General features: G+C 33.7%; 4 protein-coding genes, 1 long non-coding RNA gene, 1 other non-coding gene and 1 pseudogene across 6 annotated transcripts; 4 read left to right on the top strand and 3 right to left on the bottom strand.

Annotated features, from left to right (window-relative positions):
- Positions 1-9993: 9993 nt before the first annotated feature.
- Positions 9994-11663, bottom strand: LOC112773261 (beta-1,6-galactosyltransferase GALT29A-like). The gene has a single exon (XM_025818341.3). The coding sequence runs from the start codon at positions 11219-11221 to the stop codon at positions 10157-10159; it is 1065 nt and encodes a 354-aa protein (XP_025674126.1). The 5' UTR covers positions 11222-11663; the 3' UTR covers positions 9994-10156.
- Positions 11664-17278: 5615 nt separating this feature from the next.
- LOC112770940 (zinc finger A20 and AN1 domain-containing stress-associated protein 3) lies at positions 17279-18641 on the bottom strand. The gene is made up of 2 exons (XM_025815439.2): positions 18182-18641; positions 17279-18041 (listed from the first exon to the last, which is right to left on the bottom strand). The coding sequence occupies exon 2, from the start codon at positions 18011-18013 to the stop codon at positions 17522-17524; it is 492 nt and encodes a 163-aa protein (XP_025671224.1). The 5' UTR covers positions 18014-18041; positions 18182-18641; the 3' UTR covers positions 17279-17521.
- LOC140181735 (uncharacterized) lies at positions 18326-18908 on the top strand. The gene is made up of 2 exons (XR_011876861.1): positions 18326-18463; positions 18629-18908. It is a non-coding gene; the product is annotated as an uncharacterized lncRNA (long non-coding RNA).
- Positions 18909-34619: 15711 nt separating this feature from the next.
- LOC112772124 (protein SUPPRESSOR OF K(+) TRANSPORT GROWTH DEFECT 1) lies at positions 34620-39658 on the top strand. Its single transcript, XM_025817009.3, has 8 exons — positions 34620-35481; positions 36106-36211; positions 36912-37110; positions 38552-38620; positions 38702-38776; positions 38877-38975; positions 39063-39218; positions 39395-39658. Exons 1-8 carry the CDS (start codon positions 35001-35003, stop codon positions 39518-39520), a joined length of 1311 nt encoding a protein of 436 aa, XP_025672794.1. The 5' UTR covers positions 34620-35000; the 3' UTR covers positions 39521-39658.
- A 1031-nt stretch (positions 39659-40689) lies between these two features.
- On the top strand, positions 40690-43360 carry LOC112772125 (protein SUPPRESSOR OF K(+) TRANSPORT GROWTH DEFECT 1-like; annotated as a pseudogene).
- A 107-nt stretch (positions 43361-43467) lies between these two features.
- Positions 43468-46175, bottom strand: LOC112772123 (pentatricopeptide repeat-containing protein At2g27610-like). Its single transcript, XM_025817008.3, has one exon. The coding sequence runs from the start codon at positions 45798-45800 to the stop codon at positions 43503-43505; it is 2298 nt and encodes a 765-aa protein (XP_025672793.1). The 5' UTR covers positions 45801-46175; the 3' UTR covers positions 43468-43502.
- A 15560-nt stretch (positions 46176-61735) lies between these two features.
- Positions 61736-61843, top strand: LOC112773605 (small nucleolar RNA R71). The gene has a single exon (XR_003188148.1). It is a non-coding gene; the product is annotated as a small nucleolar RNA R71 (small nucleolar RNA).
- Positions 61844-72089: the final 10246 nt, after the last annotated feature.

Genomic DNA, 72089 nt, shown 5'->3' with positions numbered 1-72089 from the left:
TTTTTAATTTAGTGTGTATGATGAGTGTTTGAAATTAAATCTTTCTCATATTTAATTTGCTCTTATATGTGAAATTTTTTAGATGAATTCAAATTCATAATTATCCACTTATTATTAATATATAAAGAGTATATGCAAAATGTGAAACCAAAGGTGTCCTTGTCATATGAAACAAGTAAAAACATTACAATTTAATTAAGAATTTAAGATGTTATAGCAAGTTATGTATTCAGATGAGAAGAAAATAAATATAAAGTTACTGAAAAGATTATAATTAATTATTTTATATGAGAGTGGAAAACATATATAATTATTGGGGATGAACTTTTTCTACATCATCAAGATTAATAATTGAAATTAATGAAAAAATGTTGCTAAATAATTAATGTCTAAAGTAGTGGAGCCGAAATTTTTAGTCCTCTACCATACATGCATGATCCCATTTTTAGGTCACGGAGAGTCTATTTTGGGAATATCATATGATATCATCATATATAATTATATATTCCATTATAAAGAATAATTCAAATTGACACATATATATCGCAGTTACGTTCTCCCATACTTACAGTATGTTCATACTAACATCAAAAGCAAACAAAAAGAGATGGTGTTCACAGGGACCATCTTTTGTTTAAAGAAGGAAAATATATATTTTAGGAGTTAAACTACTAGTGAGCTAATTTTTTTTATTAATATCGGCAAGTTTTTAAAATTAATTTTTCATTTTAAATTTTAGTTTTAAGTTTTAAATTTTCTAAAAAATTAAATTAAAAAATTAATATTTACTAATTAAAATTTAATTCTTTGTATTTATTTACGTAAAAATTTATATATAATTGTCTTTGTGTGAAGTTATTAATTAAGAATTATTAGATAATTTGATATGTTTGACTAAATTGTTATCTAACAGCTCACAATTATTAATTTTATATAAAAGCATTTATCATTTATTTACATGTTATATATGAAATGATTATTTATTTTTAAGTTTTATTTTTTTTATTTACACAAAATGTTTCATAAGAATTCACTGTAAAGAATTAGTCAAATTGATACATGTTTTTAATACGAAGATTTTAAATATTACTTAAAAATTATTAATTTATATTTTTAAAATATTTAATTTGATTCAATGTATTTTAATTTTGTTTATTTAATTACTGAATTGAGTTTTATATTGGTAAATTTAGGATTTTCTTTATTTTAAACTAATAAGAAGTTATAAATATATCTTAAATTATTATCGTCGTCATATTAAATGATTAGAATTGTAAAAATATCCCTTTTTAGTTTCATGATGAAACTATGGTGCGAACATGTGAGATTGAGTGAGTCTCTATTGTTACATTCGGAAATTGGGTAAAATGTTGAGTGAGTCCCTTCAATTCAATTTTAAAGAAAAAGTATAGGTAGACAATGAAAATACTAAATAATGTGAACAATAGATATATCGGATGTTTAATTCATTAAGTGTGCGAATAGTTATCCTAATATTAAGATTTAGGTGGATAATTTAAAGGTGTAGTGTGTTTTTACTTTATTTGGCCAATTTTAGAGTCCATTGGTCACAAAAGTCATTGTCTACCTAACAAAATCCATTTTTAAATTATGATATAAACAAATTAGGTTAAAGAGTCGCTTTTTTATTGTATCAGCCATTGTTTGCCTAACAAAGTCCATTTTTAAATTATAATATAAACAAATTAGGTTAAAGAGTCGCTCTCTTATTGTATCACAAAATCAAATTAAAAAAATTCTCTTTCTATTCGATTTCAATATATTTTTTTGTTTTATTTTAATTTCAATATATATTTTATATTTAATTTCAATTCATTTTTTTGGTTTATCCTTTTTTCCTTATCACAAATTATTTTTTCTAAGATTATCGTTTCTTCTATTTTTCCACTTTTACCCTTCACTCGTCATGCTTTCTCCTTTCCCATGCATCGACATATGAATGGCGGGGTGAAGGCCTCAACGAGAATCTCTTCCATTCGGTCCTGGCTTGCAGTTTCGGCAGCAATGGCACCACCTCACCCTTTCACAAGGTTGAACTCCGGGTCCATCATCCACCTCGTAGCCACCGTCGATAGCAAGATCGAGGCGGGCCGGGGATTGTCGTCGACAACGGAGAGGAGCTGCCGAGGGAGTGTGCCTGCTCCTTTAGTTGTTGGTTTGGGGCAGTATAGTACCGTATGTGGAAGAAGCAGTGTTGGTGGTGGTGGTGGTGGTTGTGAGGGGTGGCAGTGGATGATGATGATGCAAGGCAGGCGGAGGGAAAGAGAAGAAGGAAGAAGGGCAAGGGGACAGAAGGGTAAAAAGGAAAGAAAAATAAATGACAAAATTACAAAAATATATTTTTTATTAATATAAATGAATCTTATAAAAATCATAAATTTAAACAATCGTGTTAGTTAAGTGTATAAAAAATATATTTTAAAAATATAAATACATGGCAATTAATTTTAGTATATCTATAATATTTTGAAAAATTAAAATATTTAATATAAAATAAAATTTAAAGTTTAGAATTTTAAATTTTAAACATATAAAGCATAATTTTTCTTAAAATGAAACGTGATCCTTATATGATAAAGGAAAAAGAGTAAAAAGGTTTTTGTAATTTGGATTCTTTTGAGCTGGCTTGATTGACTTAATAATTCCAAAAAAGAAAAGAAAAGAAAAAAACGAAAAAGAAAGGTGGGAGGTTGGATTTGGCTCTTGAAAGATAAGGGACCTCCACCATTCTTTGTCGGGTAAAAAACGTTAGAAAGATCAAGCCACCATCTTTATTAACTGCACTAATTTAGCTACACTCTAGAGTAACAACAATATTTTAATTTAACAAAGTGGAGATAGATTGGATAGTATCATTAACAGGGTTTAGCATAGAAATATTATGCGATGTGATCCATTTTTTAATAATAAAGTTTGTGTCATGCATTAATTATCAATATTAAGAGATATATTTGGATGAACTAGCTGGAAACTTGGCTATAGCACAAGGAGAGAACGACAAACAGATCATAGTAAATAAAAGATGCATAGAATTTCGTGACGCAACAGGAGAAGAACCAGCTAATGGATTATAAGCTAATTAGAGAGAACTTTTTTGGATTATACAAATTATAGAAGAAGAGGTAAGCGATTAGCTTGCTCAGTTTATTATTATTATTTTTTCTCACATTAACTAATTCGTCGCAAATCAATCTGTTGTCAGCCAATGAGGACCAGCGAGCTATCCTTTTGACGAGTCCAAATTGATTAGCTTTTTCCATTTTTTTCACGAGCTTTCCCCTGTTTAATTATGATGTAATCAGTTTTTTTTTCCTTCTATTTGGGCTTCGGCCCACATATATTACCAGAAAAAAAAAGACTCAACAGTCAACACATTCTACAACTGTTTGCCTGTGCTTTTAATTTTAAATTTTCTCTCCTACTATACCAATTCTTGGAGTATTATTTATTTTTAGCAGGCTTGATTTAATTTGATAATTCTCATATTATATTAGTGATTTATTTATGTAGTTCAAAATTCACTAATATTATTAGGATTTACACGTATTAAATATTAAATATATCATAAAAATATATATTTTATAATTAAAAAAAAACCACAAACAATCTAAAAACTCCCGTTCTATGATTGGTCTGTCACAACTAAAGGTTAAACTCACTATCTTTGATTATACATAATTAGCGTTTTGTCAAGCATGCCTTATCTTTCAAGTCACATTTTTATATATAAATGTATATAGTACAAAATCATAAAATTAACCATACTATAGTTATTAATAGTTGTGTGTAGAAACATTCATACTCTAAAAATATCAAGTTCAATTCTCATTCTAATTATTTTAAAATTATTTCTAATGATTTTATAAAAGGAGTTCAACCAACCGATCGATATTTTTTTTTTCCAAAGATAATAGGTTATATTTCATTAATTATTAAAAAATAAAATATAAAGATGTCCAAAAGTAGGACAGTATAATAAAAGGTGGGGATTTCCCAAAAACACTACACTGAAGATATTCATCCGACGGTGCGTGGTCGAAAAACGAAGAAAAATCTTAAAGAAGAAAAAATGATAAATCCAATTGCATGCAACTAAGAGCTTGTCTCATGGAGATGACGACCTAAACTGGGAGTTCTTTGGATTTCACGGAGCAACTTGACAGAGCTTGCTAGAATGGCAGACGGCATAGAAGTAGAACCTTCAAAAATCAACTGGTTGCGAGCTTTCCAGCAGTTCCAGCAAATGATGGCAAGCAATTGAGGATTACGGTCAGCATTCTTCAACGGGTTAAGTATCTCTGTTGATGCAGTCCACCATGTCCAAAAGTCGTTAGAACTCTGAGGGGGAAGACAGTCACGAAGATAACTCTGAGACCATACGTCTTTAATTCTAGGGCAATCGATTAAACAATGAGTGACTGTTTCCGTTGCTTCATGACAGCAAGGGCATATTGGTGATATAGATGGGATGCGGTGTTGAATCTGAGCAAGCACCGGAAGTCAGCCATGGAGAGCTTTCCAGATAAATAGCTTAATTTTGTGAGGCAAGTTCAACTTCCATAGATCAATCCACGGCTTTTTCTGCTGCATATAATTAGGGCAAAGCTCCAGAAGCAGATGGTAAAATAAATAGCCAATTCTGTAACCTGAAGCTGTATCATATTGCTTGGATTTGTTCAAATCCCATTGCAATTTGTCCCTACCCTGCTGAATTTTAACTGACAAAATCCTGTTTGCAACGTCTTGGGGAAATAATTCTTGAATGAGATTCTGATTCCAATTCCTATCTTCAGTAATTAGATCTTTAACTCTTGGAACCAACTCAGAAATAGCCTGTCTATTTGGCATGTCAGAAATTATTAAAGAATACGGAGGAGGCAGCCAAGGATCCTCAAAGGTTCGGATATTCTCACCCGTACCCACATCCCAATTAAGGCCTTTTTCAACAATCTTTCGGCCTTCCAGTATGCTCCTCCATCCCCAAGAAGGTAAGACTCCAATTTCTGCCGTTATAGCATTTCCATTACTAAAGTATTTACCTCTTAGTATTTTGGATAATAAGGAAGTAGGCTGTGTTACAAGTCGCCAAAACTGTTTGCCTAAAAGCGCCAGATTTTGGATTCTGAGATCTTTAAATCCAAGGCCTCCTTCTTTTCATGGGCGAGTCATAGTGTCCCAGCTAATCCAAGCCATCCGCCTTTCAGAACCTTTTTGTCCCCACCAGAACTGAGAAAGTAGAGAGTGAATTTCTGAAATTAAACCATCATGCAACTTGAAGTAAGACAATGTATAAATAGGAATAGCTTCTCCCACTTCCTTAAGCAATATCTGTCTACCACCTGACGAAAGAAGATTGCGCTTCCACCCTTGGATTCTTTTCCGAATCTTTTCTTTGATCATACTAAAAGAAGCCTTTTTCGATTTAGAGACTGTAGAAGGCAAACCAAGGTATTTATCCTGAGCCCCAATATGATTAATATTCATAGAGTTAGCCAGTAGTGTACGAGTAGTGGAGGGAGTGTTGTGGCTAAAGAATGCAGCAGATTTATTAAGATTTACCCTCTGGCCACTGATGCTTTCATAAGAATTCAATAAATGCAGGATATTTAAACATGCTTCAGGATTAGCCTTACAGAATAAGATGGAATCATCAGCAAATAGGAGGTGGTTGACCTTGGGACATCGCCTATGTATCTGAAGACCCTGAATTAGTCTGTTTTGTTCTGCCTTGTGTAGCAAGAAGGAGAGACCTTCTGCACAGAAAAGAAAAAGATAGGGGGATAGAGGATCTCCTTGTCGAATACCTCTATTTGGTTTGAAGAAACCATAAGGTTGTCCTTCCACAATAACAGAATAAGAAACAGTTGTCACTAATTCTCGAATCCACATGATCCACCGGGAGTCAAAACCAAACTTCTCTAATATAAACCAAAGAAAGTGCCATTCTACCCTATCATATGCCTTACTCATATCTAATTTTAGCGCCATTTCATTTTCGAGACCCCTTTTTTTGTTCTTCAAGTAATGCATACACTCGTGAGCAATTAGGATATTATCAGAGATTAATCTGCCTTTAATAAAAGCACTCTGCGTAGGGCTAATTAGTCTATTCATCATACCCTGAAGCCTATGTACAAATACTTTGGAGATAATCTTGTAAAAGACTGAAGATAGGCTTATTGGTCTTACCTGAGTCATATCTTTAGCATCAGAAATCTTGGGAATAAGACAGATCTGAGTGTGGTTAAAACCCTTCAAGATTCTGCCCCCAGAAAAGAAGCTCTTAACTGCTCGAAACACATCACCACTAAGTATGTTCCAGAAGCTTTGAAAAAATTTTGCTGTCATACCATCATCTCCTAGAGCACTTTGAGGATGAATGCTAAATGTTGCGCGTTTCACTTCCTCCATAGTTACTGGTCTTTGAAGCCTACGGTTCATGTGAGCTGTAACCTTAGGTTCAAAATCAGTAAACAGAGGTTCAGGGTTCTCATGACAAGTGGAGGAAAAGATGTCCTTGAAATAAGATTCAGCCACAGAAGCAATACCAGCATTTGAAGTGGCCACTTCACCATCACTGCCAGTTAGTTGCCAAATTCTATTCCTTCAGGTTCGATTTCTAAATTTCTGATGGAAGAAAGCTGTATTCTGATCACCAGATTTGAGCCATTTGACTCTAGACTTATCTTTCCAATAAGATTCCTCATTTTGCAATGCTTTTTCAAGTTTGTCCTCTATTTTTGAAATGATGTCGCCTCCATGAATTCCTGCTAAACGAAGTTCCTCTAATTCCGACTGTAGTAAATCAATCTCCACCTTCGAATTAGATCTGTGTTCTTGCTGCCATCTGACAATCTTATGCCGACAACGTTTTATTTTTTGAGCTAGGATATACATGGCTGAACCATCAATCTGTTCATGCCAAACCTCTCTAACAATCTGCCTTATTTCATCATTGGAACACCATCTTTCTTGGAATTTGAATCGGCGTTTAGATATCTCAGTTCTCGGATTAGAGTCTAAGAGAAGAGGGGCGTGATCCGAGCCTGATTCTGACAGTCTAAGAACCGTTGCATTGGGATAGAGTTGCTGCCAATCAATTCCTACCAGGAATCGGTCCAGTCTTTCCTGTATCAACTCATCACCCCTCCGTCTATTTGACCAAGTGAATGGTCTTCCGACCATACCAATATCAATCAGGGAATTATCATCAATAAAACTATTAAAGGTTTCAATAGAAGAAGGAGATTTAGCACCCCCACCTTCTTTCTCCAATTGATTAGAAATGGCATTAAAATCCCCCATTAACACAACCTTACCATCGAACTGTTGGGTGACTGAAGTTAATTCAGCAAATTGAGCCATTCTATGTTGATCATTTGAACTGAGATAAACACCTAGAATACCATAGGGATCATTAGAACCAGCTGTCAGAACTGATGCCGCAATGAAAAATCTACCATGCTATAAAATCTGAACAGTGCAACCATCCCTCCATGCCATTGCCAAACCCCTGATAATCCATCCGGATCCACAATAAACCATTCCTTGAAATCACAAGATCTTAGTTTTCTTTCAACTTGTCGAGATTGATTTTTTGTTTCACAGATAAAACCAACCTCGGGGGAGTAGGATTTGCAAATCCCTTTAAGATTGTGGATTGTCAGGGGTCTCCCCAAACCCCGACAATTCCACGAGAGCAGTTTCATATTTCTCTAGGTGCCACTTGAAGGCTGGCACCCTCCACCGTCATAGCAATTATATGAGGGTTCTGAGTCTCTGATTTGTTGCCCATGGTGTAGAGAAAATCAGAATTGGTATTCAATGGTTCCAAAGAGAAATAAGATATATGGAATGAGTGAATAAGAAAACGGAATGAATTAAAAGAGGAATGAATTGGGAGAGAAAACGAAAATTAGGGAGCTAAGTGGAAAAGAAATTAAGAAAAGAAAGTAGAAGAAGATGGAAAATGGTTTGACGAAGAAAAGACAAAAAAAGGTGTAACCATGGAGGTGGCACAGTGAAACCCTAGCAGAGCGTCAGGCGCTAGATGAGGAGTACGTACTCCCACTTAGAGCAATAAAGACTACCAACCGATCGATATGAAGAATAATAAAATGTTCAAAAATATTAACGATATTCACATAGCCTTTTGTAAGTGGGATTATTATTAACTATTTATTTTTGTTTATTTTTAAAAATTTTTTGGTTACGTAATATTATTACCAATAATAATAATTATATTATAATTGGTACAAAAAATACTAGAAATTAGACGAACTAATAAAATTTATTATTTTTTATTAATAATTAATTATTAATATTTAAAAATATAAACTAAAAATATATTATTAAATTATTAAATTAAAAAAATATATTAATAATTAAAAATAATAGTTAAAAATAATAAATTTTAATAATTTTCTTTTTTTTAATGTATAAATCTATAAATAAGCGGGTCAAAGTTTGGAATGCTCGTAGGACGCTAAGTTTTATGACTCTACAACTACAAATTGGTTTAATTTAGCACCAAAGTTGATGTCATTACTTATTTGTAGTTTAATGCAGTTGGGTAATGCAGTTGGGTATGAACCAAAATTATTGCATTAGAGAAATGGAATAACGATGCCTCTCTTTTGAAACTTCGTCCTGCATAAGCTGGAAGCTGCTACAAAATTAACTATATACTAATCCACTAGGTTCATTTTTGTTCCGGCGTAGCCCAATGAAAACTGGAGATTCATTTCACAGACTGAAGATCTCGACGGACATTCGACTCGTATGTAAAGGTGACCTGCAGGTCATCTCACATCTAGCTGAGAATCTGAATAGCTGATAGAAGTTTTTCGATAGATAGATTATCACAAAGGGACCACTCAAGTATAGAGTATATAAAGGGGGAGAAATCTACTCTTACCAAATGTACGTTACTCTTACTTTAATTAGCCGTCTTTTTATATAGACACTTTAGCATCTATCGGAATGTCCTTACAAGTGGTCCCATCCGCCGACCCACCAATAATTCAGACGAATCATCTTCTCGTAAAGCTTGCACCCAGGTCCAGATTCTCCTCCATCGAATCCGTTGCTCATGACCCATCCTCACTCCATCCGATTCATCTCCCCTACGAACAACCGAACAATTTTTAATACTTTTTTATTACATGCTAAACCCTAAATTCATTATTAAATTAATCATTCTATATTTATATATAAATATATATTATTTAATTTATTTTAATATATATCTTTTATAAATAATCAACTTTTAATATAAATATAATATGAATAGTCATTTTATTATAAAAGATTATAAAGAAATAAAAAATAATATTATAATTAATAAAATTTATTATTTTTTACTAACATTCTAAATTTTAAGTACTAAATTTAAATTATAAATTTTTTTAATTTTAAAATATACAAAAATGATTAAAAATATAAATAATATTTATTTTAAAAGAAAAAGAGTAGTTAATATTAATAAAAAATATTAGAATGGAAATATATAGTGGATGTGGATCCTATGATATTGTGGGGCCCCGCTATGTTGGTGAATGGTGATCCTCACAATGCAGCCATACGACCGGCTTCAAACTTAGTATATTCCCTTTTAACTTGAGTTTCTCTACCAATCAAAGCAAGCAAAATTGAAACGCAACCATTATATTATGTGGACCCGACATGGATGAAAATCTATATTAATTAATTAGCTATCATAAAAGAATCTTGTCAGCAATCCGGGTAAACAAATTGAACCTTATTCTCTTAAAAAAATATATTTAAATATTAAAATTAACTACTAAATTAGTTTTTATATATTTATATATAAATATATATTATTTAATTTATTTTTAATATATATTTTATATTAATAAATAATTTTAATATAAAACTAATACGGTGGTTATTTAAAAAAGGAGAGAATCCAACAAGGGGAGATTAACATACAAAATCAGGTAGATAACATGCTTAATCATTAAACGGCTCAAAGGAGTGTATGAATTATCATTGATGTAAACCATATATAATTTACACTTTTTCTCTGCATTTGACAGTATAAGTACAAAAAATATGGAAAAGTATATATTTCAAGATCCTAATGAATTAATCTTCATGATGATGCTTAGCTTTGTCAATGGTACATGACAAGAGGAGGTAAGTTAGTATCATGTTGAAGAAAAGGCAAAGGCGTATAACCATGAACAAGGTCATGATAGAATTGATATTCAGCTTCATAGTCATGCAAACTCAACTCACTCTTCTGGTTAGTATGATAATGATGCTTAGCCTTAACCGATTTACCAAAGCCGAACATAGAAACCCTGTCACACACACCCAAAGCAAGCATGACAGCTTGGAATCCAGAAGAGTAATGAAACATAGCCTCATCATGAAGTGGACCCCACTCTTCTAACCCCTTCCCAGTCTCCAACACAAACCTTCTTAAAGAATAGTACTTCACAATCCTAGCGCACAAAACATCGAACCTTGGATCCGTTACAACCAATAAGCGTGAACGTGCACCCATGGACCTCTTGCATAGGGTGTAGTCCATGAAATGCGCCGGCTGGCATATGTACATAACCGTTGCCACGTCATCGTTGTATCCGTGGCACTTGCAACCAATCATTCTTGCGCAGCCATGTACGATGTTGCTGTTAACGAATGAGATGTTGGTTTTTGACCCAACGTTTTGCTCGAATCCTTGGACTCTTGCGTGGTTCAAACGAACAACAACCTCGTGGGAATCTATAAGCTTCCCGTAATGCTTCTTCAGCAAGATTCCGCTGTTTCCAACAACCGCACATGACGAGTATCTACTACCTTTGTGAGCATCGATGGGGTTTTTCACTAGTTGCGTTAACTCCGACATGATGCTTGTTGGTTCCAACTTTTTCTTCTGGAACCATTCTCGAAGGGCTTTGTGGAATTCTGGAAGCAGGTATCTTTGGTGGTGGTGGTGGTGGTGGTTTTGATCCAAGAGGTTGCGGATTTCGCGGTTCCATTGCGGTTCGGTGGGGTCGATGGCGGCGTGTTTAAGCAAGGCAGCTTCGAATGCGGGATCTTGCAGTTGGAAGCGGAGAAATAAGGTTCTGATGCGGATGGTTGTTGGAGAGTTATTGATGAGGAGTGTGGCAATGAGAAAAACCAAAAGTAGAAGCCAGAAAAGAGAACGAATATGGAAAGAGCGTTTCATTATATATTATTGTTTGTAACTAGTAATTAATTAATCGAAAGCACAATAACAAAAATAATAAGAAGAAGCTTAATTACTTGATGAAAAGAATGTATAATAATATGGTTGCACAGTGAAGATGAGCAGCATTAATATTGGAAGGGTGTTGAATGGGTTGGAGTGAAAGGTACGTAGCGAGGTTGGGTGTATGTGGGGCGAGGAGAATGCGGGGAAGCCATTATGCATCAGCCTGCAGCCTTAGCTTATAGTGTGGGTCCATTTGATTAGTCATAGTCAACCAATATTAATTTCCTACAAACTTCTCTTCTTATCCTTCTTTTATTTTTTAAGTAAATTCTCAGGATTCTAATGCAAAAACAAGAACCAAATGATTCATCAATGTATTGGTATCAAATAATACAGTCCAGCAGTCGCGGAGGCTGAAAAATTTTGTTGGAATGGCCAAAAATCTTAATAAAAAATTATATAATAATATGTAGAATTATATATGATTAAAATTAATAAAAAATAATTTTAATTTTGATTAATAAAAAATTTTGTTTAGATTAATAAACTAATTTGATTTAAAAAAAAAATCAGTTTTTACATAAACAAATTAGTTTTTACACATAAAAATTTATTTTTATTTAAAAAACTAATTTTTTTATCTAAAAACTGATTTTTCTTTTAAAAAATTGATTTTTTATTTAAATTATATAAAATAAATTATAACTTATAAATTATTTTTTAATATTTTAAAAAATTAATTTTATTTTTGATAATATTTATTTTTTAAAAGTCTCAAGATTAATTATTTTTATTATTATTTTTATTACAAATTAAATAATATAATACAACAAAATAAAGTCTTAAATTTCTAATAAAGTAAAAATATCAAAATTTATTAATGTAAACAGTGTTATACTATAATGACATTAAATTTATAAAGTTGATTTAAAAATAAAATAATAAATTTTTATTAAAACTGATATTACTACTAGTTATATTATAATTTTTATTATTTTAAAAATAAAATAATGCATAAAATTATATGAGAAGCTAAATACAATTTAATGTTAATTTTATAACGATATTTAATTTGTAACATTGATTTAAAGATATATCACTTGTTATTGATTTAAAGATATACTATTTATTATATTAAATAGGATAGGATAAAAAATTTAAAAAAAAATAGTAAAAATAAACATAAAATTTAAGTATATAAATTAAAAGTATATCAATTTAATCAAATAAATTAATTTTATTTTCTCTAAAGTAGAATTACTAATATTTTTACATTTTTAAGACTATGGCCCCTTGCTCACACAAAACTCCGCCACTGCAGTCCAGTCTAATTTTTGAAAAAACTAAAGAATGTGTAAGCGAAATTTACTTATTAGTAGTGAGGAGGAATAACAAAAGTTTGGGAATGTCAACGAAGAAATTATTGTATATAATCATATTTTATCTACCTGTGTTATAATTGTAAAATATTTGTGCTATTTATAATAAGAGCAATGCTATGTCATCAGTATAATTTATTATTTTCAGTTAGCATCAGTTAATTAGTAATATTTAAAATATTGATTAAAAATATAATACTAATAAGCTATTAGACTATTATAAAAATATTAATTAAAATTGCTGGTCTTAAGCTTTTCTCTTATAATAATTAAATAGTATTATTTTTCTATTCAATTCCCAAATAGTTTTAAGAAAAAATGAATGTAGTATTATTGAAGATTGTATTTTAAGATTCTGAGGATAATTTTGTCAATTCACATGATTTTGTATTAGGAAAAAATTAACTTTTTTCAACTAAATAATTAAGGCAATCACTCATTTTTCTGTTAAACTTTTTTTATAATAGCAACTCAAAATTTAATCCTTATGTATGTATTTATCTATTATTTTATTAGTCAAATATTGATTAAAGAAAATAATTCTCTAAAACGGATGAATATCTTAATTGTTATAGAAAAAGGTTATTAAGGTTCATGAATAGTCACAAAAAAAAAGGGTTCATGAAGATCTCAAAGCCACTTAGCTTGGACCACTTTTTAATCTCTCTTCTTCTTGTGGTTTTCGTGATTAGTCAAAGTTCTCTCCACGGAGGATGATAGTATGATTCTAAAGTCTCCTAGTAGGAATCTTTCATTCTATTGCCGTATCGTATCAGACCTTTCTAATTTTGAGCATATATGAATAGAATAACAAAAATAAGTATGGAAAAAAATATGCTTGAAAAATATATTATTATTATTATCTTTTGTAGTATTATTGTATTAATCACTTTTTTATTTAATAAAAAATAAAAAATAATCTTTGGCCTAACGGACTAGTCTATCTCATTTCATCCAAATTCACGAATTTATCGGTATAAATTTAATCATTTTTTATTTGGCAGATTTTAAATTCTAATCCTACTTATTCCTTTTAGTAAATTAGTCCAATGAGTTAGATCAATTTTACCATTTTTAAAAATAAAAATAGTTGAATTAAATAAATTTTATTTAATCTAATTTATGTTGTAAATATGTGACTCAATTTATGTTTCTTTTTTTTAAATGTCGTTCCTAACCTACTTAATGAATTATAATTTATAATTTATTAATTATAAATTATAAATTATAATTAATAAATTATATATTATATGGTAAAAGATCACACTTTACCCTCTAAAGTATAAATTTAAAATTTAGAGGATCCATATTCAAAATAAATATAAATCACATATAATAGAACCGAGTTAGTACTAAACTGGAGCATTTAAACTCTTCCTTTCAATAAAAAAATAATTAGTCCTATATTGATATCTTATACAATTCTATATTACCAATTCAGCAAATATCAATAAAACTCATGTTTCAAAAGATTAAAAGAAAACAATTAATTGTTGTTCATCACGTTATAACATCATTATTAAAATTCAAATACACGTCCTTTTATTCATATAACTTTAAAATATTATATCGAATGAGCCAGTCCAACTAGTTTGATGCGATAGCGCAGTAAAAGACTCTCCAGATCCAGCGAGTTGTGATGGAATCCTTCGAGATGACAATGAAAAATGGATATTTGGCTTTGCAAAGAAATTGGAAATATGTGGTGTGATTAATGCAGAGTTTTGGAATATCTTAATTAGGCTAAATCTAGCGTGGGAAAAAAGGAATAAAAAGAAGGGGTAAGTACGATTTTGGTCCCTTAAGTTTAGTGCCAGAATCGAATTCGTCCCTCTTGTTATTTTGTTATTAAAATCGTCCTTAATGTTTTTTTTCGTATTAAAATCGTCCTTTTTATTTTTTTTGGACAAAAATACCCTTACCACTACCAACATAATTACTTCCTCCACCACCACCACCAACACTAACACCACCGCCACAACCTCCACCACCAGCACCACCAGCACCACCACCAACACCGCCGCCGTCCCCCTCCCCCTCCCCCTCCCCCTCCCTGCACCCCACCCCCACCCCCACCCCCACCCCCACCCCGCGTCACCCCCCTCGCCGTCTTCCCTTCCCAGCACCCCCACCCCACCCCGCGTCACCTCCCCCTCCCTGTTTTCCCTTCCCCGCACCCCCACTCCCACCCCGCGTCACCCCTCCTCCCCGTTTTCCCTTTCCAGCACCCACACTCCCACCCTGCGTCACCTCCCCCTCCCCGTCTCCCCTTTCCCGCACCCACACTCCCACCAGGCGGCCCCACCCCTTCCCCGTATCCCCTTCCCCCCACCCTCCACCTCCACCACCACCAGAGAAGTAGAAACAAAGCAGAAAATCAACAAATCCAACACAAATTTAACACAAGCAAAAATAGAAAGCAACAAATCAACAAAGAAGAAGAAAAAGGTGATGGTGGTGCGGTGCGGTGCCGGAGGGCGGCAAGGCGGCGGCGGGACGGCGAGACTGCGGCGGCGGGACGGCGGCTTCCCTTCCCCCTTCATCGTCATCATCATCAGAGTTCTGGAGGAGGAGGAGGCGACGACGAGGTCACGGCGGCGATGACGGAGGCTCCCCGGCGCCGTCTCCGTCCCCCTCTTCCCCTCCCCTCCCCTCCCCCTTCGTTTCGTAACCCTTTTCTTCTCCCACCCCAACGCGTTTTTACGCGTTTTTTTTTTTTAATTTTATAATTTTTATTATTAAAATAGGATAGGGGTAGTTTAGGAATAAAACAAAAAATTTTATTGAAAAGGACGATTTTAATACGAAAAAAAACATTAAGGACGACTTTAATGGCAAAATAACAAGAGGGACGAATTCGATTCTGGCACTAAACTTAAGGGACCAAAATCGTACTTACCCCTAAAAAGAATTATCATCCAAAGCGATTCAAGCACAGCAATTAAAATAATCACAAACATCATTACAAGGGAGAATAATGAACATACCTCAATGAGAAGAATCCATCAATTGATGAAGAGAAATTGGTTCCTTTTGTTCAAACATATTTACAGGGAGAAGAATATTGTAGCTGACAAGCTTACAAAGATGACAGTGGAAACAAGAACTTGCAATCTGAGAGAAACCTCCATAGATGGTGGTGGCTGATCTTGTTCTTGATGAAGTTGGAGTAACTTTGTAGTTTGTACCCTAACAGGAGAACCAGAACATAGATTTTTTTTTTTTTTTTGGTATTTTATTGTGTGTTAGTTCTCTGGCCTCTTTTGGTCTCTTGGTTTTGGGTGTTAGCCCTTTATCCAAAAAAAAAAAAAACTTATGCCTTGATTAGGGTTGAAACTTGAAAGTGAATCAAGTTAGCCGGTGAATTAGTTTGAGTTCCATTCATTAACTTGATAAGCTAATTAAATTCATGAACTTGTGAGCTCACCTTGGACCTAAATTTAAACTCATATATTAAATTAATCGAATTTAAATTTGAGTAAACTTAGCTCATTAATTGACTCAATTATATATAAAGTTATAGCTAAATATTACTTATTATAGTTATTTATATTAATACATTTATTATATATTTTATATTTTTAATTTATAATAATGTTATATAATTTTACACACAAGCATTTTTTTTTTGGTGACTTTACACACAAGCATATATATAATTTATGGTCTTTTACAAATGATAATTTATTTATGAGAAATGTTAGAAGGCCATCAAAATTTATTATTTTTGGCCATCACTTAGCTATTAATGTTTAAAAATATGGGATAAAATATGTTGTTAGATTACTAGACTAAAAAAACTATACTAAATGAATTGAGTTGATGGCTAAATAATGACTAAAAATAATAAATTTTGATAGCCTCCTAGCATTTCTCTTAAATTTATATACATTTAAGTTATTTGAATTAGTTTGTGAATTTAAACCGATTTATGAACTTTTGATGAGCTGAATTTAGACTTTTTAATTAGGTTTGATTATTAATGACCCGAATTCAATATTTATGAGGTGATCTTGAGCTTAGCTTAACTTATCTTAGGTTAGTTCCTTATCGATCCTAGCCATAATCTATTAACTATAAATATAGTTCTTTTTTGGTCCACAATTCTCTCCTAAGTCTTAACTGAACTTGAAACAGTAAAAAGACTCCATCCAAAAAACAAAAAAGAAGAAACAGTAGAAAAACGAGAGAAATGTGAATTGTCTTAGAAAGAAGGGTGACACAAAGAAAGAAAGTAGAGCTTGCTTTTTTTTTTAAAATATTTTTCAGGACAATAGAGTCCCTCACTTCTATTTCAAGAGTACGTGGGTTGTCTGATATTTTTTTTGGAAGGTGGGAGGGGGAGATTTCGATATCAGTTTTTTTTACCAATTAGTATTATCTCATAAATCATTCTTTTAAATTTTTAAACTAGAACCGGTAAAATTATAAGTGGTCTTGACATAATTTAATTCAAATTATTAGCTAAATCCAATAACCTAAAAAGAAAAAAATACCGACATGCGCAATTAATCACCTTAATTCTCAATTTGCAATAATTTTTTTTTATTCATTAAAAAGAAAAACCATGGGCATGGGAAATCATTTTGTTTGTCTGTCGTATAGGAAAATTACTTTTGAACTTTTCGAAACTTACGGTGCGAGACAAAAGAGAAATAAATTCAACCGCAAATAAATGTCAACGACTATGAAATAGTTTTTTCTTTTTTTTCCTTCCCAAATTTAATTTACACAGGAACGCAACCACTTAACAACGACCATTGACCCACCCTCAAACCGCCCATTACGGCGGCCGATCCGTAAGCAACCTAACAGTCCAATACTCGGACCCGGATCCGAAATAATCCCGGTTTTAAAGGGAACAATCGCAAATACGAAATGACCATACTACCCATTCATTCTGTTCCTTCTTCCTTCAGATCTTGTCAAGCTTCTCAGCCTTGATGACGGGATTCGCCTTCGCGATCTGATCCCTCCCTAATCCCTTGAAATCGAACTCACAACCATGCTGCTCAGGATACCGGTGGGTCCCGCACAGCATCAGCCCGCACCGGCACTTGAACCCCGTGAGTCCCACGCGCCTCTTGCACGTCATGCACCGGTTCTGCAGAACCGGTTTCGCCGCCTCCGCGCGTGGCTGATCCACAGCATCTACCGCCGAAGATGACGAATCGATCGCTGCAGCTGGCGGAAACGAAGAGGAAGACGGCTGAGCAACGGCGGCGGGTGACGGAGATGGAGGAACCAGGGATTGGTTGAGAACGAGCTTGGCAGAGGAGGATTGTTGCTCCTTGAGCTGGAGATCGCGGTAACACTTGGAGCAGAGGTTCTGCGTGGCGGCGCTGCCGAAGAATCCGCAGTTGTTGGCGCAGAGGCGCGGTGCTTGGCATCTGTGTTCTTCCGCCATTACTGTTTTGTTGTTTGTCTCACCAAACCTGCAACGAACGAGATCGGAACCGATCAATGAATATTAAGATTCAAATTAACCCGAAGAAAAAAAGGAAAACTGTTTGGTTGGAGAGAAAATCAGAAATCTGTGATTCGAAGAGAAGAAAAGATGAGGAGGAGAAATTACCGTTAGGAGAATTGAAATATTGAGATGAATGATGAGAATTGAAGATAATGGAAAGGGGGAAATAAAAGAGAGGGGTTTGGTTGGGCTTTGAAGGAAAACAAAGAAGGGAATCTGGGATGGAATGAAGGGATTTTGAAGGAAAGTCCCAAAGAAAAGAACCCCAAAAGAGAAATAGAGAGAGAGTTGGGGACACACCAAAGGACGCTCCGTCTGGGATTCCTCCTCTCTTCCTCTTTGGAAAATTCCAGATACTTTCTTTCTCTCAAATCTTCTATTACTGAGGTTTTTTTTCCCCTTTTTTTTATTTTTAACTGTTTCTCTTTTCCTTTTATGTTTTCTTCTTTGGGTTTTTTTTGTGCACCTAGCGCGTCTATTATTTATTTATTATTCCGCGTTGAGGGAAAAAGGAAGGTTATTGAGGGCACTTTGTTTCTCTCTCTTGCGCAGGAGATGAGATGAGGTGAGCCGTATGGGACCGTGATTCAGTATCTTCTGGAAGCCGTTTAAGCTACGCTACTTCTTTTCTACAAACGAATTATTATGGGTTTTTTTTTTTGGTGACTGAATTATTATGGGTTTGTTTGTTGTCAATTGTCACCTTGTGATTATTTATTTATTTACATGTGATATCGCGAATTTCCCCCACATAATTCTCGTTGCCAATAGTATTTACTAGTGTCAAGATATTTTCCGCGGACAAATAAATTCTCATTTTTTTGTTACTGCATTTTCGGCCTAAACATTTTTATATTATTGTCTAATTGAATTATTTTCTTAAAATAATTGTCATTTAAATAATAAATACAAAAAACTATTTTGGGTGATATAACAATATGATTATCTATCTAACCACATATTTCTTTCTTTAAAAAAAAATACAACGAATATGAACATAAAACTGTTAGTTTATTTTGTCAAGATATTTTACGTTAAAAAATTTTTAATTACACTTACTAGGGTAACCTTAATTAAGTGGCTGGCAAATTTGGACCGTCCTAAGGAAGGTGGGCGGTAATACATACGGCGCCGTGAGGAATGAGTCCACCAGATTCAGCGCATACGCTTTCTAGGCTGTTGATTCATACATTTGCTTCTATTTTTATACTTTCTCTTATAAAAAAAAAACAATTAAAAAGAAAAGTGAAAAAGGCAATCCTTTGAAGTTTGACATCACATTCACATATGCATAGGGTATAGCTAATTAGCCATAGAGTGAAAGCTGACAAGTCGAATGTCGTTGTTGGCCTCCGCCTCGGAAAATGGTTCCTAGAATATCATCATCATCATGTGTCAAGTGTCAACCATGCGATGTGAATATGTGACCCATTAAACCCCAATTTACACGCCTGGGCAAACCGATAATAATAATAAAGGCAACACAAACTTGAACGTTGGAGCCTTCATTTGTACCAACGTGTTTTAACTTCTAATAATATTACTGTATCCACTGGTCCTACACAGCTATACTACTAGCTTGGAAGAGTTCTTTAATTCACCTCTCCCCTGCAACTTGCAGGTTTTTTCCGTCCAATTTGCACATGTTATAATGATTCCACTGCAAAGACCTCCGGGGTTGCAACTCTAGTTCTTTTTCTTTTACACTGTGTTTGGATGAGTGGAATTTGGCAAGAAAGAAAATGGAAGAAGTGAAATTGGATGGAAAACTCAATTTTCTTTTGTTTGGATCACAAAAGAAATTGAATGGAAAATAAAAAAAAGACATGTGGGGCCATATAAAATTTTTTTTCTCAACCTTGCCAAGAAAATTGGTGGAGAAGAAAAAACATCATTGAAATTCCATATTTACCCTTTTGGTTTTAATAATTTTAATATATTATTATAATACAAATTTATATTTAAATATTATATATATTAGATAAATATTTAAATTAAATATATAAAATTATAATATTATATAATATTCATAAATATAATAAAATATAAATATATAAAAATGTTTATATTTTATTTTGTTATAAGGGTATTAATGTAATTTTATATTATTATAATTTTCTTTCTTCTCACTTTTCTTCTTATCTAAACAAAAGAAATTTTTCTTTCTATTTTCTTTTCATTCATTTTCTCCTCATCCAAACAACACATAAATAATTCTACTTTTCTTTTTATTTTCTTTCCTCCCATTTTTTTCCTCTTATTTTCTTTCCTTCTATTTTCTTTCCTATATCCAAACAAAGCCTTAGTATTACTAGTAGTGAACCGTGCACTTGCACGGTTTTAAACAAATCCTTTTTTTTTAATTTAAAGAATAACTATAGTATTATTATAATCAATTTGTATTTTGTAGGTAGTAAATCTAATCAATGTTCAAATAGTATCGTTCCAATTCACTCTTTTATAAAAATTAGTTAAACCAAATTAGAGATATTTAACTTTTGTAATTCAAGGAGGAGGGAGAATTCATCTTTTGTATATATACTATTAGGTCAATTCTATGGTGTCTATGATTTGATGTTTAAATTTTGTCTAACTTTCTTTTTGTAGTAGGTTTTGAATTTTTTAAAATTATTTATTTTTATATCTCTTAAATCAAATATTGATTTTTAACTCTTTTTAGTAAATAGGCACCACCTTTTAGATACGACACCATAGCATTCACCATATTATTATATCCGAGTAAAATATTTTTCACATAATAGAAACAACAATATAATTAAACTTATTTAAACTATTGTCCTTTTTTAAGATAACTTTAATCCTTTTTACTATTTCAAAGTATTTAAAAAAATTGAAAAAAAAACATAATTTTTGAAACGGGCAAAATAAATATCTTAATATCTTTACACAATAATTTGACTATTTTTAGAAACACACATGTAAGGACGGATCTAAAAATATTAATATGGGAAGTTAATAACATATATAATATTAAAATATTATGCAAAAAATTATATAATGTAAAATATATTACAAAAATATACCAATAGAAAATATATTTTAAAGTACAAAAAATATGTATATATTTTTTATTAACGAAGTGGTCAATTATTCGTATCATAAAATTTATCTATAATGGAATCTATGTTAAATTTTTTAGCAATTTTCTTTTTAATATAATTAAAAGACAATTAGTAAAAAATTTATTTTTTATTTTATTTCTGAGTTATTTTTCACAATATTCATACATAAAAAGATATCTCATTTGTACTATGATATCTCATTTGTACTATGTTATGCAACATATGAGGCCTACACTATGTGAACACTTCTTTTTTTTTTTCTTTTTTTTTTCAAAGATAAATATTATTTTATTAATATAAAATAAAAGTGTTTCCATAAGGAAGTACAAAAGAATTGGGTATTCCCATTTATCATCAACTGTGACTGAAAGACTAAGAGCTTAAAGAAGAGTAAAGTAAGAGTAAAGAAAAAGTAGCATCTATCAGGTATGGTTCACGAGTTCACGCACTAAATTGCTAGCTTCTTTCTAGCTTCTTTCACTATCTCTGGTGCTGGGCTTATTACCTTCTCAAAAACACACTGATTCCTCGCTTTCCAAGTGCTCCAACACAGCGCCGCTATGAGGAGGGTCTTTTGTCTACCGTCGAATTGAGCCGCTGTCCAGGATAAGACTCGTTGCCACCAATTGAAAAAAGTTTCTTCTTCTCTCATCCATAGGTCAGGGGTTATTAAGCTTAGGCTCCATATTATTGAAAATAGGGGGCATTGGAACAAAGCATGAGAAATTGATTTAGCCTTCAACATGCATCTTAGACAAGTGGCAGGAGTGGATGCGAACAGGCTGTGAACTTGTTGCAACACCGGAAGCTTTTCATGAAGACTTTTTCATAGAAAAATCTTAATTTTATGTGGTAATTTCAACTCCCAAATGCTATTCCAGACTCTGTTGTGTATGTTCTGGGACCTCAATGAAGTAGAAAAATGAAAGAATCCATAAGCAATTTTGTATCCTGATCCAACTTCATATATACCAGATTTTGTCCAGCACCAATTAACTTCATATACACTATGTGAACACTTGGACTTGATATTCTTATGAATACCATCTTCCATAACATGAAAAAAAAATTATATTCAATACAATGCAACTAACATCCATACAAAGGACCTAAGCAAGATTCTAAATATAAATTAATATAATATTTTTATTGATTACACAATTTTATTTGGATCACGTTGAATTCTAAATCTTTCATATATGTAGTATGAATTCTTGAACTACTAATAGAATCTTGTTTTTTTTTTTAAAAAAAAAAGAAATAATAAATAACATTAATATAATTACACAACATAAATAACACACCTTAAAAGAATTCAAAATCTCAAACTATACAAACAACAAATATATTAAGATTTTTATATAGAAAAACAAAATATGAAAGCTTTGTTTTAGTGGATCACATGAACCTGAAACAACACTACCAACAAAATGAGAATGTTAATGGAGATAATATTTTTCTCTAAAGGAATATGAGGACCATCAGCATGTAGATTGAACAACTGCAATAAATATAAAAGATAACTTAATAAACAAAATATCTTTTAAACAGAAACACAGACAAAGACCAAAAAAGACAATTAATATTTAACAACATGTAGAGATGTATTCAATTCATATCTAACAACACTTAAATTTACCACAATTAATAACTTCTTATTGATCAAATCAAAGATGATTTTAACAAAAATAGTGTAGTCATAATAAGACTATCAAAGAAAATAAAATAAAAAAAAATCAATAAAAAACACAACTAATAATATAATCAAGTTGAAACTACACAGTAAAAAAATACAATGAAAAGAGGCTGAAATAAAAAAAAAAATTTAAGACCTAAACTGAAACTTATATATAATCCATAGGAATGAGACTCCACCCTTTATATGTTCCATAATAATGTGACAATATAAGCGTAATTTCTGTCAATAACTTTTGGCCAATTGCCCAATTCACAACAACAGTAATCAACCTGCCTTGTAGACCATTACACCTAGTCAAAAGATGGGACAACAACAACAATCTGCTTACCATCTTTTATGGTTAAAGATGGATCATGCTCCTGAAGACTTCCAATAATATTTGCTAGTATCCTTGCCACAATGTTTTAAAACAAAGAAATGAAACAATTCGACAACATTAATAATCAACATTTTCTTACAAAACAAATCATTGATCAGGTAGAATTGCAAGTATAATCGTTCTCTAAAAGTTATTAATTTATTAAAAATGTCATTTGCACACTAAAATCAGTCACTAAAATCAACTATTATATATTTGTGTATAAATACATATATTTTATTTGTGTATAAATACATGTATAGTTTAACTCATTTTTAATGTGTATTTTATATTCTAATATGTATTCTACCTTAGTAGCTTAGTGATTCATTGTGATGTACATCTAGCTGGTTGTTAATTTATACCCGTGGAAAAGGACATCTTTTAACATTGACAATTATTATTATTAACTATTTTCTGTCAATTTTTTGTATAGAAAATACAAAGCTCTTGAGAGACACCAATTTTGAATAAAAGTCTTTTTCTCTTATACAAAGGTCAACTTGTTAAAATTTACATAAAATAATTAAAAGTAAAACAAACTCAGTTGCATTAACGAAGCTCTTTTAAATAACAGCAGTTTCACCAATAATCACGCCAGTCCTATGATCTAACGAAATTTCTTCTCCAATTTTTGCAGCAAAGAATGTAAATGTAAGTTCAAGAACCAAAGAGCTTACACTATCCTAAATGGAAGACAAACATCCTTCAAGATAAAAACTTAAAAATCTTTTTGCTAAAAGCAAAAAGTGAGGATATCAATGATTTATATGCTTCCAAGAATTAAAGAATAATAGCCAAGAATAATAGCCATCTACCTAAAAGCCTCTCCACTTATGGCCCAAACAAATCTCTTCGCTTTAAAAAATTCAAGATAAAGTTAACCCCATTCTTTCAACATTCTTGTTCAACATACTCATTTTTTCTAGTAAAATGGTAACTTGGAAACAAAACAACAAAATTGATGGAATATAAAATTATAGGAATATAATTACACACACAAATAAAACACAGAAATATCTCTGATGTCATATCTCACAAATTATGTCTTTTTCTTTGTTACACCAACGCTGGATGCATTTTTTGTGTGTACACTGCACAAAATCAAATAACAACAGATTAATTTTTTTTTTTACAGGATAAGCTACAATTTTCTTTTGCACTATAATATTTATGTTTCGAATCAAAATAGCATGTAGTAAAATTGAGTATTAAAAGGGATGAAAAATGTATCATACATTTGCTTTTTTTTTTTCATTTTACTTTCATATATTTTTCTTAGGTGAGGCACTCTACATTTGGACAAATTAACTTGATAATGTCAAGAAATTTAAATAAATGTTTAATTGTTTGCAATGAAATAATGATTGAGAATTTCTCATTGCAATTTAAATGGGGAAATAAAAGTAAGACGTGAAGCATTGGTCAAATTAATAAGAATGATACTTTTTTCATTTTACAACACAATGTATTACTCTATAGCAATTTAATATATGAAGTGTTCTTGCTGAGTTTGGCTGGTGTATAGCTCGTCCGTCGATGAATGTTTTCAAGCTTCTCGTCGGGATGAGTTATACGTCGGCAAGGAGAGAACAAAGGGGTGGGTACTTGTAAAAGACACTTCGACGCTCAAGTCAATAAGTATTTAAGAGATACAAGAATAATTCTATGAATATAGAATGTAAGACATGAAATAGAAGTTATCATGTGTTGTTTTGTGTTTATAATAATTCTATGAATATAGAATGTATTATTGAGATTAGATATAGAAGGTTCCTTTTATAGGCATAAAATTGATGAATAGAATTGATGTTATGACCGTTTGGTCATTAAGATAGAAATGATGGTCATTAAGTCGGTAATGAAGATGTCAGTTACAAGCAAAAGAATGAATGATAGTTAACGCCGAGTTATAACTCATAATGCATAATAAAGACTGAGTTATAAGGTGACGGATCACAGCCCCAAGCTTTGTCCGCCGATCATATGATCCAGGCTAAGTTTAGAAAATAAATGAGTTATAACTCGGTTAAAAGATGAGTGAATAATAATATGGTGAGCCCCCAAGCTTAGTCGGGTTATTATGTCGGCACTTATTCAAAAAATAATTGAGTGATAAGAGTCATTCAATCAAGATAGTTGTGTGGGGGATACTTTTCCGCTTAAGAACAATTTTAGCATTTGATTGTATGTGAACTGAAAAGTTCAGAGATAGATATCCATTGACGGAATCGATTGTATGATCCGAGGATATAATGATTAATTGTCTTGGAAATTTTTTCGGGCCACAACAACTTATTGATAAATTTCTCACTCAAAGCAATTAGTTATTGAATATTTACAATTTATAGTGAAGGTCATACGACATGAATAAGATAAATTGAGAAAATGAATATGTCTAAAATCGCAACATATATTGAATAATATATATTGTAAATATAAAAGAGTTCAAAGTAAAAAAATATACCTTGACAGTTGATAATTGTAGAGAAGAAGACGACATATATGAAAATGTCATACATGTATGTCAAATGCGAATATCTGAATTTTGTTTTGTAGGACATGCTTTAATTTGATAATAAAACGATAAGATAACAGTTATTGAATTATACATTTAGTATAATGCTTCTAGCAGTTACAGTATGACGAAGAATATTCCTCGTGCAATAATAGTAAATTTTGAATGTTTGCATGTGTTTTTGCTTAACTTTTTGTATTAAACAAATAGTAACATAAAAGTTAATAGCATAAAGTGAATAGTGTAACAGTTATATACAATTGATATACAATTAATTTTGGATGGAATCCAATTTTAAGATTTGAACTCATCATTACTATCATTTAATTGTATAAATGAAATCATTAAGCAATAAGAATATAGCACATAATGAAATAAAAATTCAATTGACATAGTTGTTATATGTCATTATTGTATAGAACATACATTGAGGTTTGAATATAACTAATAAATCAGTAAATATTAGTTACACAAAATATAAATGAAAAAATATGTGTGAATAAAATATATAATTTTACTTGTGTAAGTAGAGAACTTTGAAAAAGTAAGCAAAATTGATAAGTGAGTTTGTGCTCGGATTGATTGAAAACCGAGTTTGTTTCGGATTGATTGAAAGCCGAGTTTATTCTCGGATTGGTTCATTGATCGATTATGAGATGTGGAATATTATGATACGTAAAAATGAAACAATTTGAATGTATAAAGTACATACTTTATAAAAAGTTACGATAGATTAAAATTTGATAAGAGGTATTAAAAATCTTAAACAAGATTATTGAGATTGGTTCAAAAATTTGAATGTAAATTAAGTTTTATGAACCTGAGGGGAGTGGAAATTATTTTACTCATCCCCACAGACGGCGCCAATTGTTCTTGCTGAGTTTGGCTGGTGTATAGCTCATCCGTCGATGAATGTCTTCAAGCTTCTCGTCGGGATGAGTTATACGTCGGCAAGGAGAGAACAAAGGGGTGGGTACTTGTAAAAGACACTTCGACGCTCAAGTCAATAAGTATTTAAGAGATACAAGAATAATTCTATGAATATAGAATGTAAGACATGAAATAGAAGTTATCATGTGTTGTTTTGTGTTTATAATAATTCTATGAATATAGAATGTATTATTGAGATTAGATATAGAAGGTTCCTTTTATAGGCATAAAATTGATGAATAGAATTGATGTTATGACCGTTTGGTCATTAAGATAGAAATGATGGTCATTAAGTCGGTAATGAAGGCGTCAGTTACAAGCAAAAAAATGAATGATAGTTAACGCCGAGTTATAACTCATAATGCATAATAAAGACTGAGTTATAAGGTGACGGATCATGAAGCAATGAATATAGAATTTAGAATTTCATCTGTTACAACTTACAACATCAAGGCTTCAAAGTTAAAGACTTAGGGTGTGTTTGGCAAACGCGTTACAAGAGAAGAAGCACGTTTAACCTTCTTGAAAGCTTCAATTTTTGGTTTGGCAAATTGTTGATTCATGAACGCAGAAGTGATTTTGCTTTCAAAACCATGGTTTTCAAGAAGCTACTATTTTAAGCTTCTGCGTTTTACAAACGGGCTTCTAGCCATCAATACTCCATCTTTATTTACCTTTTACCAACTTTATCCTTTATACATGTTATTATATTATTTATGGAATTCTTATTATTTTTGTTTACATGAACTCTCTTTTTTTATTATTTTTTTTATTTTTATTTTTTATTAATTATTTATTTGATATTATATACTTTTATAATTATAATTTTTTGTATTATTTTTATTATCTTTTTATAATATAATTTATTGATTCTATTAGTTAAAGTAAATTAAACAAAAAATTAATAATAATAATAATAATAATAATAATAATAATAATAATAATAATAATAATAATAATAATAATAAATTATAGCATACTAAAAAAGAGTACTAAGAGTACTAAAAATATACTATATAAAAAATATCATAAAATTTTTTTTGATTTATTTCAAATACTACCAAGATAAATATTTAATTTTTTTTTATTCTTAGTACTCTCTAAAATTTATATTTTGTTAGTTTTAATTAAAAATATATTTTGCCAATTTTTATATATTATTTTTATTTTAGTGTATAAATATTAATTTTATTATAGAATTAATTAATAAGATCTATTCAATTATCTAAATTAAAATGATAAGATAATATACAAAAATTATTTAAGTTGGTGTCTATTTTAGTAATTTTTTATCTAAAAGTGATTTTGAGTAGTAGAATCCAAACAACATTTATTTTACTATAATTCATTTTGATACAAAGATTACCAAACATAAATCACTTTAACACAAACTTACTTTTCATCAAAATCAAGTTTGCAAAATTAATTTTATTCAAACTCCAGTTTGTAAACTGTAATCCAAACACACACTTAATCTTTTAAGAATCATCTTCTCTCATAGGATCTCCTAGCTTCCAAGGCAAATTTAATGATTCTAATGTATTTCAACTCTTAGTATCTGTGTGTTTTTCTTTTTGGGATGACTTTTTTTATATAATTAAAATCATCAAGTTCTCAAACAGCATACAAATCCCATGTTCTGCATCACAGTATAATCTCTAACCACTTTTTAAAACAAAACTATCTAAATCAAAACAAACAAAAACAACTACACAAGTAACACCAAAATCAATAACAAATAAGCTATATTATAGGATTCCACCTATCTCTTCCACCCCATCAGCTTGGATTTCTCTTTTTTTTTTTCATGTATCTCACCAATATAACACCTCATTCTTTATTTCATCAAAGTTTAAAATCTTATTTTAAAAAATAATGCTATTCCTTGTTCTTGATATGGTCCATATTGTTACAAAAATAGAGACTCTCATACCTTTTTCTCTCTTTGCTATACTTGCCACTGGCCAAGCTTCAAAGTATTATTTAGTTGTTCCTGACCATATCCAAATTTATCTCTAAACCCCAATAATGCAGTCTATAAATTCCACGCTAACCTGCAAGAAAAGAAAAAGTGGTGCATGTTCTCCATCTTTCCCCTTGGATCATCCGAATCCTTCTCTACTCTCTTTTTCACTAAGTATCCATTCACTAAACACCGATAATAATTCCTCAAGCCACTGCATCCTTATTTTGTGTCTGTCTCTCCTTTTTCCATACTTAGCTCCACTGTTTTATTTCCCATATCAGCTGCTCAAGTTTTATATTTTCTTTTTCTTCTAAATATCATGTTATTGTTGTTGTTAGGAGACAACCTCCCATGAACTAATGTAAATTACCCGTAGGAAATAGAAGTATAGAACCTTTCAAATTTTAACTATAAAGTATTAGAGAAGAGTCCGTACATTCTGTAAGGGTGAGCTATGTATGGATTACATAGATCTAGATAATTTTTCTCTCCATTTTAACCACATACCAAACTTGTTCTAAAGATAGCAATAAGATTAATGGTACCACATATAGAATGAAAGTTATACCAAAGAGTCTTTGATTGTCTCCACAAGTAAAGCTTGAAAAGAAGTGATTGCCTCCTTTCTTCAAATTTTCACCTGCACCCTTTCCATTTATAGCTCCTCTCTTTCCTTCCTTTTTCGAAGCTCCCGTTCTCTCTCCCTTAACGTATTCTGTAAATAGTTTGAATATAATTAACATGTCAAAAAAGCTATTTAAAATAAACTGCTGAGTGAACGCCAGAATACGACTAAAGCAATAAATCAACACAAATAATAGATGCAGAGAATCAGCTACATAAAAAAAAAAGTCATCTCTGAGATGTATCACAAAAAGTGCTAGAGAAAGACATTTATACCGGCCGCTCCTCCCTTTTAGCTTTGTTCTCTCATTTTGCAGCATATTCAGCAGCTTTTAATTCAGATATATACTTATTGAACAAAATCTCCCTATCCCTGTGTCTTACATACTTATATCTTGTTTCATCCCTTAAACAAGAGATTTTTCTTTCTCACTAAAAATGCTGTAATCACCGCTGCACTGCAACAAAATCGAGGGTTCTGATTTCCTAATCCTCAAAACAGGTTAGGATTTCATTTTCAGTTAGGTTCTGGCTTAAACTGCTTCCTTGGAGGTGAACTTGCGACTCCAATGATTTTGCATCTTCGTTAAGCAAATTTACACAAATAAACAACACTCCTCAAAAGGAAGACCAAAAGTGGATGAATATACGCATTTAATAATTCAAAAAATTTACACTTGATACTTTGAGACCCAATATTCTTATTCTTTAGCTTAATCATATTGATTAAAATGATCAAAAGTAGAAGAAAATTTTTCTAATTTAATAGGAAATATAACCTATCATAGCTCCATCACTATCAATATCACCATGGTTCTTCTACTATTACTATCATTATCATTCATCAATTTCACTGTGATGTCTTGTACTGCCACATTTTCTTAATCATGTAATCTCAATGCTAAAATTTAAAACTATATTATAAGAGCAATGATATTTATCATTATTAGATTATCAAAGATAAATTTCAATTATATTAAGGACATAAAACTCTATATTCTAAATCAATTATGAAAATAATAATGTATACTAAAAGATAAGCCATACGAACAACTAATATGAATCACCATAATCATTAATTTGAGTATAGTACCATGCAAATAAGAGCATATTTATTACTGCTATTATGCAAATTTAAATATTTCATCAAACGGGGATAGAAATATCAAAGTGTGTAAAAGTAAAAAATTTAGAAACAAACATGAGCATAGAACCATAATAGAAAGGTATAAGTGAAAAATGTAGAGTGTATATTCTTTTGCTATATAAAATGATTCTCATACTAAATGAAATGAAGCGAGAGATGACGACATCAACAACAACACAAGTATAAAGGAACAAAACTTGCATTACACGTTTTACATAAAGTGTAATCTTTTTTCCTTTTTTCTATTTAGTTTATGTCATAGTTGTAGACTTTGTCACTATTTAAAACATGGTATTTTGAGCTTTGACTTGAATCAATAGTTTTGAATGTATAGTACAAAAGAGCATTGATTTTAGATCATTGATTTGACAATTGACATCTAACTATTCACAAGTGATTTTTATGTGTCTTGTCTAAACCTAACTCTACTTTCTTAGATTTGTTTATTAAGATCGCCTATTACCTAGTAACTAAACCTATTTCTGGAATAGAAGAAAGAAATTACTGATTTGACATCTATCTATTGACAATTGACTTTTATGTATCTTGTCTAAACCTAACTTCATTTACTTAGACTTGTTTATTAAGGTTGCCTATAACTTAGTAACTATTGATAATTATTTTTGGTATAGAGAATAGTGAAAAAGAAAGTGAAAGAGAAAGTGGAGTAAAGCACAAGTAAAATAAGTGCATCACCTACTTCTCTTGACTCATATGCACTCATTGACTCACTTACTCTCCTTGACTAAAACTTCTTAATATTTTCTCACACAAATGACGTAACAGCAATAAAATTCAGCAAACAATGTACCTAACCTATGACATCAAGTTAACCATTTCCAAATTTAACTTCTATTAGAATCAATGTCGCATCTATAAGAAATAACTAACTATCTCAGCTTTAGGTAGAACAATAATGATACACAATATCCAACACAGGTTAAGCATAAGATGGTGATGAAAAGCTTACAAAATTAAAGTAACATTAATAATTGGGTGAGGCAGAAAAAGTTGACCCATTAGAAGATGACATTGATTCCCACTAATCTACAAATATACTCAGCTTTTGACCTGCCAAAGTCATCTTCCAAAGTTATAATGCATAAAATAATGACATTGATCAGAAATGGAATATATCAGCAATACATAAATAGATGTCTGAGTAAAATACATTTACATTCACCTATTTCAGAATTGTGCCACCAAATAGGGATGGTTTTGTAAATCAAACAACACAGTATTTTTTAAATCATATTGATACGTATGTATCTTTTTTTTCTTTTTTCTTGAAATATTTTAAGTTCTTGATAAAACTTATTAATTTCAACAACAAACAATGCCCAGATATAAAGCACAATCACAAAAACTATAAAAATTCAAAGGTAGTCTTTTTCTATTTACAATGGTTTAACAAAAACTCTTCCGTAGCTAAAAATTTTGCCATGACTTTCATTTTTTCTGTCCAAAGACCAAAAGGACCATACCATTGAGAATGAAAAAGTACATAAAACTGCCACAAATCTAAACTAACTCAAAGAAAATAGAACATAAAAGAGATTGTTGTAATAAATAAATTTCTATTTTACAACCCTCTAAAACTGCAAAGATATTTTATACCATTTTTATGGGCTAGCATCATTGCCCACAGTCCAAATATAATAAAATTTAGCACTACTTTCTTAAAATTCACCCACAATCAGGGACGGATCCAGAAATGATATTATGGGGGGCCAATAACACATATAATATTAAAAATTATGTAAAAAAATTATATAATATAAGATGTATTATAAAAATATACGGATAGAGAATATATTTTAAAGTAAAAAAAATGTGTATACTTTTTACTAACGAAGTGGTCGATTCTTCGTATCATAAAATTCACCGATAATAGAATTTGTGTCAAAATTTTTAACAATTTTTTTTTTAATATAATTAAAAGACAATTAGCAAGAAATTCATCTTTTATTTTGTTTCTAAGTTATTTTTCACAATATTCATAGTTTAAAAAGATCTCTTAATTATAGCAGTTGAAACAGAGAGAATTAATACCAAACGAATAATAAAACAGCCACAAGAAGAAAAAGAATTCACTTTATGAGATTTAAAAATTTTTATTTAATTAAAAATATTAGTAATAATACCTTTTTCAGATTTTTTTAATATTGTTACTTATTTTTTAGATATTAAAAATTATTAATATTTAAATTAGACTGAACTTTTATTTATATTAGATTAAATACTAAATATTTTTTAAAAAAAATTAAATTATACATAATAACTTATTACTATTAAAAAAAGTTGGGGGGGCCGAGGCCGCCACTCGCCCCCCCTTATGTCCGTCCCTGCCCACAATGCATTTTATTGATTTAGGATATACAACTAATTTAGTTAAGTGAGCCTAAGAGCACAAAAGTTTCTTGGAAGTGCACATTATGCAGATTAAAAGTTTCCACCACAGAAATAATGATATAATGAAGAAGAAACATAAAGCATAAAAGAAAAAAGAGTACCGCATATGTTAATGCTTAGCTCAATATCTAACCAAAACTAACTATAAAAAAAATTGAATTCCATCAAACTTAGGCAACCCAAATCACTTTGCCTTGTAAATTGTAATTGTAACTTTTATATCATGCTCCCTTTTTCAACTAATAAAATTATGCAAGCAACACATTTTTCCAAAAAAAAAAAAAACACACCGAAAAACATAAATTAGCAAAATATCATACTTTTTAACAATAAGTTGAAATTTTTTATTCTGGCCCAATTATTGAAACCCCTCATAAGTATCACCAACACTTTTAACAAATATTGATCATTGGAAAATCTAATAACTGAAGTTAACCTTTGCGGCTTTGCCATAGTTGGGTCCACCAGAGGGGGCACAATGAAGAAAATAAACAAAATAACAAAATTTTGAAGAAAAACAAGGATCATAGAAGTAAGAAATCAAATCAAAGTTGAATAACGTACGAAATTGGCGGTATTATATGCAAGCCAGGATAGGTTCGATTCCTCACTACCTTAGCACCGCGCCAAGGTGGGTTTGATTCCTTACTGCAATCGCGTCCCGTCCAAGATGGTTCGACTCCTCCCTCCCATCGCGCTGCCCAGATGGGTTTCTTTCTCTTTTGTTTGGTGCCGCCAAAGTTAGAAAAGTGAATTAGAGTTGGTTGTGGTGGAGTTTGATGGAGGCAGAAGAGACTGTTGAAGAAATAGGAGATGCTGCTGTAGCTGATTTGTGCAGATTTTTCAGCGGATAAACATATTCATTCATTTGAATGGATTGATTCCTCTTGCGAAAACTCAAAATGGGAAGAAGGGTATTTGAGTTTTTCAATAAAAATAAAAGAAGAAAGAAAGGATAAGAAGGTAACAGAAAAAAAAAAAGAATAAAGTAGAGAGCAAATTATTACCAACTTTTTTTTACTATTCTCACCTAATTATTTACTTTTTGAATATTTAAAATAAAATTTATTTTAAAAAAATTCAAAATACTAAAAAAATTACATGTCAGTACTAACTCTTCTTAGTTTACTAATATAAAAGATAGTCATCTTATAAGTTTAGTTAAGGTATGTATCTCAATATATTATGATTTTTTATTTTAATAAATATACAACAAAGTGTAATAGAATTTAAATATTATATATTTTATATAATTTTTTTTTTAATTGGCAACTTAGCTAAACCGTTATTTCAATTTGCCACTATTTTCTCTTCGGTTATTAAATTGGAAGTATATAATTTCCCATTTTTCCTTAATGGCCTTGGCTGGTAGTTTCATTTGTGGGCTGGGCTGTCGGCATTGTCTCCACATCCTCTCTCTATGTTTTTGGTTTTTGGGACACATTTGTATCTTCGAGGTCATTCTAGAGAGGCCCAAATAGCCTAAATAAACTTTTTGGGCCTTATAAGACAATAAAATGGCAAGACCAAAAAAAAAAGGACAATGAAATGGGCATTTTAGCTAAAAAGAAGCAGAAAATTACAAAAAAAAAAAGAAACAGACAATTTAGGATCAACATTTTTTTTAACAATTTTAGTTAACATTTAATCGTATAAATATTAAATAAATAAATTTTACGTATTTATATATATAAAATTTAATAAATATAAGTATAAATTATGTTAATTTGTGTGTATAAATTTTAATAAATATAAATGATTATTAGTCAAAGATCTAAAATAACAATATTTATTCTCGTAAACCATATCTGTATTGTATTTATTGTCGTAAATTTAATTCCACCAATGTTCAAAAAGAGTTGCACCAAGAAAAAGCAGCCATTAAGACAAAAATAGCTTCACAGTGAGAGAGCAGTAACCCCTTCCTTTAGCTTAATCAACCCGAAATTAATCGAAACGCGCTTCATCCAAACACATCCCTAAAATTCTTCAGAATTCAGATTCCATTTCCCTTCACCTGAACCCGATCGCTTAGATCCTCACACCTTCGAATTTCAATCCCAAAGATCCATGGCTTCTTCGAATCTCTAGGGTTTTCCCCAATCCTCATCAAAACTCTCAATTTCAAAATTTTCTTCTTCTTCTCCATATGCCATATCGTAGCTCTAGGTTGAGGACCGTAAGAAGATGTATAGCAATTTCAAGGAGCAAGCAATAGAGTACGTGAAACAAGCGGTGCAAGAAGACAATGCCGGAAACTACGCCAAAGCGTTCCCTTTGTACATGAACGCCTTGGAGTACTTCAAGACCCACCTCAAGTACGAGAAGAACCCTAAGATCAGAGAAGCAATTACCCAGAAGTTCACCGAGTACCTTCGTCGTGCGGAGGAGATCCGTGCCGTCCTCGACGACGGCGGCCCCGGTTCGGGGGCATCCAACGGGGATGCTGCAGTTGCCGCTAGGCCCAAGACCAAGCCCAAGGGCGGGGAAGGTGGTGGTGGGGATGGGGAAGACCCGGAGCAGGCGAAGCTGCGGGCCGGGCTGAACTCCGCGATCATAAGAGAGAAGCCCAACGTGAAGTGGAATGATGTCGCGGGATTGGAGAGTGCCAAGCAGGCTTTGCAGGAGGCTGTGATTTTGCCTGTCAAGTTCCCTCAGTTCTTTACTGGTTGGTTAATGATTTTGCTTCTACTTTCAGGAATTGCAATGTGAATATCGAATTGAACTCGAACTTGGACTTATCGTTATCCATTTTGAATGACGTTGCTTGTTACTTGTTGATGGTAATGTTGCTAATGAGAATCTGAGGGATTCTGTGTGTTTCACATTGGTTATTGTTTCTAGCTTCTTATTAGGGATATCAAGAATTTGGGTTAGTTCTTTCAGTGTGCTTTTAATGTAAATTTACTATTGTCTTAGGTGTTTCTGACTCTTTAAGGATGACAAAAAAGTTTTCTTTCTGCTGAGTTTTTAGCTTAGTGTGGAAATCATATACTTTTAAAATAAGGGTCTGCTTGGTTGAGTAGAGGAAAAGGGGAAGTATAGGATGCTGTGATTACATTTCAATTTTTTCCTTCTCCGATCTCTGTCTGATATATCAAGAAAGTGTAAAGGGATTCTTATTCTGAAATTTATGACGACCGGATTTTTACTAACTCTTCTATGCAGCCACAATGGCTTTGATTGAAAACGTGATTTGGACTTCTGTAAGCAATAGGAGATGGTTCATATTCATTAAATATTAATTTATTTCTATGGAATTTTATTAAATGTTACTAATGGTATCCTTCAGGTAAAAGACGACCATGGCGAGCATTTTTGTTGTATGGACCACCTGGAACAGGTAAATCATATTTGGCCAAGGCTGTTGCAACAGAAGCTGACTCCACATTTTTCAGGTTAAATATATATATTCTCTTGTTTAAGATTTGAATATAGTGTATATTTCATGGTGTTGAGAAATCTACCAATTCTGGAAATTGCCAAATTCAGGGAAAATCATTAGAATGCCTTTATATTCATTAGCGAAAATGTTAGTCTCAATTAATGCTTAGCATACAGTTTATAGACATTATAAAAGCCTAAATTGCAATACATAATTCCTGCCATCTAGTATAAGATAGGATTTTTGTCGTCATAGTTGTGTATGGGGGTACCTCCAGTAACCGTATAAGATATGTATTTATTTTTTACAATAATTTCTTAAAAACTTACAGTACAATCATCAAAAACTGAATATCATTATAACCGACTTCCTTTATCCTCTATGGATTCAGTTTCACCTTCAGTTTTGACGTGATAAAAATGAGAAATAAAAACTAAAATCTTGTACCTTTTGCTTTAAAAATTTAAAATTTCAGTTATGACACAATTCATACCAGGTGGTGCATCTTTTGGAAGGTGCTGTGTTCATAATTACCTTTCACTTCTAATTCATCAAGAAGATTTCTCGTCCTTTTCTTGACAATAGTTTTGGTTCCATTGGGATACATTTAATACCTATTAAAAGATTTGTTAGTTTTGTTATCAATCTTGGTTCATAAGAAGACATGTTCTTGCAAGAATTTTTAACTTCTAAATTCTTAAATTCTTCACCAGTATTTCTTCATCAGACCTTGTCTCAAAGTGGATGGGTGAAAGTGAAAAGTTGGTTTCAAGCCTTTTCCAAATGGCCCGAGAAAGTGCTCCTTCTATAATATTTATCGATGAAATAGATTCCCTTTGTGGTCAGCGTGGAGAAGGCAATGAGAGTGAAGCTTCTAGACGAATTAAAACAGAACTTCTGGTCCAAATGCAGGTAATTGTTTCATGGTGGGGATGTGTTGATAAACAGAGTCACTTGAATTACATTATGCACAACGATAAGTGCTAGTAAACCACAATTCATTTCTCAAGTTCTGTGATATACACATTGCATGCTAATTTTTGCATTGGAAAACAAGTGAACTAGGGGAGGCCAAAATTTTCATGTTTCAGCATACTAGGCCATTGTAGTTGAATAGTATTGTGGGGCTGCTCCAATTCATGCTTGAACCTGCTTGCTGATATTTTGTTCTTCGAGTCACACAAGTGTGCAATAACAAATTAGCATCTGAACTATCATTAGTAAGTAGTAACAAAACAGTAAAGGGAATAATTTTGTTTTAACACATGATTTTCTTCATATTAATATAGTTATTACTTATCAATCATTTTGGTATGGTTTACCACATTTAGGCTCTGATTGGATATTGTCTTGGGATAGAAATAAAAACGGTGTGACGGAGACAAAAAGAATTGTTATTTTATCTTGTTAGGTGACAGTACTAAATATGAAACATAAAATTTGCAAAATAACATTTTTGCCCTTACCACCCTCAAGTTGTTCCTTCCACCTTGCCGCCACTTCTCACCAAGACAAAACGCATCGATCCAAATCAAAGTAAGCAAGCTCCAGTAACTTCCTCAACACCCAAAACCAAAACAGAAATAAATCCATTTTTTATTTAGAAAAAAAAAAGAAGAAAAGAGGATCAGAGAGAGAGAGAGAAAGAGAGTGGTTGAGAAAGACAGAAAGAAAGAGAGAAGCAGATGCGGAGGAGAGAAGGAGGAAGAGGCAGCGGAGGGACAGCCTGCGTTAAGGAACAATAAGATTGAGAAAGAGAGAAAAAGAGAGATCAAGAAAGAGAAGAACGAACCAGGGGCGGGGGAGGAGGACAGAAAGAGAGATCGAGCAAAGTACCAAGGGAGGAGGTGGCAAGGGGTCCGGAGGCAGTGTAGCGATGGTGGCAGAGGAAGGTGGATGCAGCTGTGGTAGTTTTAGATCCAGATCTGCATCATTATTAGATATATATCTGATTTTGGTGATGGAGGAACAAGGTTGTGGCAGCGGTATTGGCACTAGTCATAGTTGCAGTTTCTGCTGATGAGGAATGATGGGACTGTGGGAGGTGTGATTTCTGAAATTAGGTTTGGGAAATGTAAAAGGTATAATTGGATTATGAAAATTTAAAGGGGATAGTGTTGGAAAGAAAAATAATTATCTGCCTCCCTGTCCTAGGTTCTAGAGTGAACAAAAATTTTACCTTAATTTGTTCTAGGGAATGTAGACAATTATTTGATTTTGTCTCAAAACAAGATTCCGTCTATATTTTTATTTTTTGTCTCCGTATATTTGTCCTGGGACGAAATCCAAACAGAGCCTTAGAATTTCTTTCTCTTTGCAATTAAAAATGCAGTTTATCCACTTTATATTGTAGGGTGTAGGACACAATGATCAGAAAGTTCTTGTTCTTGCAGCGACAAATACACCCTATGCTTTAGACCAGGTAAGGCAAAATTATGTTTCTGTCATTATGTGATATCATATAGTCAATACAATGTTGTATTAACTTGATTTGTAATTTTAGGCAATAAGGCGTCGTTTTGATAAGCGCATATATATTCCACTACCAGATTTAAAGGCTCGCCAACACATGTTCAAGGCAAGAATAATGCACATGATTATCATATGACATGGATTTTGTTGAACCATATAAACCAATCGGTTTCACTATGCATTTTCTGGCTTGATGAATTAAACAGGTGCATCTGGGAGATACTCCCAACAACTTGACTGAAAAGGATTTTGAATACTTGGCTAGCAGGACTGATGGGTTTTCTGGTTCAGATATATCTGTCTGTGTAAGTTCGACTTTGATATTGATATGAAATAAGCGGTTTCTGTAATCTTAGATGCATTTCAAATAACAAGTTTTTGGACTTTTTCAGGTAAAGGATGTTTTATTTGAACCTGTTCGCAAAACCCAAGATGCCATGTACTTCTATAAGAGTCCCGAGGGTATGTGGATCCCTTGTGGACCAAAGCAACCGGGTGCAATACAAACCACCATGCAGGACCTTGCTTCAAAAGGACTTGCTTCTAAGGTATTCAAAGTTATGAAGATATTGATGAATGATGATGGTTGTAGGAAATTTTATTTTGCCCGGAATAAAAGGATAAATGGTTCTTGAGAAGCTGAATTTTTAGTTTTCCGACCATGTTCGTATATGTCCTTACTTCATGTGGGTAGATTCTTACTTTTTTAAAATCCCCTATGCAGATTCTTCCACCGCCGATTACTAGAACGGATTTTGAGAAGGTACTTGCTAGGCAAAGACCTACAGTTAGCAAAGCTGACCTTGATGTTCATGAAAGATTCACCAAAGAGTTCGGAGAGGAAGGTTGATTTTGAAGGTGCACTTTCTCGTCGAAGAAACGCCTTAATGTGTATTGTGATGCTTTGTAATTTATTTGGCTGTCGAATCAAGTGAAATAGCTATTTTTGGGGATCGTAGTCCCCTCTTATGAAAGATGGATTTATAAATGTCGATACCTTTTTGTTTTTCTTTCTTTCAATCCTAGGTGGATGCTCATTCTCTCCTAAATTGTGTATAACGGAATCTGAAACAATCTGTAAAAGAAAGAAAAAAATCCGTATGCTTGTTGCGTATGTTAGCTTGCAATAATGGCGGGTTCACAAAACTGAGTGACCATAGTTCTGTAGTGCAATTTTGGTTATCAAGATGGATGAAAAATACGGGTTCACAAAACTGAGTGACCATAGTTCTGTAGTGCAATTTTGGTTATCAAGATGGATGAAAAATTAAGTGGATATGCTGCACTAAGCTTCTATTAAATCATAAATCATTGGAAAATCAGTACTGTTAACCATGTGATGTGACCATAATGTTTCTGAGAAGTTTGATTGCTGATTCATTTATGTGATCTAATTTCCCAACTCTCTCTCTCTCTTATCTAGTTACGTAAACAAAGTGCAAAACGTACCTACTTAAACAATTTTATTAAGAGTTCGATTCTTGATTATATTGAGGGAGAAGACCTTGAGTTACTTATATTCACTGGCATGAGACAACCAGACAAGCATACCCGAAAAAACTTCAACTTATTCTGTTGGGTATGCATTTAGCAATAACTGCATGAAGACCAAGAGAAACGAAGAAAAAGGAATGTGTATATACACACACACACACAGTAGTGTGCTAAGAGAACAAGTAACTGATTGTTCAATCAAATTTTCAATCAAGTGTCTAAAAAAAAACACAAAATGAATCAGCGTTTTTCTACTCTTTAATTTTAATCTATATTCTTCTTCTTCGTCCCTCTTCCTTCTTTAGCTGCTGCCTTTTTTTGTTTTTCTTCTGTAAGAAGAAAAGAGCAACGGAATAATGTTGTTCCACCCTTTTGTCTTATTCTTTCAAGTCAACTACCTAACTTTTTTCTTGTCCTAGTTTATTTGTTGGTGCCATATTCGTGTGTTTTTATATTACTATCAGTCTATCACGTCTTCATTCTTATCAAAAACCACTAAACCAATAAGCTCCAGAAAATAGATAAATAAAAAGTCAAACATGCATCTTATTCCTATATAGTCCAAAGCAAAAAATAGCGTCAACTCCACGGGGCGGAACCTTCATTGAGTGGTCCCTTCCAAATTATTCAGTTTTGGCAAACTCCGGAAGAAGAAGAAGAAGATGTATAGCTATGGTTCTTTCAAGGATCAGGCAATAGAGTACGTGAAGCAAGCAGTGCAAGAAGACAATGCCGGAAACTACGCAAAAGCGTTCCCTCTTTACATGAATGCCTTGGAGTACTTCAAGACCTACCTCAAGTATGAGCCCAACCTTAAACATGAGGGAAGCCGTCCAGCACAAGTTCACCGAGTACTTGCGCCGGGCCGAGGAGATCCGGGCTGTTCTCGATGAAGGACAGCCCAGTCATACCTACTTTCGGCCTGTCGAAAAGCCTGGTGGTAGTGGGACTGGGCTGAACTCAGCGATCAAAAGGGAAAATCCCAATGTGAAGTGGAGTGACGTGGCAGGGTTGGAGAGAGCTAAGCAGGCCTTTCAGGAGGCTGTTATTTTGCCTTTGAAGTTCCCTCAGTTCTTTACTGGTTTGTTTAGCTTTTCATTACAGGATAATATTAATTTTGAGGTTAACTCAAAAGCTAACTCACCAAATAACATAGGATCTATTATAGTATTTATAATGTTATTTTGATCATATCCTTAAGTAATTTGTGACTTTCACAACTTTTCCATTAGTCCTCTATACACACACACACACAAATGATGAGTTTTCTGGTTGAAGTGACATTTTAAGAGCTGAAAGGTTAAAATTAGCTTAGCTGCAAAACAATAATAATGTTACATGCAAATTTTTAATGAACAACTTATGCTTCATATTCACAAAATGCTAATATGTATATTTAGTGGGGTAAATGTCTTTGTAATGGTGTCTTATTATAGGTAAACAACAACAACAGAGAACTTTTTTGCTGTATGGACCATCTGGTACAGGGAAATCATATTTGGCTAAAGCCGTTGCAACAGAAGCTAACTTCACATTTTTCAGGTAAGTTTATTTAATTATTCATTCTATCTTTTTCTTGAGAGCAGAATAGAGTTTACTAGGTTTAGAAATCTACCTGTTAAGGAATCTGCTATATTATAGAGAAAAATCTTTACAATGCCTATGTATATTCATAAGTGAAACTATATATATACTGAATTTCATAATAACATGTTTTTTTCCCTTAAAGTATTAATATTGCCAACATTTTTAACCTTTTGAAATTTTTTATAATCAGTGCTTCTTCATCAAACCTTGTATCAAAGTGGAAGAGTGAAAGTGCAAAGTTGGTTTCAAGCCTTTTCCAAACGGCTAGAGAAAATGCTCCTTCTATCATTTTTATTGATGAGATAGATACCCTTTATGGAGAAGGCAATGATAATGAAGCTTCAACAAAAACTAAAACAGAACTTCTCGTACAGATGCAGGTAATAGTTTCATGGTAATTAGTTTGTTTGTTTACACTTTAATTTCATTATACACGACAGCAAGTCAATGGTGTTAATATTAATAGGCCACAATTCAGTGATGATAAACCCACTTCATATTTTACAATTGCAGGATATAGGATACAATGACCAGAAAATTCTGGTTATTGCAACAACAAATGCACCCTTTGCTTTGGACCAGGTGAGACAAAACTAGCAAAGTTTTTGTGATCTCATGGAGTCAATACAATGTTGTTTTATCTGATCACTGATCAGATTGCAATTGCAGCCAATAAGACGGCGGTTTGAAGCGTATATACATCCCGCTACCAGACTTGAAGGCTCGCCAACACATGTTCAAGGCAAGAGCAATGAACAAGATTATTGAATGAATGTTAGATGGATTTCATTGAGTTACATAAACCTAACAAATGGTTTTTACTATGCATTTTGGTGGCTTGATATCTTGAACAGGTGCATTTAGGAGATACTCCTTACAACTTGACTGAGAGTGATTTTGAATACTTGGCGAGCAGGACAGAGGGGTTTTCTGGTTCAGATATATCCATCTGTGTAAATTCAACTTCTATATGAAAACATAACTAGTTTCAATGAACAAAGATGAATTTCAAGTTTTTGGATCTCTGCTTCAGGTGGAGGATGTTTTATTGGAACCTATTCGTAAAACCCAAGATGCCATGTTCTTCTATGAGAATCCTGAGGGGATGTGGACCCTTTGTGAACCAGAACAACAAGGTGCTGTGCAAACTACAATGCAGGAGCTTGCTTCAAAAGGACTTTCTTCTAAGGTATTCAAGATTCTTAAGATATTGATGAAAATGTTCTTAGACTAGGATCTTTTATGCACTGATTGCTTATTATTTTCAAAAATTATGCAGATCCTTCCAACCCCAGTTACTAGAACAGATTTTGAGAAGATACTTGCTAGGAAAAAACCTACAGTAAGCAAAGCTGACCTTAAGGTTTATGAAAGATTCACCAAGGAGTATGGAGAGGAAGGTTAATTTTGATGGTGGAAGTTTACCTTGACTTCAAATTATATTGATATACAATGTAATTAATTTGGTTATAGACATATGGTTATTTTTGAGTGGCAACTCATGCTTTGTTGGCAGATCAATGAACTATTTTCTAAACTACACGAATCATATGTTTTCTGTTGGTTTTGGTTTCTCATTTTGAATAATATCTATAATCTTTCTTAACTATATACTTCACTTCCTATTCCACTCTTCACATGAGAAATTATTTACTAGGCTTTCCTAGAAAGCTTCATAAATTTTTGGCAAACAAAGGATAAATCTATAGAAGAATCTTCAAAACAGATAATTGAGCATATTAACTAAAAAATCACCAGTAGTCCCCACATGTGCACACACCATCTTTGAAATGGTGAAACCGATTTGAGTCCCTAACAACAATATATCTCTGTTCAATGAGTGATACTAACTTAATGAAGTTGTGACAATCTACACAGACCCTAAGGTTCTTCACAATCTGGAGTGGAATTCCCGGATTTGTAGCTATTAACCCAAAGGCAATTGCCAACCTTTCACTATGGTGAGAAAGAACAGTTTCTTTTTGTTCATCTTCAAGATCGTGGAACACATAGTTTGTATCAGGCTGATAACCTGCATCCCTCAAACGGATAATCAACTCTGAAAGTTTAGCGTAAATGTTGTCTGACATAGGATGTGATGTGTCACCAGCCAAGAATGAATAGGTTTTGTTTTTCACCTCAATCCAGCTATAACCAGGTTCTTTCTTCACTTTTCTCCTGTCCATTAGCCTCCTCACATTAGCTCTTTCTTGCCAGTTTCCTGCTTCAGCATACATATTGGATAGCAGAACATAAGCTGCTGAGTGTTGCGGCTGAAGTGAAACAAGATTTTCAGCTGCAAGTTTTCCTAGCTCTATATTGCGGTGTACTCTAGCAGCTGCCAAAAGAGTACACCAAATGGTTGCACCTGGGGCAAATGGCATTCCATTTATGATATCAATGGCTTTCTCCAACCTCCCTGCACGGCTATATAGATCAATCATGCAAGAATAGTGCTCCACTGTTGGACTAATGTGGTGATCATTAATCATTATGTTGAAATACTTTTCACCCTTGTCCACTAGACCGGCATGAGCGCAGGCGGAAAAGACACCAACAAATGTTACAACATCCATTTCCATGTTTTGTTTTTGCATCCTGTCGAATACCTCTAAAGCTTTATTGGCCTGACCATGTTGCGCATATCCCGATATCATCGAGTTCCATGAGACCAAGTCCCTCTCCTGTTGTCTTTTGAAAACCTCATGTGCACTCTCAATATTGCCTCTCTTTGCATACATGGTAACAAGAGCACTACTTACACACAAAGCATTATTTAATCTCATTTTAATTGCACAAGCGTGGAATTGTTTTCCTTGTTCTACTGAGGCCATTGGAGCAGCACAGGCATTAATGATGCTAGAAAAGGTATACTCATTTGGTTTAATCCCCTCCCTCGTCAATTGGAGGAAGGTTTTGGCAGCACCTGCGGTTTCTCCTGTTTGTGTATACCCCACTAACATGGCTGACCATGCTATTATGTCCTTCGCTTCAATTCGATCAAAAACTTTTCTAGCATCATTAGTACTTCCCATCTTAACAAAAGCATCTAAAAGAGCAGTACCTACTGAAGATGAATTCTCGTAATTGGTTTTGATAACTTCTGCATGTATTTGAGAAACAAAAGCAACATGTTGCACGGTAAGGATGGCAGAATACGTGAAATGATTTGGTTTAACACCTTCCTTCCTCATGCGAGAGAACAAATCTATAGCCCGATCAACTCGATCATTCTGCAAGTACCCAGTAACCATAGCAGTCCATGATACCACATCTCGAACTCCTTGGTTCAAAGAAAAAACACTAAAGGCATCATCCATCTCCTTGCACTTGCTCAATGCAACCATCAGTGCAGTTGTGACGTTTTGGTGAGCAAAAAACCCACTCTTTAGAACCCTACAATGCAGCATTCTTACTAATCTCAATTTTCTAAGGCTAGCACATAACTTGATAACAGTTGCAAATGTCAAGCAAGTAGGCTTAGCCCCTGCAACTTGCATTTGATTAAAAGTTTCCAATGCTTCTGAATCATGTCCATTTGTCACATGTCCTGCAATAATACTATTCCAAGAAACTGAATCCTTATTCTCCAAATCATCAAAGATAGCTTTAGCATCATTAAACATCCTTGACTTTGAATACATATTAATAAGAGAATTACACACATGCGTCACTGTCTCAAAACCATGCTTTATAACCATGGCATGAACTTGAATTCCTATGCTAATCTCACCTTCATTGGCCAAGGCTGCAATCACGGTAGAAATTGTATACTGATTAGGCCAATACCCCTCACATTGCATTTGACAATTCTGTGAATATCCGGCAAGCAAGGAAGTCCATGACAACACATTCTGGTGGCCCATTTCGTAAAAAACTCTCTTCCCATCACTAACAGCCTCATTTTTCATGTACATATCATCTAGAGAAGTTCCGACACTAACATGGTTTAAAAGTCCAACACCGCCATGGAAGGAGTTGGTACAAACTTTGAGAACACAAGAGATGGTGGAAGCATTAGGGATCAAAGCATAACGACAAATGGCCATGAAAAGGCAAATAGCCTCTTGGGATTGGTAATTACGAGAGTAATGAAAGAGCAAGTGATTATGGTCTGAGGTCCCTCAGGGGAATTTGATCAAACAGGTTGTGTGCATTATGAGGGTTCCAAGAAAAATGAGATTTTTGCAGCAGAGTATTGGTGTGGTAGTTCAATTCCAAGTCTGAGAAGGGGGTATGGTGAAATGTTAGTAACACCCCTCAAAGAAAGATTAAGAGTCATTTCTTTTTGGTAACATCCAATGTGGTGGGAGTGAGACACACCAATTTCAAAAAGCAAAAAGAGGGAGAGGGAAGGGATTGTTCTTCAGTTACATGACTCTAATCATAAGAGACACTCCATTTTAAAATCTATCTTCGATATTATATATTCGGGAATATTTCTTATGCAATTAGTAATATAATATCAAAATATTTCAATGTTTTCTTAACATACGTTTTATCAATTTTATGGAAGAAAATAATTTACATACTGCATTAATTTTCAACCACAAAATTAATTATATTATTATATTTCTTATATGCTTTTTATTTTTTTGTTTTATGTAATTAATAAAAACATATATGTGACATTAAATTTTTGCTAAATTTTGTAGACTTCATTTGTGTAAACATGTTGAAAACATATTTTTTGTTAAGTTTACGCCTTTACAAGAGTTGAAAATCATAATATGTGAGGTTGAATAATATGCTAAGTGTCATAATAAGGGTACTAATATAATAAAGCCAAATTATATCTCTTACTGAAATATCTTATTGAGTAATTTGCTAAACTTGATACTATCTATTACTATAAGATATATGATGCTATCTGGATACAAATTTTTTAAAATTGTTATATTAATACAATGTTTTAAAATTTTATTGTTTATTTTTATGAAATGTTATTGAAGTGTCTTTCTTCATGCAAAGGACACGCCATACACTAAATTGAAAATGTAGATAGATATAAATAGTAGTTATTATTTGATTATGAAAATATTTTTTTTTAATTTTTTTTATCAAAAATAAAAAAACTTAAATTTGTGACTTTTTAAATGAGTATGAGAAGATTATGTCATTTAAATTATAATTCATTAACTTGAATATGAAAACATTAATGATAATGTAAAGAATGATATTGATTATGATTTATGAGTTAGTATATAACATATATATCTTCTTGTCCATCCCAAGTCGAGTTGGTATTAAAATTAGCGAGGAGGATAGATTGATTTGGAAACATAATAAAAGTGGAGAATTTTGTGTAACATCTTTTTTACAGATAACGTACAAGAATAAAGAATAAGATGTGCAGTGGAATATATGTATAACTTGACAAGACATTTCGGAAAGATTTAATTTGGTGCCGCCTAAGGGAGATCTTCTAACATAGTTCGTAATCTTGAAAAAACTCAATACAAGAAGAGATAAGCTAGTAAGATGTGGAATTCTACAAGATAATATAACTTTATGTGTATGTGTTTTGTGGGGAAAAAAAATCATTTGACTGATGTTATAGGTATAAATTTTGTTGTAATTAAGTTTAATTAAGTTGGTTCAATTATAATACAAACCATTTTTAAAATAAAACACGTAGCATGCACTCCAGTACTCTATTATGCACAATTCAAAAAGTCTGTGCTATATATATAAGTCTTTTTATATTTTCTGTAGTACACATATTTTTGTTGGAAAATATATAAATTTCAAAATATAGCACACAAATTTTTGAAGTATAACATACAAAAATTGGTATGTAACACAAATTTATTAATATAGTACACAAATTTTTGCATATAGTATACAAATTTTTGAACTATAACACAAATTTTTGAAGTATTGCACACAAATTTTGCTATACCAAAATTTATGTATATATATATATATATATATATATATATATTCTTTTATTGAGTTCTATTACACCATATCACATTACATGTATAAATCAAAGTGAAATAACATACACTCCTTCATTTTTACAGCACACAAGTAATCAAAGCTAATAGTTTAGTAATTTACACTAATTTGACAGATATCATTAAATAAATTTTGGTTTATCATAGCACACAAATTCACATATATAACACAAAAATTAAAATTATAGAATAACACCAATCTTTTTAACAACTCAATTAAAGAAAATTAAGATCATCATGAATAGCCATAGTAACAAAAATAAATAAAATATATACAATAGCACACAAATATTAAATATAGAAAAACAATACAAGTAATCGAAACTAATAGTCTAGTAACCCACACTAATTTGTCAGAAATTATTAAATAAATTCTGATTTATTACAGCACACAAATACTTAAGTATAATACACATTTTTATTTAACATAGCATACAAATTCACATATATAGCACATAAATATTGAGCATAAAAAAATAATATAAAAGACATTACACCTTTTCAATTTCACTCAATAAAAAAAAAGAAAGAAAAGAATGAAAGAAGAACAAACTGAAGTTTAAATTTTAATAATTTGGTTAACTTAGTTAATGAAAACATTTGTACATAACATTTTTGAAACTGTTTATTATCTTTTCCTTAACTGTAAAGTTGTTAGGTGCTTATCGGGTTGTATTTTGAATGAATGATTATTAGATATGAAAAAAGATTAAACGAGGTCAAAATTTACAATTTAATTTGTGTTTGACCAAATTCTATAAGTCTAAACTCCATTCTTTTACTTTATTTTTTTCCCTTAAATTTCTCTTTGGATTTATTGAGAGAGTGAAGGTGGGAGAGGATGAGTTGAACAAATATAATTTTAACAAAAATATTATTAATAGCAGGAGCGGATGTATTTACTGGATAGTCCAATTTGTCCTACTATATAATTAATTTTGACCACACCCTTCAAAAGTCCAAATTCCTAACCCTTCTCCTTCTCCCCTTTTCTAATTTTCTTACTCTGCTCCAGCCTCCGCCCTCCACAGCTCCACTCCAGTCCTCCAGAGTTACTGTTGCCACTCCGCCAGTGTCACTGGCTCACTGCCGTTGACGTCGACGTCCTGTTCAGGCATTTAGCGTTTTTCCTGCGTGGCTCCATTAGTCTCTCCTTGCATAGCTGCGTACCCGCGTCTGGTTCTACGGCTGCCTTCTTCTTCCGCGTGACTGTCTCACTGGTTGTGTGGTTCTGTCGTTGTGTTCCTTCGGCATTTGGTTCTGCGTTTTTTTCTGCTTCACTGGTTGTCTGGTGCTCTGGTTCTGCCTTCTTCTTCCTCTTTTGCGTAATTGTGTTTCTCTTCTGGTTCTGCCTTCTTCTTCTGCGAATCTGCGAATTATTGCGATCCTCTTCACTTTTTAGTCTTCAGAAGTTTAGCTTTTGTCTTGCTGCCGCTGGTGCCGCACGGCTACTGGGTTCTACCTCTTGGAGTTTAACAGTTCAGTCTTAAACTTTTGGTTGGTACATTCATAATTCACCAAAAATTTGAAATACTGAATCACTGATCTACTTGCTTCATTGCTTATTTGTTTTATTGTTTGATAATTGTGCTAGTTTGTTTGTTAATTGTGATTAAATTTGTTCAGTCTATGTAATTCTTAATTTGATTTTTTAATCTGTTTGTTAATTGTTTTTGTATATTGAGTTATTTTGAATTAGAAATTTAGGATATCATTAGTTGTTGTGGTTGGAAATTAATTTGAATGACACATGTTTGTCAGTTTTATATTTATAATTTTATATTATATTTTTAAATTTGTGTAGAATTGTGAATTATTTATATTAGTCAATTAACTTAGGTTTATAATTTTATCCTATTAGTAATGGAGAAATATTTCAAAAGAACGTTATCACTGGAGATTGGATCCTAAAATAATTCATCAACCTCTTCTAACACTACAACAAATAAGGGTTTTCGCAACGGTAAAAAACCGTTGCTACAGATCGAAAAACCGTTCCTAAAACCTTAGGCAACGCTTTGGCAACGGTTTTTAACCTGTGGTATATGCGGCCGATACCAATGCTCAAAGGTAACGGTTTTTCACCTAAGGCAACGGTAACAAAAAAACCGTTGCCAAAATCACTACAAAAAATATGTTTTAGCGACAAATTTTTAGTGGCAATAACATAATGGCCATTAATTTCTTAATTTAAGTGATGTTTTTGCGGCAATTATATATTTTCCATTGTTACTATATCTTATTGTGGTAATTATCTTTATTGCCACTAATATATTTGCCATAGAATTATGACTAATATTATTATCATTAAAATATTTTTTAATGAAAAAATTTTAGTGGCTATAAAATTATGGCCAGTATTATTCTTATTAAAATTTTATTGTAATAACAATTATTATTATTACTATCATTACCTTTTTAATAAAATATTGTTAGTGGCCATAAATTATAGCTAGTATTATTTTTAGTAAAATAATCTTGTATCTAAATTAAAGAAATAATTCAAATAAGGGATTCAGAAAAACCAAAGAAAGACGTCGTAGAGAAGAGAGCCTAACCTCACCACCGAAGCTCGCCGTAGCGGTCGCTGCCACCCTCGCCGCTACAGTTCAGATCAAGCAACTGTGCTCTTTGACTCAGATCCTTCTATCCCTTTCTATGTTGTTCAAAGAAGAGAAAGACTCATACCTATTGCTTTCTATCTTTCTCTCTCATTTTCGATTTAGGGCTCACGAACTCGCTCTTTGACTCAGATCCTTCTTGCAGCTCCGATCTGCTCCTTCAGGTATCGCCGAGTCGACTCGTTCGCAGCTTCGATTTACTGTGCTCTCTCTTACAACTCCTTCATTTCATTCTCTTCCAAGTTAGATCTTCGCGTTTGCGCTTGCGTTACTCATTATTTTCACTGTTTTAGATCTTGCGGTTCCAGTTCTTAAGTTTTGAATTTAGTTTTCTGCTATTAATGCTAATTCTTGTTCGTGCAACTAAAGCTATGTGTAGTCAAATGAACTGTCGTTTGGTTTATTTTTATTTTTAATTTAAGATGTGAGATGATAAAGGAATCTGGAATTTGGATGATACCTGATTTATGTGCCTTTGATTTGTTATTATTTTTCAAATTCATGTGCGTAACTAAAATTAGACAATCGTTTGGGATCAAATGGGTTTTGTTCAAGTGACTGTCTCATAGAAACAGGGGATCTGAAGTCTGAACAACTAGAAATGGGTTTTGTTCAAGTGACTATCCTGTAATATGTCATTCTAATTTGGTTTGGTTACCAGGAATTCAAGCTGGGTCAACTCCAAAGCCAGATTCAGGTTTTAGTCTTTATTTTTAATTTAGTCTTGAACTTAAGAACTGTGTTTTCTTCTTTGTTTTTAATTTAATTTTTTTCGTTGTCGCGTAAACTAAGATCCTAGGTTCTAGGCTTTTGTTTCCTTAGATTTTGGGTTTAGAGTTGTTCGCTTTCGTCCGAGGTACTGTTATGAAGATGTTGGGTTAGTTTTCTGTTACGGTGGTAGTGGGAGCATGGTCCCATTTTCTGGAAACTGCTAATGGTTGGGGGTTTTATTTTGCTATTTTATTGGAAGGCGTGGTTCATTTTTTTGTTATAATTTTGTAGCTATTTACCCACTTGTTTTGTAAACTACTTATTCTTGTCATGTCCTTGTCCCTATTACAACGCTATTATTTATGTTTATTGGAATACCCCCCTTTCTTTCCTTTCTCTGTCTCTACCTTAGAAAAATAGAAACTGCTCCCTTGTTGTTTTCAAGCTTTCTCTTGCTGCTGTTTTATAGTTTATATTTATTTATTCTTATGCATTGACTAGGAATCGTTCTGTGTATTTTTTTGCATATTGATATTTGAGTATTTGTCGCTTGCCATTTTTTCTTTTAAAATGTGTCGTTTATTATTCTGTGATAATTACAACTAGATTTACTCAGGTAGCCACAGCTTAGATAAACATGAATGATACCGGTGTTTTGCTTGTCCATGCTATACTGTGACTGTGGCTTTCTTCTATTCTTTATTTTTCAGTTTGATACCAATTATCAGAAGCGATAGTACTTGCTTATTGCCAAAGTACTGCATCCAGTTGCTTATATTTTTTCTTTTAAGTTAATGAAAGGCATGTGTTTGAGTAATCCTTCTGTAAAAGGGATAGTTCTTCATGACTAGTTTATGGGATGAATATCTATGACATGATTTGGTTGTATTATCACGGGCTATATATTTGATGTGTTGTTTCATTGCATGATTCATCACATTTTTGGTTGAATTTTCAGGTTACTATCCCTGTTTCCTCACATCGATTTTCTTTTATGTTGCCGCTTAGCTTAATTGCACTGCTTTTTGCACTGATCTGTTTGTTTTACTTTATGTATTAACTTTTCTTTCTTTTTTTTCTTTGCAATTTGCATATCATACCTCCTCACCATTGGTTTTGGTGTTGCTGGCCATGCTCACATGTTGGACTGCATATAGAACTTAGAAGAACTGAAGAAGTATGGGTGTATATGTGAGCTTTTCACAAAATAAGGGGGTGTTGAATTAGTGAATTACCATTTAAGTTTTACCCACTTTGATTTGAGGATAGGTTTGTGACTGACCTTGTGACTGAGCTTCTTTTCAAGTAATCAATGAGAATCTATTCTCATTAGTACTAGTTTGTCATATGCTAAATGCTGATGCACTGATCACTAATTCTATGCATAGAATAGATTATCACTTGCTAACAAATCTATGGTCCCCCTTCTCCTTCTTTTTGGGTCTAATAATGCTTGTTGACTATGAATTGTGTTCATTACTATGACACTTCACTTCTTTTTAGTTCCCTTCTGCCATATTTATGCCTGTTTCATTTGGTCTCGAGTACCATAGTGTTTTTTTCTCTGATTCTTTTTAAACCTTAGGTACTGATTAGTTTAATTAATACATAAGGTTGTAAATTGTAGTTAATAATCATCATATCCATTACTGTTATATTTATGTCACTATTATGTGAGAATTTGCAGCTTCTAATGATTTCTTGAATTTTGTTGCTGTTGATAGGGAAGAAAGCAAATTATTTCGATTCAGAGAAAGACTCGATCACATAGTTTTTTCTTTCTTTCTTTCTCTTTTTCTTTTTTTGCTGTTATATATAATTTTGTTTTATTTTTTTCATTTTTAGCTTGAATTTCATTGAGACTGTTTCAAAGATCACACCATACCTCATATTTTTTCGGGAAAGATTTGATGCTTTTTAAAGAACGGTTTAGAACCGTTGCCTGACGTAACGGTTTAAAGCCATAACTGGATAGGCAACGGTTTTAAACTGTTGTAGTTTTATTATTCACAAAGCCAATGGTTTTAAAGCGTTGCCATTAGTGTCGTTTTTTGGCAACGGTTTTAATACCATTGCCATTTTATAGTTGTCTTTGACAACGATTTTAACACAATTATGTTTTGTGACTTTTGACAACGATTTTTTATAATATATAATTTTTTATTTACAATAAGTTTCTCATGAATGAAATTAGTTCCAACTTTTTTTTTAATTTAGTGTCAATAAATAACCTGAACTATCTGAATCAAATTACTAAAGAAAACTAATTGAACATTTACCATTAAATTTGACTTATAAAAATTGTTGTAAGATTCACAATCACATTATATCATCATTGCAAAATAACATAATACTAGTCTACATAACTACTTTTACTTATATCATCATCATTTTTCAAAATATCATAACTATAGCCTAAGGGTGGCAATTTCTTCATTTTTCTTCAATAAAGTTGGTGTGGTAACTCGGCTTGAGTGGACTCTCTTGGCTTCAATGGCAACTGCTTCACATAAAGAACTAGAAAGAATCTTAAATATGATCTTTATCTGTATAAACATTTTTAGCAGATTAAAAAACTTGAATACTAAGCATTAAAAAGACAAACACAAAGTTATGTACCAACCTTGTCCGGATCATATAAATCATGGAGTTGAAGCATCAATTGGGAATAGGAGCTTGTAATAATTTCCAAGCAACTTGTTCAGAAAAAAGTTTTACCTGTGTATTCTTTCTATGCAATATCCAAGCAACCGCACGAAATTTTTATGTCAAACATGGCCTACAGCTTTCACTTCAACACTGAATTCTTTCTTTGATTGTCCCCTGTGAACTCAATAACCAATTCAATTAGTTAGGTTGATGGAATTTACCTTGGTTACTAGTCAAGCCCCTTATCCACTTGAATACCATTTTACTTCAAGTCTTCAAGATTAATTTCCATAGTTGGAGCAGGAATTGTACTACAAGAAAAAGAACAAATAAATACATAGCTACTCTTTGCATGCATATATACTAACTGGCAAATTTAAAGCAGTATATACTTCATGCTATAAAAGTTCTTATTTGAATCCAATGAGCAAAGGCTAGGTTAGAAAAAACTCAAGTATATTAGTATCTTCCTTAATTACGAATTAAGAAAAAGAAAGAATGAAAATGATGGGAGCAGAGACCATGTTCTTTGCTTGAGAAGCTAGGGTGCCTTGGTTGAAAGAACCTACCTACATGGAAAAAAATCAGCGAAGTTGTCACCATTAAACAAGCCTTAAATATTCATTTTAATTAAATCTTTATACTTTTATAAAAATTTGGACATACTCTCCTCTAAAAATAGGACTTAGCCACCTTTATGGGTTTTCTCTTTCTCAACATTTCACCAGCCTTTTATCAGCAATTGCCACAACAATATATTCTCAAAAATATTTGATAATAATAATATAGAAATTTAGTCTTAAATCCCGTATGCAAGGTTATTACCAAAAAAACAACTTCGGCAGTCTAATTTCAATTCTGTTTTTAAAATACCAAATGAATTTAGAATTGTACAAAATTTATGTCCAGGTGACCATCTCGGATTAAGCTTTCTAATAAACTAAAACCCATAATTTTCTGATCACTCTATCCTCGGGAATAGAAGAAAAACCGTGACTGCTCTGCAGTATTTAAAAACCAGAAAACAGCAGCAGCGTGCAATATTCAAAATTCCATATAAAATCCAAATTAAATCCAATGGCCTTCAAAATTAATGTGGTTAAAATAACTTATTCGGATTTCTTTTCCAATTAGTTTCAGGTTAATACCATTTTTAATGAAAAAGTTACATAGCTTGGAAATTAGATAGAAAAGAGTCAAAACCTGTTTTAGAAATCAGCAAGCTTGGTATCTTTCAAATTACATAACTCTTACTACAAAACATCAATTAAGCTAAATTTTGGTTTGGAGACTCCTAACTTATCTAGAAACAAGTGTGTCTTAGGTGCAATCCAATTGCTATTCAATTCTAAGAGTTACAAGCATTAGAAGTTGATGCATAACTTGCTGAAAACTAATTCTTTCCAGCTTTGACCACAAATTTTCAAAAACTCACAACCCCCAATCCTTAACTCCTAAAATTCTGAAGTTTTAGAGAAATAAATCAAGTTAATCAAATGTTAAAACAAAATTGGTTTCACTCCAGAACTCAACTCGTAGGAGTCGCAGCAAGACAAACAAGTTGCTGCCCTGTTTGAACTTTTCTACAGTAGGACAGATTCAATGACCTGACTTTAAAAATTCGCCATAAATTGTATATTTAACGAAAAAGCCTCAAATTTTTCAGTCCAACTCCATATATTCCCAAGTTTAACCCAGACTTAGTCTCACACAATTCTGATCATCATAGAATTAGTTATAGCTTTTCAAAGTTTCTAACTTCGTTTAAAAGTAATACAGAAAATCAGGTTTTCAACAAAAAGTTTAATATTTCAAGATTCAATCTTCAATACTTTGCAAAATCAATTTCAAAATAATCACCCACCAAGTTCACCACCATTACAATATATCTAATAACTAGCTCAACAGCAATCAACCAATATAATCCATCAAGATTCAGCATTCTCAGCAATCACTCATCAACAATTCATAATTCACACATAACCAACCAATTACACAAAATCAACAAGCACAATCACATTCGCAGCCACAACTCAACATCCATATAATCAATCAATTACTCACAATAATTAAACCTATTTGCAGCTATTCAATAAACTTTGTAGGCATTTGATGGTTATCAGTGGCTAAGAGAAGGGGGGTGAATCTTAGCCCCCTTTTTGCTTGATAATACTTCCTGACCTTTGAAACCAATTTTGAAAACTTCTTGTCTTTTTATCTTGTCACTAGCCACGAGACTTTTTTCTTTTGTCTCGTCCCTAGCCACGAGACTTTTCTTTTTGTCTCATTACTTAACATGAGATATTTTTGGTTTTTGCTCCTGTGCAGTAGATACAGAAATGAAGTAGAGAAGAGAGAAAATTACACCCAGATATATCCTGGTTCAGCTGCTAAGTGCAGTGCAGCCTACATCCAGTCTCCATCACAAACATGATGAAATTTCACTATAATCTTCCTGATTACAATCTGTAAAGTGATAACCCAATGGTGCACGAAATTGTGATGTCCAGGCTCGAACAATCCCTGGTAATGGCTCCAAAAACTTGGTGCTTTGATCTTAATTCATAATTGTCACAACTTCGATACAACTAACCAGCAAGTGCACTGGGTCGTCCAAGTAATACCTTACGTGAGTAAGGGTCGAATCCCACGGAGATTGTTGGTATGAAGCAAGCTATGGTCACCTTGTAGATCTCAGTCAGGCGGATATAAAGTGATAATGGTGTTTTCGAATATTTAATAATAGAATAGGGATAGAGATACTTATGTAATTCATTGGTAAGAATTTCAGATAAGCGAATGGAGATGCTTTTCGTTCCTCTGAACCTCTGCTTTCCTGCTATCTTCATCCAATCTGTCTTACTCCTTTCCATGGCTGGCTTTATGCAAGGGCATCACCGTTGTCAGTGGCTACATCCCCTCCTCTCAGTGAATAATATGCTCACGCACCCTGTCACGGCACGGCTATTCATCTGTCGGTTCTCGATCATGCTGGAATAGGATTCACCCTCCTTTTGCGTCTGTCACTAACGCCCAGCACTCGCGAGTTTGAAGCTCGTCACAGTCATTCAATCATTGAATCCTACTCAGAATACCACAGACAAGGTTTAGACCTTCCGGATTCTCTTGAATGCCGCCATCATTCTAGCTTACGCCATGAAGATTCTGGTTAGGAGATCTAAGAGATACTCATTCTAGCTTAATTCATGTAGAACAGAAGTGTTTGTCAGGCACGCGTTCATAAGGGAGAAGGATGATGAGCGTCACACATAATCATCACCTTCATCACGTTCTTGGGTGCGAATGGATATCTTAGAAGAGAAATAAGAAGAATTGAATAGAAAACAGTAGTACTTTGCATTAATCTTTGAGGAACAGCAGAGCTCCACACCTTAATCTATGGAGTGTAGAAACTCTACCGTTGAAAATACATAAGTGAAGGTCCAGGCATGGCCGAGATGGCCAGCCCCCTAAAACGTGATCAAAGGATCATAAGGTAATCCAAAGATGCCTAATACAATAGTAAGAGGTCCTATTTATAATAAACTAGCTACTAGGGTTTACATGAGTAAGTATTTGATGTATAAATCCACTTCCGGGGCCCACTTGGTGTGTGTTTGGGCTGAGCTTAAGTGTTGCACGTGCAGAGGCCATTTGTGGAGTTGAACGCCAGTTTTTGTGCCAGTTTGGGCGTTCAACTCTGGTTTTGGATCCTTTTCTGGCGCTGGACGCCAGATTTGGGTAGAAAGCTGGCGTTGAATGCCAGTTTACGTCATCAATTCTTGGCTAAAGTATGGACTATTATATATTGCTGGAAAGCCCTGGATGTCTACTTTCCAACGCAATTGGAAGCGCGCCATTTCGAGTTCTGTAGCTCCAGAAAATCCACTTTGAGTGCAGGGAGGTCAGAATCCAACAGCATCAGCAGTCCTTCTTCAACCTCTGAATCTGATTTCTGCTCAAGTCCCTCAATTTCAGCCAGAAAATACCTGAAATCACAGAAAAATACACAAACTCATAGTAAAGTCCAGAAATGTGAATTTATCATAAAAACTAATGAAAACATCCCTAAAAGTAACTAGATCCTACTAAAAACATACTAAAAACAATGTCAAAAAGCGTATAAATTATCCGCTCATCACAACACCAAACTTAAATTGTTGCTTGTCCCCAAGCAACTGAAAATCAAATAGGATAAAAAGAAGAGAATATACTATAAATTCCAAACTATCAGTGAAACAGAGCTTCAATCATATGAGCGGGACTTATAGCTTTTTGCCTCTTGAATAGTTTTGGCATCTCACTTTATCCATTGAGATTCAGAATGATTGGTATCTATAGGAACTTCAGATTTCGAATAGTGTTATTGATCCTCCTAGTTCAGTATGATGATTCTTGAACACAGCTATTTTATGAGTCTTGGCCGTGGCCCTAAGCACTTTGTTTTCCAGTATTATCACCGGATACATAAATGCCACAAACACATAATTGGGTGAACCTTTTCAGATTGTGACTCAGCTTTGCTAAAGTCCCCAATTAGAGGTGTCCAGGGTTCTTAAGCACACTCTTCTTTTGCTTTGGACCTTGACTTTAACCGCTCAGTCTCAAGTTTTCACTTGACACCTACACGCCACAAGCACATGGTTAGGGACAGCTTGGTTTAGCCGCTTAGACCAGGATTTTTATTCCTTTAGGCCCTCCTATCCACTGATGCTCAAAGCCTTGGGATCCTTTTTATTTGCCCTTGCCTTTTGGTTTTAAGGGTTATTGGCTTTTTGCTCTTGCCTCTTGGTTTTAAGAGCTTTGGCTTTTTCTGCTTGCTTTTTCTTTTTCTTTCTATATTTTTTTTTTCGCCTATTTTTTTTTCTGCAAGCTTTGTTCTTTGCTGCTTTTTCTTGCTTCAAGAATCATTTTTATGATTTTTCAGATTATCAAATAACATGTCTCCTAGTCATCATTCTTTCAAGAGCCAACATATTTAACATTCTTAAACAACAACTTCAAAAGACATATGCACTGTTCAAGCATACATTCAGAAAACAAGAAGCATTGTCACCACATCAATATAATTAAACTAAGTTCAAGGATAAATTTGAAACTCATGTACTTCTTGTTCTTTTGAATTAAAACATTTTTTTATTTAAGAGAGGTGATGGATTCATAGGACATTTATAACTTTAAGACATAGTTACTACTACTAATGATCATGTAATGAAGACACAAACATAGATAGGCACATAACATAGAAAATGAAAAACAGAGAAAGTAAGAACAAGGAATGAGTCCACCTTAGTGATGTCCTTGAGCTCTTCTATGTCTCTTCCTTGTCTTTGCTGCTCCTCCTTTATTGCTTTTAGATCTTCTCTGATTTCATGAAGGATGATGGAGTGCTCTTGATGTTCCACCCTTAGTTGCTTCCAATAATTGTGTGGAGGAAAATGTATCCCCTGAGGTATCTCAGGGATCTCTTGATTTGCAGTCAAATGTTCTACCACTGAGCTTTAGACCCTTGATGGAAGCTTTTGTCTTCCCTTTCCTCTTTCTAGAGGCTTCTCTGGCCTTAGGTGCCATCAATGGTTATGGAAAAAATAAAAAAGCTATGCTTTTTACCACACCAAACTTAGAATGTTGCTCGCCCTCGAGCAAAAAAAGAAAGAATAGAAGAATAAGAAGAAGATATGGAGGAGATGGAGGGAGATGTGTATTCGGCCATATGAGTGGGATTGGGTGGGGAAGAGATGTTGAATTTTTGAAGGTAAGTGGGTGTATGGGTGTGAGTGGTAAATGGAAGACAGAAGGGATGAGTGTTTATTGGGAATAGAGGATGAATGAGAAGAGAGAAGAGAGTGAGTGGAGGTAGGTGGGGATCCTGTGGGGTCCACAGATCCTGAGGTGATCCTGTGAGGTCCACAGATCTTGAGGTGTCAAGGCATTTACATCCCTGCACCAATTTGGGCATGCAAAATGCCCTTGCACACAACTCTGGGCGTTCAGCGCCAGGTTGGTGCCCATTTTGGGCGTTCAACGCCCATTTGCTGCCATTTCTGGCGTTGAACGCCAGAACCATGCTTGTTCTGGGCGTTCAGCGCCAGGATGCTCCCATTCTGGGCGTTCAGCGCCAGAACTATGCTCTGTTCTGGCGTTTGAACGCCAGACAGATGCTCCTCCAGGGTGTGATTTTTCTTCTGCTATTTTTGATTCCGTTTTTGAATTTTTTGTTTATTTTGTGACTCCACATGATCATGAACCTAAGAAAACATGAAAAACAATAAAAATAAGAATTAGATAAACATTGGGTTGCCTCCCAACAAGCGCTTCTTTAATGTCAATAGCTTGACAGTGGGCTCTCATGGAGCCTCACAGATGTGCAGAGCTTTGTTGAGACTCTCCAACACCAAACTTAGAGTTTGGATATGGGAGTTCAACACGAAACTTAGAGTTTGGTTGTGGCCTCGCAACACCAAACTTAGAGTTTGACTGTGGGGGCTTTGGTTGACTCTGCTTGGAGAGAAGCTTTTTCTGCTTCCTCCCCATGGTTGCAGAGGGAGATCCTCGAGTTTTAAACACAAGGGAGTTCTCATTCCATTGAAGGAATATTTCACCTCTGTCAACATCAATCACAGCTCTTGCTGTGGCCAGGAAAGGTCTTCCTAGGATGATGGATTCATCCTCTTCCTTTCCAGTATCCAGGACTATGAAATCAGCAGGGATGTAAAGGCCTTCAACCTTTACTAACACGTCCTCTACTTGTCCATAAGCCTGTTTTCTTGAGCTGTCTGCCATCTCTAATGAGATTTTAGCAGCTTGCACCCCATAGATTCCCAGTTTCTCTATTACAGAGAGGGGCATGAGGTTTATTCCTGAACTAAGGTCACACAGAGCCTTAAAGATCGTGGTGCCTATGGTACAAGGTATTATGAACTTTCCAGGATCCTGTCTCTTCTGAGGCAATGTCAGTTGATCCAGATCACTTAGTTCATTGATGAACAAGGGAGGTTCAACTTCCCAAGCATCAATGCCAAATAATTTGGCATTCAGCTTCATGATTGCACCAAGAAACTTGGCAGTTTGCTCTTCAGTAACATCCTCATTCTCTTCAGAAGAGGAATACTCATCAGAGCTCATGAAGGGCATAAGGAGGTTCAATGGGATCTCTATGGTCTCTAGATGGACCCCAGAGTCCTTTGGTTCCTCAGAGGGAAGCTCCTTATTGATCACTGGACATCCCAGGAGGTCTTCCTCCTTGGGATTCACGTCCTCTCCTTTCCTCACAGGTTCGGCCATGGCGCTTATGTCAATGGCCTTGCACTCTCCTTTTGGATTCTCTTCTGTATTGCTTGGGAGAGTACTAGGAGGGATTTCAGTGATCCTTTTACTCAGCTGGCCCACTTGTGCTTCCAGATTTCTAATGGAAGACCTTGTTTCATTCATGAAACTTACAGTGGCCTTAGATAGATCAGAGACTAGATTTGCTAAATTAGAAGTATTTTGTTCAGAGTTCTCTGTCTGTTGCTGAGTTGATGATGGAAAAGGCTTGCTATTGCTAAACCTGTTTCTTCCACCATTATTAAAGCCTTGTTGGGGCTTTTGATCCTTCCATGAGAAATTTGGATGATTTCTCCATGTTAAGTTATAGGTGTTTCCATAAGGTTCACCTAAGTAATTTACCTCTGCTATTGCAGGGTTCTCAGGATCATAAGCTTCTTCTTCAGAAGATGCCTCTTGAGTACTGTTGGATGCAGCTTGCATTCCATGCAGACTCTGAGAGATCATATTGACTTGCTGAGTCAATATTTTATTCTGAGCCAATATGGCATTCAGAGTATCAACTTCAAGAACTCCCTTCTTCATAGGCGTCCCATTACTCACAGGATTCCTCTCAGAAGTGTACATGAACTGGTTATTAGCAACCATGTCAATGAGTTCTTGAGCTTCTGCAGGCGTTTTCTTTAGGTGAATGGATCCACCTGCAGAAGTGTCCAGTGACATCTTTGATAGCTCAGATAAACCATCATAGAATATATCCAGGATGGTCCATTCTGAAAGCATGTCAGAAGGACACTTTTTGGTCAACTGTTTGTATCTTTCCCAAGCTTCATAGAGGGATTCACCTTCTTTCTGTCTGAAGGTTTGAACATCAGCTCTAAGCTTGCTCAGCTTTTGAGGAGGAAAGTACTTGGCTAAGAAAGCCGTGACCAGCTTATCCCAAGAGTTCAGGCTGTCTTTGGGTTGAGAATCCAACCATAATCTAGCTCTGTCTCTTACAGCAAAAGGGAAAAGCATGAGCCTGTAGACTTCAGGATCTACTCCATTAGTCTTAACAGTATCACATATCTGCAAGAATTCAGTTAAGAACTGAAAGGGATCTTCAGATGGAAGTCCATGAAACTTGCAGTTCTGCTGCATCAGAGAAACTAATTGAGGTTTCAGCTCAAAGTTGTTTGCTCCAATGGCAGGAATGGAGATGCTTCTTCCATGTAAATTGGAATTAGGTGCAGTGAAGTCACCAAGCATCTTCCTTATATTATTATTATTTTCGGCTGCCATCTCCTTTTCCTGTTCGAAAATTTCTGGAAGGTTATCTCTGGATTGTTGTATTTTAGCTTCTCTTAATTTTTTTCTTCAGAGTCCTTTCAGGTTCTGGATCTGCTTTAACAAGAATGTTCTTGTCCTTGCTCCTGCTCATATGACAAAGAAGATGGCACAGAAGAAGTAGTAATAATAATATGGATCCTTTATACCACAGTATAAGGATCCTTGTGTTAGTAGAAGAAAAGAAGGGAAGAAAATCTGAACTCAGAGAGAGAGGGGGTTCGGATTTTTGGAGAGTTGAAGGAAAGATGTTAGTATATCAATAAACAAACAGAAGAAGATGAGAGGGGGGAGTGAATTTTCGAAAACAATTTTTGAAAAAGAGTTAGTGATTTTTGAAAATAGTTTTTGAAAAAGGTTAGTATTTTTTTCGAAAATATTTTTTTTTTAAATAAAAAAATAAAAATAATTAGTTAATAAGAAAGAAATTTTTGAAAAAGAGGGAAGATATTTTCGAAAATTAGAGAGAGAGAGTTAGTTAGGTAGTTTTGAAAAAGTTAAGAAACAAACAAAAAGTTAGTTAGTTAGTTGAAACAAATTTTGAAAATATAAGAAGTTAGGAAGTTAGAAAATATATTTTGAAAAAGATAAGATGAGAAGATATTTTTGAAAAGATATGATAGAAATTAGTTTTGAAAAAGATTTGATTTTTAAAATCACAATTAATGACTTGATTCACAAGAAATCACAAAATATGATTCTAGGACTTAAAGTTTGAACCTTTCTTAACAAGCAAGTAACAAACTTCAAATTTTTGAATCAAAACATTAATTGATTATGCTATTTTCGAAAATTTGGTATAAAAATAAGAAAAAGATTTTTGAAAAATATTTTTGGAATTTTCGAAAATAACTAAGAATTTTGAAAAAGATTTGATTTTTGAAAAAGATAAGATTTTCAAATTGAAAATTTGATTTGACTCATGAGAAACAACTTGATTTTAAAAATTTTTGAAAAAGTCAACTTAAATTTTCGAATTTGATGAGAGAAAAAGGGAAAGATATTTTTTTGATTTTTTGAATTTTTATGAAAACATGAAAATTATGCAATGCATGAAATTTTTAGATCAAAACAATGAATGCGTGCAAGAATGCTATGAATGTCAAGATGAACACCAAGAACACTTTGAATGTCATGATGAACATCAAGAACATATTTTTGAAAAATTTTTAATGCAAAGAAAACATGCAAGACACCAAACTTAGAATTCTTTAATGCTTAGACACTAAGAATTCAAGAATGCATATGATAAACATGAAAAGACACAAAACAAAAATTCATCAAGATCAAACAAGAAGACTTACCAAGAACAACTTGAAGATCATGAAGAACACTATGAATGCATGATATTTTCGAAAAAATGCAAGATGCATATGCAAGTGACACCAAACTTATAATGTGACTCAAGACTCAAACAAGAAATAGAAAATATTTTTGATTTTTATGATTTTCTAAATTTTTTTGTATTTTTTTCAAAAATTATATGAAAAAGAAAAATAAGGATTCCAAAATTTTTAATATGAATTCCAGGAATCTTGCCATGTTAGTCTAAAGCTTCAGTCCAGGAATTAGACATGGCTTGCTAGCCAGCCAAGCTTTCAAAGAAAGCTTCAGTCCAAAACACTAGACATGGCCAATGGCCAGCCAAGTTTCAGCAGATATGGATACTTTTCATGTATAGAACAACTAAGTGTGTGAGAATCTCTTCATTTGTGATGGTAAGTTGAAACCCCAGTCCAAAAATCAGACATGGCTTACAGCCAGCCAGGATTCAACAAATCATCATGAAACACTAGAATTCATTCTTAAAAATTCTGAATAAAATTTTTGAAAACATTTTTATTTTTTTTCGAAAACAGATGAGAGATTTTTGAAAGATTTTTTTTTTGAAAACAAAACGAAAAGAAAATTACCTAATCTGAGCAACAAGATGAGCCGTCAGTTGTCCAAACTCGAACAATCCCCGGCAACGGCGCCAAAAACTTGGTGCACGAAATTGTGATGTCCAGGCTCGAACAATCCCTGGTAATGGCTCCAAAAACTTGGTGCTTTGATCTTAATTCATAATTGTCACAACTTCGATACAACTAACCAGCAAGTGCACTGGGTCGTCCAAGTAATACCTTACGTGAGTAAGGGTCGAATCCCACGGAGATTGTTGGTATGAAGCAAGCTATGGTCACCTTGTAGATCTCAGTCAGGCGGATATAAAGTGATAATGGTGTTTTCGAATATTTAATAATAGAATAGGGATAGAGATACTTATGTAATTCATTGGTAGGAATTTCAGATAAGCGAATGGAGATGCTTTTCGTTCCTCTGAACCTCTGCTTTCCTGCTATCTTCATCCAATCTGTCTTACTCCTTTCCATGGCTGGCTTTATGCAAGGGCATCACCGTTGTCAGTGGCTACATCCCCTCCTCTCAGTGAATAATATGCTCACGCACCCTGTCACGGCACGGCTATTCATCTGTCGGTTCTCGATCATGCTGGAATAGGATTCACCCTCCTTTTGCGTCTGTCACTAACGCCCAGCACTCGCGAGTTTGAAGCTCGTCACAGTCATTCAATCATTGAATCCTACTCAGAATACCACAGACAAGGTTTAGACCTTCCGGATTCTCTTGAATGCCGCCATCATTCTAGCTTACGCCACGAAGATTCTGGTTAGGAGATCTAAGAGATACTCATTCTAGCTTAATTCATGTAGAACAGAAGTGTTTGTCAGGCACGCGTTCATAAGGGAGAAGGATGATGAGCGTCACACATAATCATCACCTTCATCACGTTCTTGGGTGCGAATGGATATCTTAGAAGAGAAATAAGAAGAATTGAATAGAAAACAGTAGTACTTTGCATTAATCTTTGAGGAACAGCAAGCTCCACACCTTAATCTATGGAGTGTAGAAACTCTACCGTTGAAAATACATAAGTGAAGGTCCAGGCATGGCCGAGATGGCCAGCCCCCTAAAACGTGATCAAAGGATCATAAGGTAATCCAAAGATGCCTAATACAATAGTAAGAGGTCCTATTTATAATAAACTAGCTACTAGGGTTTACATGAGTAAGTATTTGATGTATAAATCCACTTCCGGGGCCCACTTGGTGTGTGTTTGGGCTGAGCTTAAGTGTTGCACGTGCAGAGGCCATTTGTGGAGTTGAACGCCAGTTTTTGTGCCAGTTTGGGCGTTCAACTCTGGTTTTGGATCCTTTTCTGGCGTTGGACGCCAGATTTGGGTAGAAAGCTGGCGTTGAATGCCAGTTTACGTCGTCAATTCTTGGCCAAAGTATGGACTATTATATATTGATGGAAAGCCCTAGATGTCTACTTTCCAACGCAATTGGAAGCGCGCAATTTCGAGTTCTGTAGCTCCAGAAAATCCACTTTGAGTGCAGGGAGGTCAGAATCCAACAGCATCAGCAGTCCTTCTTCAACCTCTGAATCTGATTTCTGCTCAAGTCCCTCAATTTCAGCCAGAAAATACCTGAAATCACAGAAAAACACACAAACTCATAGTAAAGTCCAGAAATGTGAATTTATCATAAAAACTAATGAAAACATCCCTAAAAGTAACTAGATCCTACTAAAAACATACTAAAAACAATGTCAAAAAGCGTATAAATTATCCGCTCATCACCCAACTTACAAGGGGATTCCCACAGAATCATGAAATACAACATAGATGAATAAAGGAACTCTAAGGACATCTATGGCTTTTTCTTTTAATTTTGCACTCTCTGCCTTTTTCCGCTCTATGGCTTTTTCATACAAACCTCACTATTTGCCTTTTTCCATGAGACTCAAGACATGACAAAATTAAACAAAAAAATTACAAAATAGAATACATTGAAGGAGAAGAGAAAACTATTAGCTCAGGTAGCTCTAAGAATTATGTGCCTTGCACTCTCAAACTTTCTCCTTACTCCAAACAGTGGCTGTTCTCTCTTTTTATAGAAGAGGGAAGCCTCCACTTTTGAAACCAAAAACCAAGCCAACTTCTTCTTCTCCAAGAACAAAAACCGGTTCGACCAGAGAGAGAGAAGAGATAATCCATGCAAAACCCAACATGCAATTACCTCTAGTCCTTTCTTGGTCATCACTCTTCATCAATCCGAGCTCTCCATCTTTGGCTTGCTCTCCAAGATGGATTTCTGGCCCTTGATGCTTCATGATGATGATGACTTCTTCTACTCCACTTTTGCTTCCTTCCTCACGCAGCCACCCTAGCTACCTTCTGTGATGAGTGAACTCAAAAGTGGTGACAAGCCATCTCCTCCAAGATCTTCTTTCCTGGTGGCCAAATCTCCTTCTCCATTTTTGGTATGGAGGAGCCAAGATCTTATCACCATATCTTTCCTTTCATGGTTGCAGATCTTAGCCACTACATTTTTTATGTTTTCTTGCCATCATTGAGATGGTCTTGTAGCTTGCCTTCCCTTCTTTTTTATAGCTCAAAGTCTCCATGGTTTGCTGTGTAAAGACCGAAGAAGAGAAGAGAATTGATGAGAGAGAAGAAACAAATAAAAGAGAAGCAATTAAATGTATTAGTCAAATTGAGTGGAGAAATTTGCTTTTACTTCCCTTGCTTGAGTGGCGTGCTGCATCAATAAATCAATCATGTCACTCATACTTTCTCTCTCTCTCTCTCTCTCTCTCTCTCTCTCTCTCATTTATGTTTCCAATGCATATATTAACTCTTCTAAATAAAACTTTGAGTTCCATCACATGCTAGAAGAAGAGATCCGTTGAAGGCATCAGGAAAATTGCAACATTTGCTTTTCTGATGGATTTATTTTCGGATCATGCATTGGAGACAATTTTGGGCTTGTATCAATAATGAGTAAAGCTGGCCCAAATAAACACAACAAATAATTCAGCCACATAGTATGGGAAACATTCAACAAGGCTGAGAGAAAATTATTCCAATGGACTTGCTTTTAATATTTTTTGTTCGGCCCATAAGTAAACCTGCATCACAAATTATTAACTAACACATGTTACATGAAGATCATAATTAAATAATTTTGTAATCAATTATTTCAATAATGTTTGTTCATCATCAAAATAAATCCAAACTCATCAGCATTCTTAAATTAAAATCGTTTAAATTAAACCCCCTACCTTGAGGTCGTATTAATAACACTACGAGGACAATGCCGGCAACATTAACCAGAATAACAGCGACATCAGTAGTTCTGGCCAAGGATGGCGATACTGAACATATATAATAATGATTTGCAACTAGGAAAAATCAAGAAAATGAAACAGATTATCATCAAGGCAGCAACAAACAAAATAGCAACACAGAACATAATTCAATCCTACTAGGGGAAGGCAGAATAGAACAACAATGGCAGTCTAGACAGTAAGAGTTTTCGGTGATTCCAACGGCAATACCCACAGTGGCAGATGCTTTGGCATCTCTGGCTACAAGAGAACAACTGGGTTCATCTCCAATGGTGGCGACAGTAACTAACTCCGGCGACAGCGACGCTGGGCAGAAACAACAGAGGAGCGACACTCACTCTCTTCTAATAACAAAAGGAGGTTTTTTAAATTTGAAGTAGAGAGTCTTATAGCAAATCCAAGACAATAAACAAAGATTTCAAGTTATCATCCGAATGAGAGAGACGAAATTAGATGTGCATATTTGCAAAATGGTCATTGTCAACTAAGGACTTATGATTTCCGGTAAACTGTTTGTGGTTCTTGTTTTCGAAGATTTAACCCAAATTGGTTTGATGACTATGGTAACTGATTAGAGTATAGCATATCAAAAGATGCTATTTTTTGTAACACCCTTGTTACCAGAATGTCACGCTTCCGGCTGCACCACTCTGATAGTAAGGAGTATTACGACGACTTCCATATACTTAATAATAAAATAGGAGCCTTTGTAAAACACAAAATCGTATAAACTAATCTTTTAAAAACCGGAAATACTTTTTGTTTGAAAACGCACATACATATATATAAAACAAGTACAACCACTTAAATATATATATATATATATACATACACACACAAACTAAGTTTTTTATACAATAATTTACAAATATAACCATCACGACTCCGAACCCCTTTTTACAAGATACAATATTAATGGCGAGAGAGAAATAAATAATAACTAAACTAATATAATAATATCGTATAGCAAAACTCAAATCTTCTTCATCTGAATTCTGAAAAGATAAAGGTGTAGGGAGGTGAGAACCTAACCACACGGTCTCACCACGAATTTTTCAGAATTGTCATAAGTAGATATTTAAAAAGAAAACTGTTTTCAAGCACAGTGATCATCGCTTGTCTTATGAATCTTTTGAAAAATCAACGGTTTAACATCCAAAAACCAAAATATTGTTTTAAGCGAAATCAGTTAATTATCCAAAATCCAAAATCTTTCTTTTCTTATAATAAAATCTTAAAAAGTTTCCTACACTGTATGAATGACCAACCTGTTCCAAATATAGGTTTATTAAGTCTATGCCAAACCAGCTTGATTTTTCATACTTAACTAAACCTCAAACACAAACCAATTACGACATTCGTCCCATCACATAATTAATCATGGCCTCTGATCCAAACAACTCAAATCAACACTCAATTTATCATAATCCAACTAATCAGTCACAATCATAAGTAATGGAGTTCAAACACAATCAAGAGCAATTACATCAAGTATAGCAATTAGCAGTTAAACATAATTATTCACATAGGCAAACTAAAACAAATTCAAACTCAAACAAAGCACACAAATGCATATGATGCATGCCTGTCCTACGACTGATGATATCATCTGTCAGTTATATAGCCAACCCGACATGTCTTGGTAGCTAACTTTGGACAGAAACACCACATCGCAGAGCAAGTAGGACTGAGCTACAACCCCTTGCTACTACCCGCTTAACCCAAAGCAAGTGGAGTAACCACTACTGCTGCTTCTACCCAGGCAGGTATTTACAAGCTCAACCCGGAGCAAGTGGAATAAACCACTACTGCTGCTACTGTCCTAGTGTCTCAATCACTGACCTAGAACAAGTGAGATGAACCACAACCCTTGCTATTGCCTAGGTAACTCAACCAAAGTAAATTTCATTTGCAAATCCATTCTTAATATCATTCCATTCATTCAAAAATCATACTTTAAAATCAATAATCATCATCCTTCATTCAAATTCAATCATCATCATTCCTTATTATCACATTTCCCGTTCCGTTCATCAATAATCCAAACTCAAAATATAATTCATTCTTTTCTAAATAGATCAAACTCAAAACGTAATCATTTTTTTAATAACTCAAAATAAAATCATATAACTATTATTCAAATATTTCTAAATAACCATTTTAAACAAAACCTTCAATTTTTATAAAAATTTCAATAGCAACCCCTTTAAAACTTAGACTTTGTCACCCTTACGGGTTCTATCAAAACCACATTTTCCAAACCATTTTCAACCATTTTCAATATCAAACAATTATCAAATATCAAATTCTTTCCAATTTTTAAACCAATTCCGAAATCAAATCAGGTTCAATATCAAACCACTTCCAATTTCAACCATTTTCAGTATAAATCCATTTTTCAATATCAATTCAACTCCAAACCAAGAAAAATACCTTTCATAATACTCAATCAAATCAACTTTTCAAATTCATTTTTATCAGCAACCACACACCACGCAAGCAACCAATAATTCCATCAAGCAAACAATCACATTGGTGCACGAAATTGTGATGTCCAGGCTCAAACAATCCCTGGCAACGTGAGCAACTTGGTACGCGCAATCGTGATTACACTTTGATTATGTAAAATTTACGGCTCTTTCTTTCCCTGGCAATGGCGCCAAGAACATGGTGCCAATACCATGGTTCACAACTTCGATACAACTAACCAGCAAGTGCACTGGGTCGTCCAAGTAATACCTTACGTGAGTAAGGGTCGAATCCCACGGAGATTGTTGGTATGAAGCAAGCTATGGTCACCTTGCAAATCTCAGTCAGGCAGATATAAATTGATAATGATGTTTTCAAATAATAAATAATAGAATAGGGATAGAGGTACTTATGTAAATCATTGGTAGGAATTTCAGATAAGCGAATGGAGATGCTTTTCGTTCCTCTGAACCTCTGCTTTCCTGCTATCTTCATCCAATCAGTCTTACTCCTTTCCATGGCTGGCTTTATGCAAGGGCATCACCGTTGTCAGTGGCTACATCCCCTCCTCTCAGTGAAAAATATGCTCACATGCTCTGTCACAGCACGGCTAATCATCTGTCGGTTCTCGATCATGCTGGAATAGGATTCACCCTCCTTTTGCGTCTGTCACTAACGCCCAACAATCGCGAGTTTGAAGCTCGTCACAGTCATTCAATCATTGAATCCTACTCGGAATACCACAGACAAGGTTTAGACTTTCCGGATTCTCTTGAATGCCGCCATCATTCTAGCTTACGCCACGAAGATTCTGGTTAGGAGATCTAAGAGATATTCATTCTAGCTTATTTCATGTAGAACGGAAGTGTTTGTCAGGCACGTGTTCATAGGGGAGAATGGTGATGAGCGTCACACATAATCATCACCTTCATCACGTTCTTGGGTGCGAATGGATATCTTAGAAGCGAAATAAGATGAATTGAATAGAAAACAGTAGTACTTTGCATTAATCTTTGAGGAACAGCAGAGCTCCACACCTTAATCTATGGAGTGTAGAAACTCTACTGTTAAAAATACATAAGTGAAGGTCCAGGCATGGCCGAGATGGCCAGCCCCAATGGTCTAAGAACAATGCGTTCCAAGATGTCTAATACAATAGTAAAAGGTCCTATTTATAATAAACTAGTCACTAGGGTTTACATGAGTAAGTAATTGATGCATAAATCCACTTCCGGGGCCCACTTGGTGTGTGCTTGGGCTGAGCTTGAGTGTTGCACGTGCAGAGGCTATTTGTGGAGTTGAACGCCAGGTTTTGTGCCATTTCTGGCGTTCAACTCTGGTTTTGGATCCTTTTCTGGCGCTGGACGCCAGTTTTGGGCAGAAAGCTGGCGTTGAACACCAGTTTACGTCATCTATTCTTGGCCAAAGTATGAACTATTATATATTGCTGGAAAGCCCTGAATGTCTACTTTCCAACGCAATCGGAAGCGTGCCATTTCGAGTTCTGTAGCTCCAGAAAAGCTACTTTGAGTGCAGGGAGGTCAGAATCCAACAGCATCAGCAGTCCTTCTTCAACCTCTGAATCTGATTTTTGCTCAAGTCCCTCAATTTCAGCCAGAAAATACCTGAAATCACAGAAAAATACACAAACTCATAGTAAAGTCCAGAAATGTGAATTTAACATAAAAACTAATGAAAACATCCCTAAAAGTAACTAGATCCTACTAAAAACATACTAAAAACAATGCCAAAAAGCGTATAAATTATCCACTCATCACAACACCAAACTTAAATTGTTGCTTGTCCCCAAGCAACTGAAAATCAAGTAGGATAAAAAGAAGAGAATATACTATAAATTCCAAACTATCAATGAAACAGAGCTTCAATCATATGAGCGGGACTTATAGCTTTTTGCCTCTTGAATAGTTTTGGCATCTCACTTTATCCATTGAAGTTCAGAATGATTGGCATCTATAGGAACTCAGAGTTCAGATAGTGTTATTGATTCTCCTAGTTCAGAATGATGATTCTTGAACACAGCTATTTTATGAGTCTTGGCCGTGGCCCTAAGCACTTTGTTTTCCAGTATTACCACCGGATACATAAATGCCACAGACACATAACTGGGTGAACCTTTTCAGATTGT

Source organism: Arachis hypogaea, chromosome 18, assembly GCF_003086295.3.
Source record: "Arachis hypogaea cultivar Tifrunner chromosome 18, arahy.Tifrunner.gnm2.J5K5, whole genome shotgun sequence".
Lineage (NCBI taxonomy): Eukaryota > Viridiplantae > Streptophyta > Magnoliopsida > Fabales > Fabaceae > Arachis > Arachis hypogaea.
This window is presented reverse-complemented; position numbering and strand designations above follow the sequence as displayed.

Coding starts and splice junctions, on each gene's coding strand:
- LOC112773261 (XM_025818341.3), bottom strand. CDS start 11,221: ATGAAACGCTCTTTCCATATTCGTTCTCTTTTCTGGCTTCTACTTTTG.
- LOC112770940 (XM_025815439.2), bottom strand. CDS start 18,013: ATGGCGGAAGAACACAGATGCCAAGCACCGCGCCTCTGCGCCAACAAC.
- LOC112772124 (XM_025817009.3), top strand. CDS start 35,001: ATGTATAGCAATTTCAAGGAGCAAGCAATAGAGTACGTGAAACAAGCG. Junction 36,212..36,911: donor GCTGACTCCACATTTTTCAG/GTTAAATATATA, acceptor ATTCTTCACCAG/TATTTCTTCATCAGACCTTG. Junction 39,219..39,394: donor CAAAAGGACTTGCTTCTAAG/GTATTCAAAGTT, acceptor TCCCCTATGCAG/ATTCTTCCACCGCCGATTAC.
- LOC112772123 (XM_025817008.3), bottom strand. CDS start 45,800: ATGGCCATTTGTCGTTATGCTTTGATCCCTAATGCTTCCACCATCTCT.